The 72,089-nt window shown below is 44.6% G+C and overlaps 1 protein-coding gene across 1 annotated transcript; it reads left to right on the top strand.

Moving 5' to 3' along the window:
* The first annotated feature begins 25,973 nt into the window (after positions 1-25,973).
* CDC23 (cell division cycle 23) lies at positions 25,974-69,583 on the top strand. The gene is made up of 16 exons (XM_083182167.1): positions 25,974-26,130; positions 31,022-31,094; positions 33,016-33,153; positions 35,643-35,685; positions 37,774-37,879; positions 37,955-38,087; positions 39,681-39,858; positions 39,939-40,036; positions 40,120-40,201; positions 40,286-40,439; positions 41,232-41,351; positions 42,928-43,003; positions 43,206-43,267; positions 67,199-67,277; positions 67,359-67,478; positions 69,155-69,583. Exons 1-16 carry the CDS (start codon positions 26,024-26,026, stop codon positions 69,329-69,331), a joined length of 1,746 nt encoding a protein of 581 aa, XP_083038293.1. The 5' UTR covers positions 25,974-26,023; the 3' UTR covers positions 69,332-69,583.
* Positions 69,584-72,089: the final 2,506 nt, after the last annotated feature.

Genomic DNA, 72,089 nt, shown 5'->3' with positions numbered 1-72,089 from the left:
ACCTCTGGACATCGGTGGCACATGATCGATGATCTTATAGCGTAAGGTATTTAACGCGTGTTTAGCCTCAAAAAAATGTCTTGCCACGGGCTGTTCACTCTTGCCCGTGGCTAGTGCTGTTTTAATTGATGAACGGTGCCCCGCTGCTCTCTCTTTGAATGCTCTGTCAGTCTTGCCGACATAGTGTCGACCACAGGGACAATAAATGAGATATATAACGTACTTAGATGTACAGCTCAATCGATGTCGGATGTTGTATTTTTTCCCAGTATGGGGATGGTAAAAGCAATCTCCTGGGATTAGATGACTGCATGTAATGCATCCGCAACAGCGGTAGCATCCAAGTTTGGGTGTACCCAAAAAGGTGGACTGGGGAATGGGATATCGAATATCGTTGCGTACAAGGTGGTCTTCAAGATTAAGGCCTCTTTTGTAGGCACTCATCAATGTATTCGATTTAAAAGTAGGTAGATTTTGATCGGACTGTATGATCGGCCAATGATGTTTAGAGATCCGATCAATGTCAGAACTGCTAGTGTGGTATTTTTTAACCCAAATGGTCCTATTGGATTGATCTTTTTTGGCTTTGGAAGTAAGAGCCTTGGCCCTCGGCATTTTAGATATTTTATTTTTGGTTTGTTGGATAAGTTCAGGTCGGTAGCCACGTTGAATGAATTTCTCTGCCATGGATTCCAAAGCTGGTGTGACATCAGCTACCGCGCTAGTGATGCGGCGGACACGGAGCATTTGAGAATGTGGCAGTCCCCTAATTAGGGGAGCAGGATGGTGGCTAGTGGCATGTAATAGGTTATTTCTATCGGTGGGTTTGGTGTAGATGGAGGTGCTCAGGCCTCCACCACCGATGGATATATTTACATCTAAATAATGCACTTGCGATGGCTCAATGCTGTAAGTGAATTTGATGGGCGAAGAAGAACAATTGTGTGTGTCAATAAGTGACCTCAAAGCTGTTTCGGGGCCTGACCATATGACCAACAGGTCATCTATATAACGGGTATAGAACCTCAACTGGTCAATGGCCTGAGGGTTGTTGATAAACAAATCTTTCTCTAACTGAAACATAAATGTGTTGGCGAACGATGGGGCCACTGAGGACCCCATCGCACAGCCGCGTTGCTGTAAGTAGAACCTACCATTAAACGTAAAGAAGTTACGCTTTAAGGTAAGTTCTAATAACTGTAAAAAGAATCTAATATCTGGTCCTGTATAAGCAGGATTGTTGGTAAGTAACACTTGTACAGCCTCAAGTCCCTCCTTGTGCGGAATGCAGGTATACAAGTTCGTGACATCGATAGTACTGAGTAGACAAGAGTCAGGCAAGATGTCCAATGTAGAAAGCTTTGATAACAGGTCATTTGTATCCTTTAAGTATGTGGGTTCAGCTTGGACACATGGTTGCATGAAGAAATCCAAATAAATCGATATCGGCTGATACAAAGAGCCCCGGGCGGATATGATGGGTCTACCCGGGGGGTTGATCAGAGATTTATGAATTTTGGGTGTTAAATATAATAGCGGCGTGATGGGGTATTCTGTGGTAAGGGCCTCTTTAGTAGCAGCGTCAATGATGTGGTCTGCTACTGCCTTGTTGAGTATGGTATCCAATTCTTGTTTGTAGGCGTCTGTAGGATCCCTCTGCAATAATTTGTAGGTTGAGGCATCTGACAATTGCCTATCGGCCTCGGTCACGTATTCGGAGAGGTTAAGGATCACTATCCCTCCCCCTTTGTCGGCCGGGCGTATGCAAATATTAGAGTCCCTTTTGAGACTATCCACAGCTGCCCATTCAGCCTTACTGAAATTGGTATGAAGATTGGATGAAGTGTCCAGTGACATAATATCTTGTTCCATCATTCTGGTGAATGTCTTGATGGATGGGTTGAATGAAATAGGTTCAAATTTGGATTTTTTGACCAATTTGGCTGGAACATTAATGTTAGGGGTGGCTGTAGCATCGCTAGGTTTGTCTTGGAAGAACTCACGCAATTTGAGCTTTCTTTGTAATTTGAATAGTTCAACTTTCATGTCAAATTTGTCCATTTTAGATTGGGGAACAAAGCTGAGACCTCTAGATAGTACTGCGTTTTCGGAGGGGGTTAATACCCGGTCTGACAGATTGAAAATCAGTTCTGTTTGGTCCTTGACGGTTGAAATCGTACTTTTGTGCCTCGTCCTCTGGTTTTGCCCCCCTCGCCTCGTGTATGTGCGGGGTCTCTTGGAGGTAGGGCTCTTGGTCTTGCCCCTAAAGGGAGATGACCTGAGGATGTGGCCTGGGGATCTTGATCGCTGTTGGATGAGCGTTCGTCTCGCGATGTTTCGCTATCTAGTGCATATCGATTGAAGCGTGTTCTACCTCTCCTGATGGTTTGACGGGTAGAGGTATCACCACCTGTGAGCCAGGGGTATACTGCATGTCTAGCATAATCGTCATTGACTTTGTCTTTTTTGCTTTTCTTGTATAGGATAAGTTCCTTTTTATATTTTTCTGTTTGCAAAGTCAATTTCTCCAACCAATTAGTGGTAGTGTCATTCAGTAGCGTATCTTTGTGAAGTACTTCAAAGGCTGTTAATTTGCCGCGTATAACGGTGAGTTCTCTAGTTACTTCTTCTATGACGGCTACCATCAAGTCGAATGAACATTTGTTGAGTATGGAAGTCCATACTTTACAAAACGGGATGTTGAATCTGCCGATGGTAGGCACGTTTTTTACTCGGAAGCCACGGGGTATTTTCTTTTCCCGGACATAATCTGAGAGCGTCACTCCATGATAATAATAATCCGATTCCTTGCGCTTGAGCTTCGCCCACTCATGGTACAATTGGGACTGCTCCGGTATAGCGCTGGTAGAGCTGGGGTCAGATTGGAATAACACGCGATCATAGTCTGTGTCCGAATAACTAAATATTGCTCCATGTTCTAATTCGACACGTGTCTGAGATGACATGTTAGGAAGCTGTAGTTGCGGAGTTCCTGGCTGCCAATCCATAGCGTAGCTATTCAGATGTTACTGTGTTCCAGAGGAATGCAAGTCTGGTGGGCAGGAAAATCGCTGTGCAATGCGTGCTAATAAAGTGCTTGGTGCAAGTAAAGTAGTAGTGCTGGATAAGTACCGCTGTTTAGTGAAGCGGTACAGGTGTGCTCAGTGAGTGGGATGTCACCTGCAGCATAAAGCCAAGCCAGATAATGAATGTCCACGATGGGTGCCTTTCCAGAACTGTGAAAATAAATCCAGAGTCCAATATAGGAACCATAGGGATGGCACTCCGATTCGTCAGGGTAAATAGTCAAAAGATCCGGTGCCTTCCAGAGTGAGGGAAGCAGGGTCCCCTCCGGATATGTGCGCTGTGCGGCGGCACTCAGAAATGAATACAGGACAGCAGGCAAATAGGGTGCCGACGTTTCAAAGCCCGCAGGCTTTTTTATCAAGGTGCTGGTGAACAAAGAAACTGTGAGTGAGGCTTACCTTTATGCTGGGCATCTCTCCGTCCGTGACTCCGGCACACGCCCGATGGGGAGGGCGCTTGGGGATGACGTCACTCCGTCTCGGTCTGCGTGACGGAGGCACAGAGGGGGCCCGATCTAAAGGGACCAATCACAGAGCGCATAGTGAATACAGGATACAAAGGTATGCAGCAATTCATAAAACTACGTGAAAACTTCAAATAACAACAAGCGCAACACAAAGTGACAAATTGATTATGGGCTGCATACTGGATGTGAATAAACAATAATACATGAATAAATGTGAAAAGACGATTACAGGATAAAATATGACGTTTAAAGTGCATGTGCATAGCAGTTTTCTTCATGTAACCACCGACAAACATATCATGAATGGTTTATCATCTGCAGTGGGGGTGATAAGCCCTAGTCAACGAGATATTGTTATATCATGACCTATGAGGGTCTTGATAGTGCCATATGGCTATAATTGTTAAATTATATTACACTGCAGATTGTCAATAAATACATTATTCTTATAAAAAGCAGGATAATCCAAGATTTTCGTTTAAGCCTCTGGGTGCCAATGTGCCTAACATATATATCCATCGGCTCTCTTTTTGTAAGAGGCGTAATGATCTGTTGCCACCTCTGGACATCGGTGGCACATGATCGATGATCTTATAGCGTAAGGTATTTAACGCGTGTTTAGCCTCAAAAAAATGTCTTGCCACGGGCTGTTCACTCTTGCCCGTGGCTAGTGCTGTTTTAATTGATGAACGGTGCCCCGCTGCTCTCTCTTTGAATGCTCTGTCAGTCTTGCCGACATAGTGTCGACCACAGGGACAATAAATGAGATATATAACGTACTTAGATGTACAGCTCAATCGATGTCGGATGTTGTGTTTTTTCCCAGTATGGGGATGGTAAAAGCAATCTCCTGGGATTAGATGACTGCATGTAATGCATCCGCAACAGCGGTAGCATCCAAGTTTGGGTGTACCCAAAAAGGTGGACTGGGGAATGGGATATCGAATATCGTTGCGTACAAGGTGGTCTTTAAGATTAAGGCCTCTTTTGTAGGCACTCATCAATGTATTCGATTTAAAAGTAGGTAGATTTTGATCGGACTGTATGATCGGCCAATGATGTTTAGAGATCCGATCAATGTCAGAACTGCTAGTGTGGTATTTTTTAACCCAAATGGTCCTATTGGATTGATCTTTTTTGGCTTTGGAAGTAAGAGCCTTGGCCCTCGGCATTTTAGATATTTTATTTTTGGTTTGTTGGATAAGTTCAGGTCGGTAGCCACGTTGTCCGCCGCATCACTAGCGCGGTAGCTGATGTCACACCAGCTTTGGAATCCATGGCAGAGAAATTCATTCAACGTGGCTACCGACCTGAACTTATCCAACAAACCAAAAATAAAATATCTAAAATGCCGAGGGCCAAGGCTCTTACTTCCAAAGCCAAAAAAGATCAATCCAATAGGACCATTTGGGTTAAAAAATACCACACTAGCAGTTCTGACATTGATCGGATCTCTAAACATCATTGGCCGATCATACAGTCCGATCAAAATCTACCTACTTTTAAATCGAATACATTGATGAGTGCCTACAAAAGAGACCTTAATCTTAAAGACCACCTTGTACGCAACGATATTCGATATCCCATTCCCCAGTCCACCTTTTTGGGTACACCCAAACTTGGATGCTACCGCTGTTGCGGATGCATTACATGCAGTCATCTAATCCCAGGAGATTGCTTTTACCATCCCCATACTGGGAAAAAATACAACATCCGACATCGATTGAGCTGTACATCTAAGTACGTTATATATCTCATTTATTGTCCCTGTGGTCGACACTATGTCGGCAAGACTGACAGAGCATTCAAAGAGAGAGCAGCGGGGCACCGTTCATCAATTAAAACAGCACTAGCCACGGGCAAGAGTGAACAGCCCGTGGCAAGACATTTTTTTGAGGCTAAACACGCGTTAAATACCTTACGCTATAAGATCATCGATCATGTGCCACCGATGTCCAGAGGTGGCAACAGATCATTACGCCTCTTACAAAAAGAGAGCCGATGGATATATATGTTAGGCACATTGGCACCCAGAGGCTTAAACGAAAATCTTGGATTATCCTGCTTTTTATAAGAATAATGTATTTATTGACAATCTGCAGTGTAATATAATTTAACAATTATAGCCATATGGCACTATCAAGACCCTCATAGGTCATGATATAACAATATCTCGTTGACTAGGGCTTATCACCCCCACTGCAGATGATAAACCATTCATGATATGTTTGTCGGTGGTTACATGAAGAAAACTGCTATGCACATGCACTTTAAACGTCATATTTTATCCTGTAATCGTCTTTTCACATTTATTCATGTATTATTGTTTATTCACATCCAGTATGCAGCCCATAATCAATTTGTCACTTTGTGTTGCGCTTGTTGTTATTTGAAGTTTTCACGTAGTTTTATGAATTGCTGCATACCTTTGTATCCTGTATTCACTATGCGCTCTGTGATTGGTCCCTTTAGATCGGGCCCCCTCTGTGCCTCCGTCACGCAGACCGAGACGGAGTGACGTCATCCCCAAGCGCCCTCCCCATCGGGCGTGTGCCGGAGTCACGGACGGAGAGATGCCCAGCATAAAGGTAAGCCTCACTCACAGCTTCTTTGTTCACCAGCACCTTGATAAAAAAGCCTGCGGGCTTTGAAACGTCGGCACCCTATTTGCCTGCTGTCCTGTATTCATTTCTGAGTGCCGCCGCACAGCGCACATATCCGGAGGGGACCCTGCTTCCCTCACTCTGGAAGGCACCGGATCTTTTGACTATTTACCCTGACGAATCGGAGTGCCATCCCTATGGTTCCTATATTGGACTCTGGATTTATTTTCACAGTTCTGGAAAGGCACCCATCGTGGACATTCATTATCTGGCTTGGCTTTATGCTGCAGGTGACATCCCACTCACTGAGCACACCTGTACCGCTTCACTAAACAGCGGTACTTATCCAGCACTACTACTTTACTTGCACCAAGCACTTTATTAGCACGCATTGCACAGCGATTTTCCTGCCCACCAGACTTGCATTCCTCTGGAACACAGTAACATCTGAATAGCTACGCTATGGATTGGCAGCCAGGAACTCCGCAACTACAGCTTCCTAACATGTCATCTCAGACACGTGTCGAATTAGAACATGGAGCAATATTTAGTTATTCGGACACAGACTATGATCGCGTGTTATTCCAATCTGACCCCAGCTCTACCAGCGCTATACCGGAGCAGTCCCAATTGTACCATGAGTGGGCGAAGCTCAAGCGCAAGGAATCGGATTATTATTATCATGGAGTGACGCTCTCAGATTATGTCCGGGAAAAGAAAATACCCCGTGGCTTCCGAGTAAAAAACGTGCCTACCATCGGCAGATTCAACATCCCGTTTTGTAAAGTATGGACTTCCATACTCAACAAATGTTCATTCGACTTGATGGTAGCCGTCATAGAAGAAGTAGCTAGAGAACTCACCGTTATACGCGGCAAATTAACAGCCTTTGAAGTACTTCACAAAGATACGCTACTGAATGACACTACCACTAATTGGTTGGAGAAATTGACTTTGCAAACAGAAAAATATAAAAAGGAACTTATCCTATACAAGAAAAGCAAAAAAGACAAAGTCAATGACGATTATGCTAGACATGCAGTATACCCCTGGCTCACAGGTGGTGATACCTCTACCCGTCAAACCATCAGGAGAGGTAGAACACGCTTCAATCGATATGCACTAGATAGCGAAACATCGCGAGACGAACGCTCATCCAACAGCGATCAAGATCCCCAGGCCACATCCTCAGGTCATCTCCCTTTAGGGGCAAGACCAAGAGCCCTACCTCCAAGAGACCCCGCACATACACGAGGCGAGGGGGGCAAAACCAGAGGACGAGGCACAAAAGTACGATTTCAACCGTCAAGGACCAAACAGAACTGATTTTCAATCTGTCAGACCGGGTATTAACCCCCACCGAAAACGCAGTACTATCTAGAGGTCTCAGCTTTGTTCCCCAATCTAAAATGGACAAATTTGACATGAAAGTTGAACTATTCAAATTACAAAGAAAGCTCAAATTGCGTGAGTTCTTCCAAGACAAACCTAGCGATGCTACAGCCACCCCTAACATTAATGTTCCAGCCAAATTGGTCAAAAAATCCAAATTTGAACCTATTTCATTCAACCCATCCATCAAGACATTCACCAGAATGATGGAACAAGATATTATGTCACTGGACACTTCATCCAATCTTCATACCAATTTCAGTAAGGCTGAATGGGCAGCTGTGGATAGTCTCAAAAGGGACTCTAATATTTGCATACGCCCGGCCGACAAAGGGGGAGGGATAGTGATCCTTAACCTCTCCGAATACGTGACCGAGGCCGATAGGCAATTGTCAGATGCCTCAACCTACAAATTATTGCAGAGGGATCCTACAGACGCCTACAAACAAGAATTGGATACCATACTCAACAAGGCAGTAGCAGACCACATCATTGACGCTGCTACTAAAGAGGCCCTTACCACAGAATACCCCATCACGCCGCTATTATATTTAACACCCAAAATTCATAAATCTCTGATCAACCCCCCGGGTAGACCCATCATATCCGCCCGGGGCTCTTTGTATCAGCCGATATCGATTTATTTGGATTTCTTCATGCAACCATGTGTCCAAGCTGAACCCACATACTTAAAGGATACAAATGACCTGTTATCAAAGCTTTCTACATTGGACATCTTGCCTGACTCTTGTCTACTCAGTACTATCGATGTCACGAACTTGTATACCTGCATTCCGCACAAGGAGGGACTTGAGGCTGTACAAGTGTTACTTACCAACAATCCTGCTTATACAGGACCAGATATTAGATTCTTTTTACAGTTATTAGAACTTACCTTAAAGCGTAACTTCTTTACGTTTAATGGTAGGTTCTACTTACAGCAACGCGGCTGTGCGATGGGGTCCTCAGTGGCCCCATCGTTCGCCAACACATTTATGTTTCAGTTAGAGAAAGATTTGTTTATCAACAACCCTCAGGCCATTGACCAGTTGAGGTTCTATACCCGTTATATAGATGACCTGTTGGTCATATGGTCAGGCCCCGAAACAGCTTTGAGGTCACTTATTGACACACACAATTGTTCTTCTTCGCCCATCAAATTCACTTACAGCATTGAGCCATCGCAAGTGCATTATTTAGATGTAAATATATCCATCGGTGGTGGAGGCCTGAGCACCTCCATCTACACCAAACCCACCGATAGAAATAACCTATTACATGCCACTAGCCACCATCCTGCTCCCCTAATTAGGGGACTGCCACATTCTCAAATGCTCCGTGTCCGCCGCATCACTAGCGCGGTAGCTGATGTCACACCAGCTTTGGAATCCATGGCAGAGAAATTCATTCAACGTGGCTACCGACCTGAACTTATCCAACAAACCAAAAATAAAATATCTAAAATGCCGAGGGCCAAGGCTCTTACTTCCAAAGCCAAAAAAGATCAATCCAATAGGACCATTTGGGTTAAAAAATACCACACTAGCAGTTCTGACATTGATCGGATCTCTAAACATCATTGGCCGATCATACAGTCCGATCAAAATCTACCTACTTTTAAATCGAATACATTGATGAGTGCCTACAAAAGAGGCCTTAATCTTAAAGACCACCTTGTACGCAACGATATTCGATATCCCATTCCCCAGTCCACCTTTTTGGGTACACCCAAACTTGGATGCTACCGCTGTTGCGGATGCATTACATGCAGTCATCTAATCCCAGGAGATTGCTTTTACCATCCCCATACTGGGAAAAAATACAACATCCGACATCGATTGAGCTGTACATCTAAGTACGTTATATATCTCATTTATTGTCCCTGTGGTCGACACTATGTCGGCAAGACTGACAGAGCATTCAAAGAGAGAGCAGCGGGGCACCGTTCATCAATTAAAACAGCACTAGCCACGGGCAAGAGTGAACAGCCCGTGGCAAGACATTTTTTTGAGGCTAAACACGCGTTAAATACCTTACGCTATAAGATCATCGATCATGTGCCACCGATGTCCAGAGGTGGCAACAGATCATTACGCCTCTTACAAAAAGAGAGCCGATGGATATATATGTTAGGCACATTGGCACCCAGAGGCTTAAACGAAAATCTTGGATTATCCTGCTTTTTATAAGAATAATGTATTTATTGACAATCTGCAGTGTAATATAATTTAACAATTATAGCCATATGGCACTATCAAGACCCTCATAGGTCATGATATAACAATATCTCGTTGACTAGGGCTTATCACCCCCACTGCAGATGATAAACCATTCATGATATGTTTGTCGGTGGTTACATGAAGAAAACTGCTATGCACATGCACTTTAAACGTCATATTTTATCCTGTAATCGTCTTTTCACATTTATTCATGTATTATTGTTTATTCACATCCAGTATGCAGCCCATAATCAATTTGTCACTTTGTGTTGCGCTTGTTGTTATTTGAAGTTTTCACGTAGTTTTATGAATTGCTGCATACCTTTGTATCCTGTATTCACTATGCGCTCTGTGATTGGTCCCTTTAGATCGGGCCCCCTCTGTGCCTCCGTCACGCAGACCGAGACGGAGTGACGTCATCCCCAAGCGCCCTCCCCATCGGGCGTGTGCCGGAGTCACGGACGGAGAGATGCCCAGCATAAAGGTAAGCCTCACTCACAGCTTCTTTGTTCACCAGCACCTTGATAAAAAAGCCTGCGGGCTTTGAAACGTCGGCACCCTATTTGCCTGCTGTCCTGTATTCATTTCTGAGTGCCGCCGCACAGCGCACATATCCGGAGGGGACCCTGCTTCCCTCACTCTGGAAGGCACCGGATCTTTTGACTATTTACCCTGACGAATCGGAGTGCCATCCCTATGGTTCCTATATTGGACTCTGGATTTATTTTCACAGTTCTGGAAAGGCACCCATCGTGGACATTCATTATCTGGCTTGGCTTTATGCTGCAGGTGACATCCCACTCACTGAGCACACCTGTACCGCTTCACTAAACAGCGGTACTTATCCAGCACTACTACTTTACTTGCACCAAGCACTTTATTAGCACGCATTGCACAGCGATTTTCCTGCCCACCAGACTTGCATTCCTCTGGAACACAGTAACATCTGAATAGCTACGCTATGGATTGGCAGCCAGGAACTCCGCAACTACAGCTTCCTAACATGTCATCTCAGACACGTGTCGAATTAGAACATGGAGCAATATTTAGTTATTCGGACACAGACTATGATCGCGTGTTATTCCAATCTGACCCCAGCTCTACCAGCGCTATACCGGAGCAGTCCCAATTGTACCATGAGTGGGCGAAGCTCAAGCGCAAGGAATCGGATTATTATTATCATGGAGTGACGCTCTCAGATTATGTCCGGGAAAAGAAAATACCCCGTGGCTTCCGAGTAAAAAACGTGCCTACCATCGGCAGATTCAACATCCCGTTTTGTAAAGTATGGACTTCCATACTCAACAAATGTTCATTCGACTTGATGGTAGCCGTCATAGAAGAAGTAGCTAGAGAACTCACCGTTATACGTGGCAAATTAACAGCCTTTGAAGTACTTCACAAAGATAGGCTACTGAATGACACTACCACTAATTGGTTGGAGAAATTGACTTTGCAAACAGAAAAATATAAAAAGGAACTTATCCTATACAAGAAAAGCAAAAAAGACAAAGTCAATGACGATTATGCTAGACATGCAGTATACCCCTGGCTCACAGGTGGTGATACCTTTACCCGTCAAACCATCAGGAGAGGTAGAACACGCTTCAATCGATATGCACTAGATAGCGAAACATCGCGAGACGAACGCTCATCCAACAGCGATCAAGATCCCCAGGCCACATCCTCAGGTCATCTCCCTTTAGGGGCAAGACCAAGAGCCCTACCTCCAAGAGACCCCGCACATACACGAGGCGAGGGGGGCAAAACCAGAGGACGAGGCACAAAAGTACGATTTCAACCATCAAGGACCAAACAGAACTGATTTTCAATCTGTCAGACCGGGTATTAACCCCCACCGAAAACGCAGTACTATCTAGAGGTCTCAGCTTTGTTCCCCAATCTAAAATGGACAAATTTGACATGAAAGTTGAACTATTCAAATTACAAAGAAAGCTCAAATTGCGTGAGTTCTTCCAAGACAAACCTAGCGATGCTACAGCCACCCCTAACATTAATGTTCCAGCCAAATTGGTCAAAAAATCCAAATTTGAACCTATTTCATTCAACCCATCCATCAAGACATTCACCAGAATGATGGAACAAGATATTATGTCACTGGACACTTCATCCAATCTTCATACCAATTTCAGTAAGGCTGAATGGGCAGCTGTGGATAGTCTCAAAAGGGACTCTAATATTTGCATACGCCCGGCCGACAAAGGGGGAGGGATAGTGATCCTTAACCTCTCCGAATACGTGACCGAGGCCGATAGGCAATTGTCAGATGCCTCAACCTACAAATTATTGCAGAGGGATCCTACAGACGCCTACAAACAAGAATTGGATACCATACTCAACAAGGCAGTAGCAGACCACATCATTGACGCTGCTACTAAAGAGGCCCTTACCACAGAATACCCCATCACGCCGCTATTATATTTAACACCCAAAATTCATAAATCTCTGATCAACCCCCCGGGTAGACCCATCATATCCGCCCGGGGCTCTTTGTATCAGCCGATATCGATTTATTTGGATTTCTTCATGCAACCATGTGTCCAAGCTGAACCCACATACTTAAAGGATACAAATGACCTGTTATCAAAGCTTTCTACATTGGACATCTTGCCTGACTCTTGTCTACTCAGTACTATCGATGTCACGAACTTGTATACCTGCATTCCGCACAAGGAGGGACTTGAGGCTGTACAAGTGTTACTTACCAACAATCCTGCTTATACAGGACCAGATATTAGATTCTTTTTACAGTTATTAGAACTTACCTTAAAGCGTAACTTCTTTACGTTTAATGGTAGGTTCTACTTACAGCAACGCGGCTGTGCGATGGGGTCCTCAGTGGCCCCATCGTTCGCCAACACATTTATGTTTCAGTTAGAGAAAGATTTGTTTATCAACAACCCTCAGGCCATTGACCAGTTGAGGTTCTATACCCGTTATATAGATGACCTGTTGGTCATATGGTCAGGCTCCGAAACAGCTTTGAGGTCACTTATTGACACACACAATTGTTCTTCTTCGCCCATCAAATTCACTTACAGCATTGAGCCATCGCAAGTGCATTATTTAGATGTAAATATATCCATCGGTGGTGGAGGCCTGAGCACCTCCATCTACACCAAACCCACCGATAGAAATAACCTATTACATGCCACTAGCCACCATCCTGCTCCCCTAATTAGGGGACTGCCACATTCTCAAATGCTCCGTGTCCGCCGCATCACTAGCGCGGTAGCTGATGTCACACCAGCTTTGGAATCCATGGCAGAGAAATTCATTCAACGTGGCTACCGACCTGAACTTATCCAACAAACCAAAAATAAAATATCTAAAATGCCGAGGGCCAAGGCTCTTACTTCCAAAGCCAAAAAAGATCAATCCAATAGGACCATTTGGGTTAAAAAATACCACACTAGCAGTTCTGACATTGATCGGATCTCTAAACATCATTGGCCGATCATACAGTCCGATCAAAATCTACCTACTTTTAAATCGAATACATTGATGAGTGCCTACAAAAGAGGCCTTAATCTTAAAGACCACCTTGTACGCAACGATATTCGATATCCCATTCCCCAGTCCACCTTTTTGGGTACACCCAAACTTGGATGCTACCGCTGTTGCGGATGCATTACATGCAGTCATCTAATCCCAGGAGATTGCTTTTACCATCCCCATACTGGGAAAAAATACAACATCCGACATCGATTGAGCTGTACATCTAAGTACGTTATATATCTCATTTATTGTCCCTGTGGTCGACACTATGTCGGCAAGACTGACAGAGCATTCAAAGAGAGAGCAGCGGGGCACCGTTCATCAATTAAAACAGCACTAGCCACGGGCAAGAGTGAACAGCCCGTGGCAAGACATTTTTTTGAGGCTAAACACGCGTTAAATACCTTACGCTATAAGATCATCGATCATGTGCCACCGATGTCCAGAGGTGGCAACAGATCATTACGCCTCTTACAAAAAGAGAGCCGATGGATATATATGTTAGGCACATTGGCACCCAGAGGCTTAAACGAAAATCTTGGATTATCCTGCTTTTTATAAGAATAATGTATTTATTGACAATCTGCAGTGTAATATAATTTAACAATTATAGCCATATGGCACTATCAAGACCCTCATAGGTCATGATATAACAATATCTCGTTGACTAGGGCTTATCACCCCCACTGCAGATGATAAACCATTCATGATATGTTTGTCGGTGGTTACATGAAGAAAACTGCTATGCACATGCACTTTAAACGTCATATTTTATCCTGTAATCGTCTTTTCACATTTATTCATGTATTATTGTTTATTCACATCCAGTATGCAGCCCATAATCAATTTGTCACTTTGTGTTGCGCTTGTTGTTATTTGAAGTTTTCACGTAGTTTTATGAATTGCTGCATACCTTTGTATCCTGTATTCACTATGCGCTCTGTGATTGGTCCCTTTAGATCGGGCCCCCTCTGTGCCTCCGTCACGCAGACCGAGACGGAGTGACGTCATCCCCAAGCGCCCTCCCCATCGGGCGTGTGCCGGAGTCACGGACGGAGAGATGCCCAGCATAAAGGTAAGCCTCACTCACAGCTTCTTTGTTCACCAGCACCTTGATAAAAAAGCCTGCGGGCTTTGAAACGTCGGCACCCTATTTGCCTGCTGTCCTGTATTCATTTCTGAGTGCCGCCGCACAGCGCATATATATATATATATATATATATATATATATGGGGACGGGGGGCGGCGGCACTCGGCGAATGAAGAGACAGCAAGACAGGGTTTTAAAAACCGACGTTTCAAGGTCCTTAGACCTTTTTATCAAGGTGCTGGTGAGAATTCATTCTCACCAGCACCTTGATAAAAAGGTCTAAGGACCTTGAAACGTCGGTTTTCAAAACCCTGTCTTGCTGTCTCTTCATTCGCCGAGTGCCGCCGCCCCCCGTCCCCATATCTATATAGGAGACGCATCTGCACCCCCTATCTGGAAGGCACCAGCCATTGTTCGGGGCTCTACCCACAACCCAGTACAGCACATTATCCAGGAGTGCCACCTTAGGAACCCATATATATATATCTATCTATCTATCTATCTATCTATATATATATATATATATATATATATATATATATATATATAGATAGATATATATATATATCTATATATATATTAGAGATGAGCGGGTCCGGATCCCCGAGATCCGACAGATCCGAATATCGGGGATCCGGGCCAGATCCGAGCCGGCTCGGGTGTTCCCGCCTGAATTCCGGACCAATAACGAGGCCGAACGTCATCATCGCACTGTCGGATTCTCGCGGGAGCGGGATCTTATAAAAGATGCACGCGCGCCCGCCATCTTCACTCCAATCTTGGAGAGGGAAGAGGGTGGTTGGGAAGCTCCGTGTGCTCCGTGCTGTGCTCTGTGCCATGTGCTCCGTGACCTGACCTGTGCCCTCACTGCCCTGTGCTGTGCTCTGTGCCATGTGCTCCGTGCTGTGCTGTGCTCCGTGACCTGCCCTCACTGCCCTGTGCTGTGCTCTGTGCCATGTGCTCCGTGCTGTGCTGTGCTCCGTGACCTGCCCTCACTGCCCTGTGTTGTAGACTTGTGGCCTGAGCCCTGTAGTGTGATTTAACTAACTAGGTGCTGCAGTGCTCACACGCAGGGGCTGCAGTGTCCACTGTCCAGGGGCTGTCCTGTGGCCCGTGCCCTGATGTGATTTATTTAGCCCTAAGCCCTGTGTTGTGATTTATTTTATTTAGCCCTGAACCCTGTGTTTTTTTTGTGATTTAACTAACTCAGTGCTGCAGTGCTCACACACAGGGGCTGCAGTGCTGCTGAGTAGTACACTGTGTACAGGGGCAGCATTAATACAAGGGGCTGTGTCCAGTGTGACGTCCTATATCTTATCCATTGTCCAGTGTCACAAGTCACTCACGACATATATCCTATGTCCTGTCCTGTGTGACGACTGACGACATATCCTGTGTCCAGTGTGACGACATATATCCTGTGTCCAGTGTGACGACATATATCCTGCGTCCAGTGTGACGACATATATCCTGTGTCCAGCGTGACATATATCCATTGTCCAGTGTGACGACATATATCCTGTGTCCAGTGTGACGACATATATCCAGTGTCCAGTGTGACGACATATATCCTGTGTCCAGTGTGACGGCCTATATCTTATCCATTGTCCAGTGTTTCAAGTCACTCACGACATATACCCTGTGTCCTGTCCTGTGTGACGACTGACGACATATCCTGTGTCCAGTGTGACGACATATATCCTGTGTCCAGTGTGACGACATATATCCTGTGTACAGTGTGACGACATATATCCTGTGTCCAGTGTGACGACATATATCCTGTGTCCAGCGTGACATATATCCATTGTCCAGTGTGACGACATATATCCTGTGTCCAGTGTGACGACATATATCCAGTGTCCAGTGTGACAACATATATCCTGTGTCCAGTGTGACGACATATATCCATTGTCCAGTGTGACGACATATATCCAGTGTCCAGTGTGACATATATACATTGTCCAGTGTGACTACATATATCCAGTGTCCAGTGTGACGACATATATCCAGTGTCCAGTGTGACATATATACATTGTCCAGTGTGACTACATATATCCAGTGTCCAGTGTGACAGGGGCTGTGTCCAGTGTACAGGGGCTGTGTACAGGGGTTGTGTCCAGTGTACAGGGGTTGTGTCCAGTTTACAGGAGCTGTGTACAGGAGCTGTGTCCAGTGTCCAGGGGCTGTGTCCAGGGGCAGTGTCCAGTGTGACGGCTGTGTCCAGTGTACAGGAGCTGTGTCCCGGGGCGGTGTCCAGAGGCTGTGTCCATTGTCCAGGGGCCGTGTCCAGGGGCTGTGTCCAGGGTAACGGGCTGTGTCCATTGTCCAGGGGCTGTGTCCAGGGTGACGGGCTGTGTACAGTGTCCAGGGGCAGTGTCCTGTGTGAAGGCTATGTCCAGTGTACAGGAGCTGTGTCCTGAGGCTGTGTCCAGTGTGACGGCTGTGTCCATTGTCCAGGGGCTATGTCCAGTGTGACGGCTGTGTCCAGTGTACAAGAGGTGTGTCCAGAGGCTGTGTCCATTGTCCAGGGGCTGTGTCCAGGGTGACAGGCTGTGTCCAGTGTACAAGAGCTGTATCCAGAGGCTGTGTCCATTGTCCAGGGGCTGTGTCCAGGGTGACGGGCTGTGTCCAGTGTCCAGGGGCAGTGTCCAGGGGCTGTGTCCAGGGGCAGTGTCCAGTGTCCAAGGGGCTGTGTCCAGTGTGACAGGCTGTGTCCAGTGTAAATTAAGAAAAACAAATAAAAGTAATAAATAAAATAAAAACACATTTTTGGAGGATGATGGAGGAGGAAATAGTGGGAGATCAGCAACCTGATAGAAGTGCTGAAGCTTCTACCACCAGTCATGACAAGGCCGATACCTCTTTGTATTTGCTCTTTGGAGCATTTCTCTTTTTTTGGGATAGTTTATTAAACTGCCACCCTGTCTGCCCCTGCAGTGCCGCTCTGCCAGGTTGGTAGTGTAAGGTCCACATGTATGTGATGCCGACTGCTGTCGCTTAGCTTAGTCATCCAGCTACCTCGGTATACCCTTTTGGCCCAACTACAGTAAATGAAAACTATTTTGTAAGCTGTGAAGTGATCAAAATTGACTAGAAATGAGTGGAAACTAATGTTATTGAGGTCAATAATACTTTAGGGGCAAAAACAGGCCCAAATTCTGTTATTTTAGCCATTTTTAGCATTTTTTCATAAAAATCCAGACTTAAAACCAAAACCCACAAGGATGGTTTTGCCAAAACCAATCCAGATCCAAAACACGAAGGGAGATCCAGATCCAAAACCAAAACCCGAAAAAGTGGCCGCCGCACATCTCTAATATATATAGATATATATATATCTATATACCTATATATATGAAGAGGGTGGGTTGTTGTTTGGCACTCTGGGCTAAAACAGATAGGGGCCGGGGTGCCTCCACGAGTAGATAATACAAGGTAGACAACCCCCAGAGTAAACTCCAGGAATAAAGAGTGGCACTCTCCGGGCTTTGGTAAAGTCAAATAAAGTTTTAGTAGCAATAAATTGTCATCGACGATGACAATTTATTGCTACTAAAACTTTATTTGACTTTACCAAAGCCCGGAGAGTGCCACTCTTTATTCCTGGAGTTTACTCTGGGGGTTGTCTACCTTATATATATGAAGAGGCAGAGAGAAGGCGCTTCATGGTGCAGTATTGCTAGTAAATCATTTAATGGACAGTAAAAAATCCTGGTACAGGCAAGTGCAAACTCGTACCATAGGTAAAAGCACTGTGGACTGGATACCACAAGGTTTAAAAGTAGCCCAAGGCTAGACTGCTCACGCTTAGGTGCTGGAACAGCGTGGCCTACGACGCTCCTACCCATCTCACAGCTGATGTCTGGATCCTGGTGACCCCTACACGCCTCCCTGCAAGCCAGCATAGCGGTGTTTCCGGTGGCTCCTTGTTCCAGCACCTAAGCGTGAGCAGTCTAGCCTTGGGCTACTTTTAAACCTTGTGGTATCCAGTCCACAGTGCTTTTACCTATGGTACGAGTTTGCACTTGCCTGTACCAGGATTTTTTACTGTCCATTAAATGATTTACTAGCAATACTGCACCATGAAGCGCCTTCTCTCTGCCTCTTCCTATATTTCTATCTCTCTGTGGATTCCAGAGACTACACCCTATAGAGAGAAGCAGCTGCAGGTTGAAAAACTGACTTTGGTGCTGATTTTCCCTCATTTGATTTAGTGGGGAACTTCTATCTACTGGTGACTTGTTTGATACACACTTGGCGCAGGGGTTCATGCCTGTTCCATACCTATATATATGTCTATCTTATCATCTATCTATGTGTCTCTAGCTATGTGTCTGTGTGAGGGGCTGTGCGGCCAATGGAGTGGTGCTGCAAGTTAGCCCCGCCCCCTCTGTGCGTGAAGGGTTAGAGGTGAGGAGGCAGGGCAGGAAGAGGAGGCGGGGAGCGCGCAAAGGAAGAGGAGAAGACGACGGGTCGGCGAGGAAGAAAGTAGAGTGGAGCGTGGGAACGAGAGAGTTGCCGGCGGGGCTGCAGAGATCAGCAGCTGAAGTGGAGTGGGCGCAGGAGAAGAAGCTGTGGCAGAAGAAGAACTCCCTGCGGCGCCAGTAACAGAAGAGTAGCCGGCAGCGGGACCCGAAGACCCAGCAGCACCACCTGGAAGATACTGGAGTCTCCCGGCGGGCGGGGAAAGTGGCCCTGGGCGGCCACCACTTATATATAGTCCCCCTAGACCACCAGGCAGTCGGGCGTTAGGCCCGTGGGCACATCAAGGCCCTCCTGGCCTGTGTGGCAGTAGTCAGGCCATCTAGGCCTGTGCCTTTAATTACCCCAGGCCTCCTCGGGCCGGGGCTCATTTCCATGCTCCCCTAAGGTCTGTGCTCACCTTCAGGCTTAGAGGCCTGGGCTTACCTTCAAGACTTAGAGGCCTGTGCTTACCTTCAGGCTTAGAGGCCCGTGCTTACCTTCAGGCTTAGAGGCCTGTGCTTACCTTCAGGCTTAGAGGCCTGTGCCCATCCAGGCTTAGAGGCCTGCGCCCACATACAGGCTTCCTGCCTGAGCCCCATATCCCAGGCCTCCATGCGCACGTAGACCTGCAGGTCTGATTACATTGCCAGGTTTAGAAAAAGGTCTGATTACATAGCCAGGTTTCATCCTTCCCTGTGGGGTCCCGCCCCTGGGAACAGCAGGCTCTGCGGCGGCTCTTCCCAGGGCCCAGACCTAGTAAGGAAAGAGGGAACGGCTGTTCCCCTTACATCGCTCCCAGACGACCGTCCGAGAGCATAGCCAGTTCCAGGTAAAAGGAGGGTAGGTGATCCTGGATATACTCACAAGGTACTTCTATGTTGTTTCTGTTTATCTGTTCAAGTTATTTGTCTAAATTGTTAGTGTTGTTTAGACACATTGGTTCACTACTGTTTACTTATCGTAGTCATTGATGTGAGGGTTAACTAAGAGTTATGTAGAATTGAGGAGTGTGTGAGGATGTGTATTAGCCTTGTGCAGGAAAGCTATAGGTTAGGGAGGCTGTGTTTTCCCCGTAGGTGCGGAGAACATCTGTCAAGGTGACAAGTGCCCGGAAGTGAGTATACTCCAGGTTTGTCTGTTCCACTTCCCTTGAGTACCATCTTAGGGACTGTACACGGACGTGTGAGGCCCTGATCCAAACACCTGGGTGTGCAAGCGCCTATAGGTGAAACTGGGTGGCTGAGGCTCCGGCCAATGATGACCATTCACCTAGCCAGTGAAGGTCATCGCCACCCCTAACTCCCACCCTTCCCATCTGAGTTCATCCAGCGGTAGGGTCTTGTTAATTTCGGCCTTGTTTCCAGCAGTACTCAAGAAGAACGGGAGAGGGACTGGTGCCGGGACTAAGAACGACGTCTCGCGTGACCAGGTCAGCAGTAAAAGTGAGTACCGGCCACAAGGCCTCAACCCGTACACGCTACATCTGTATATCTATCTTCTATCTATGTGTCTGTCTATTGTCTATCTATCTATATCAATCTACATATATAGATGTGGTTGTGACTTGGACTCAGCGGCGGCGGCCCTGGTCCCCATGGGTGGTGGTCCAGCCCCCCGCGTCCATCTGCGCGGCGGCAGTGGAGAAATTTTTTTACAAAATGGCCATGGCCACCCAAGCAAGACTTGCCACGTCATTGTCCCACCCCCTAAAGTTGGCTAAAAAAGCCAGCTTGGGACAGGGGGCAGCCAGTCCGATGGTGGAATAGGAGCAGAGAAGAGCTCCAGAAGAACAAGTGCTGGGGAGGCAGTGGCCATGCAAAAGAGCTGAAAGGCCACCACCACCAGGTGAAGAACACAGATGAAAAGGCTGAAGCCTTGGGAAGCAGTGGCCATGCAAAAGAGCTTTAAAGGCCGCTGCCCCAGGTGAAGACTCTGCAGAAGCCCTGGGGGGGGGGGGGCCCCTGGTTGAAGACAAGATGCAGTTTAAGAAAATATTTAAAAACCTGTGTTTGTGTTTTTATTTTAATATTTCCTTTACAGGGGGGCTATAGGTAACAGCAGGCCTTTAATGCCCCACATGCTGGTATCTGTGGTTCTCTTAATGCACTAAGGCTAAATTGGTTGGTACTTTAAAGCATTATTCACATTTGCTGATCCCTGATGACACCGATATTGGGGGGAGGGGCCAGCACCTGCAAGTGCATACACACTTGTCGATGCCGGCCCCAAGCGACTCTCTTGTCTGAACATGTTTGGATGAGGGAGAGTGTCGTTTTCGATGTACAGTGTACACACTAGGCGATATTGGTCATAATATTGCTCAGAAAGCCCTTTCTGAGCAATATTGTGACCAATATTACCTAGTGTGCTTTGTTATATACAATTAAATCATCTGCGTGAGTTCCGGCCAACACTGTATAGTCTATTTAATGGTATCCGGACTATTTGTCTACAGCAAAAAGATAGACAACCATTAGGTCGACACCATTAGTTCGACAAGCAAAAAGGGCGATATGTAAAAATGTCGACATGCAAAAATGTCAACATGCTGAAGGGTCAACATGCAAAAAGGTTGACACTACCATTAGGTCGACTGTGTCTAGGTCGACAGTCAAAAGGTCAACATGGGTTTATTCACTGTTCTTTGAGCCGACATGTGCCGACAGGCGGTATTTCATGCCCTACCATCCACTAGGGCGAGGTGTGAGAATAAAATAGTGTTCCGAGCGCAGCGAGGCACCGCGCACTAAGCATTGCGAGCGATGCGAGGGGCTGCGGTTCCCTTCAAACTGTGTCCATGTCGACATTTGGGTAAAAAAAAAACAGTGAAAAACCCCATGTCGACCTTTAGACTGTCAACCTAGACACTGTCGACCTAACGGTAGTGTTGACCTTTTTGCATGTCGACCTTTTTTGCATGGCAACCCTTTTGCATGTTGAGCTTTTTACATGTCGACCTTTTTGCTTGTCAAACTAATGGTGTCTACCTAATGGTTGTCTATCTTTTTGCTGTAGATCCCTTGTCCTTCTTCCATATACCAAAAGACACTAAAGCCCCGTACACACGGGGGAATGTATTGCTCAGCCATATATTGCTATCAATATATGGCTAAGCAATATATTGCTCAGTTTCTACTTTTCATCAGTGACCAGAGATGGTTGCTGATGAAAGAGAACCTCTGCCGGGGGAGCCGCAGAGATAATCAGCGATTATAATGGGGCTGAAAACGGGAGCGCGCTCCCGGTGATTTATCGCCGGGGCACACTCCCATCACTGGCAATATGGTCGCCTGCGACCATATTTCCAGCGATTTCAGCCCCTATCGCCCCCGTGTGTACACAGCTTATGGGCTTATTCTGGAAGCGGGACTACGAGATATTTTTGTCACTTTAATTGTCCTGCTTTCTCTGAGTCATACATGAAATGCAGAGGACTCAGGATGAGAAGATATGGCTAGGTTTATGGGTCAGCTAAGGAGAGAAAAGATGGACACTTCTGCTGTTAGCACACCAGATACAGTTACACCCTGCTATTATGATAACATTGCACATTGCATGTGCTGTTCAGTTACTAATGAGAGAGTGTCAGAGGTTTTAAGAATAGAGCTTTGCGCAGTTTGCAGTTACGTAAGAAATGCAGGGACAGATTGCCTGAGAGGACTCAGTGATGAGAGGGGCACATTCAGACCACCAGACAGAAAGATAGTTGAGGGTCGCCTCTGCTGTTGACGTTAAATATCACGCGCTGTCCTGTTGTTGGAAAACAGTGCAGGACCCGTGTGTATAAGTGGTCAATGAGAGAGTGACCAAATACCTCTCAAGGGTGGATATCTATCTATTTGCCCCTCTTGACAAACCCCACCCCTAAACAGATCCCGCCTCCATTAGGGCTGCTCCCAGAAATTTCCCGCCCCTACCGCCCAGCATCGCATTCCGCATTGTAATATGCATACCTCCCAACATGACCCTTTCCCGGAGGGACACTATGCTGTTTCTGGACATTCCTCTTAATCTAAGATCACCACCACCTATTTAAAACAGGTTATTTGCTCATAAAGGTGTTCCAACACAGGTGATGGTGTTAATGGCGATTAAATATGACCAAAGAAACAATAAGTGAAAAGCGCAGGTTACGTATTATGTCCGCAACCTGCGTACCCTTTAAACCTAACTACGTGCGAACAAAGCGTAGCGCAGCGTAGCGTACCTTTTATTGTGTATTATACACCCAAGAACCAATACCTTAATAAGAGATCCCTTCGCAGTACTTTGTCTCTAATCTGCGAATATACCTTTAAGGACTGTGTCCGTAATATACCTTTATCGCTAAGTGCGAATAACAGACACAAACCACTGTATAGAAATAAGGAGATAAGAACTCCGTAAAAGGTTGTATTTAAGTCCCTAATTGACAAAAGGGGGTTACACGAATAGAAGATACAGGTATAACAGGTAATGCAATAGACTATCAATGAATACAATAATTAGACTCTACTAAGGGAAGAAAAACAGATACAGGATACAATCAGCCAACAATACAATAAGTATAAGTACCGTGAATGCAACCGTTACCGTCTCATCAAATATGCGAAGCGCAGTCCGGTCAGAGCTCGCTATCGTTCAGGATTGAACTATAGCCCGGTTGAAGGTCAGGGAAAAGAAAGATGTGCCGAAGTGACCGTGGCTGTTCTGGGTCGCCTATCTTATAGGGTCAGAAAGGGGAGGTCAAAGGCCATTCCCATTGGTCAGAGATCGTATGTCAGGTCCACTGTGATTGGGGGGTAAGATGATACACCTGGTTTGACTAGGTGCAGGGGAGTGAACTTTAGGAGTCCTTTGTTCGTTAGTATCGTCGGCAGGGATTGTAAACAGCTGTAGAAACCGGTTACATCTAGATTCCTTTGTTATGTACTTTCAACCGAAACTGTCTTGAGAATATGGAATTATGTCCATAACTATCGGGCCGTGTCTATTGCGAAATATTCGCAATGACCGGAATACTACGCATAAGAAACGGAACGGAACGGTACTAAACATGATACAGACAGATGTATGCAGGGCTAACTAAGCTATGTGTGGCGTTCTAAACCTTTAACTATATTTTATTTAGTGTAAGTATGTTATTATGAATTTATGTGTGATAGTATGGCTACGCTTCTGGTCCACTTTGTCACACATACTCGGGTATGGAAACTTTATTTGCGCAACTCTGCGAACCAAAATGGCGGCCATACTATCCTAAAATGGCGTGTGTGCAACTCGACTTCCACAATGGTAATCCTAAATGAAGAGGAAAGTCCAGGAACAGAGCATTGTGTCCCTCCTGGAGAGGGTTATGTTGGTAGGCATGAATATGTGATCCTCTCGCAGGGATGCATCATCTTGCACATGCAGGGACAGGGCTCTGAAAGGAGCTCGTCCCCACAACTTGCTCAGCCAGGTGCCGGAGGAATCTGCTCATACACGCGGCAGCAGTGCAGTCTGTAGAACATAGGCTACAATGGGCTACCACCATCTCAGAATGGCAGTATCCCCGGGACCCACTGCGATGATGCCAACATAAGGCATCATCGCAGTGGGTCCCGGGCAGCATCGCATCCCCCATAGAATTCTATGGGAGATGCAGCTGGTGGCGTTGCAGGAGGGGGCGCAGCCAGGGCCGTCTTAACAGCAGTGTGGGCCCCTGGGCAAAGCAATGCACTGGGCCCTTACCCATTTTCCCCTCCTAGGGGTGGCGGATGCTATCAGCAGCAGCTTTGATGTCCCACGGGTGGCAGGGGGTGCTCTATCTTCCATTCAACATGTGGGACCTGGAGCAGTAACTTCTGCTAATTACTCCTTTACTGCACAGGTGGACAGGTGGTGGGAGGGAATACACTAACGTGTGGAAGGGGACACTGAGCTGAATAAAGGGTCCCTTGTAAATTACTTCCAGGGAGGTAGGGTGTGTTTTATACGCAGAGGAGGGTTGGATAATGGAGTGGGCTTAATATTCGTCATTTTCTGGTGGAAGGGCAAATTGTTTGACTGCAGATATCGCCATTATCTGGAAATAGATTTCTTAGCCTTCAATATTATAAAAACCTATAGTCCCAACTTTCAGGAGGTGCTTGGAACTTGGGGATCAGAGATCAGGAGCAAGAGCAATCCATTGACATAAATATAAAACGGGCTGATATCTGTGGTTCTGGGCATGATAGAGACAAGCCGCTACTGTCCACAGAAAGAGGAGAGTCCCAGCTCTTGCAATATACTCTCAGACTTAGGGCCTTATTTTGGTTCATTCTTTCTGACAAAATCCTTCTTAGATGGACAAAACCATGTGCACTGCAGGGGGTGCAGATGTAACATGTGCAGAGAGAATTAGATTTGGGTGAGTAATTTTGTTTCTGTGCAGGGAAAATACTGACTGCTTTATTTTTACACTGCAATATAGATCTCACTTTGAAGTAAAACCCCACCCAAATCTAACTCTCTCTGCACAAGTTACATCTGCCCCACCTGCAGTGCACATGGTTTTGCCCATCTAAGAAGGATTTTGTCAGAAAGAATGAACCAAAATAAGGCCCTCAGAGAGAGAGAACCTGATAAATATGACTGAGAATTGCAATTAACAGGTCGGATGTGGACTGCTGCTTTGAAGTTGGATATCTCCAGTTCCCCAGGGCTGATTTTCAAAATTCTGGTATCCCTGGAAAAAGGGGAACCTCAGCTATCAGAATGGGGCCCCTGGGCAAGTGCCCATTAAGCCCATACAAAAAGACGGCCCTGGGCGCAGCAAGTATTGACGATTCCTGCTGTGGTCCCTTCTGATACATTGAGCTAATGCTTAATATTTGCAGCTAATTTAGTCGCAAATATTAAATGCTATATGGGCCCCTATGATAGAATAGAGTATGGGCGCCACTCAATTGGTTTTTTTTTTCTGCAGCTGGCGCCTTATGGAATAATTCAATTATTGCTCAATTTGTGTGCAAGTGCCGTGGAAAGGCTCATTTTTGACTGTGTTCTATTGTAGTCAGTGTATCTATCCTAATGCTTTGCTTTTCTACCACTACAATACAGCACAGCATGCCAGTAGCCCGGGTTTACGCGTTTACGTCAGAGTCTGAGAGGCAACGCTAGTAACGCGACTCCTGATTGGTGTATGTCAGTGAGCCGTGCGTGACGTCGGGAAAGGAAGATGGCGGCTACTAGTAGTCAGTTCTCCGACCTGCGGGAAATAAAAAAGCAGCTGCTTAGTGTGAGCTGGCTGTGCCGGGAGCGGGGGCTGATGCACAGCGTCAAATGGTGAGGGCTGGGGCACGTTCTGTTACAGTATGGCAGACATGATCAATGGGTTAGGCTGCAACAGTAATCGGGTGTGAGCACTTTTTATTTGCCATTATTATCGCAATGTGCGCTTCTGTATAGTATGGCTCTGCGATTGTATTAAAGTTCCTGCCACAAAAGTGCAGGAACCTCCGTGCAAACGTGTTTAGGCTGCGTAGCATATAATGACCGGGGCTCTCTGCACCATTATCAGTGACAGCGACGTGAGCAGGGACAGTCGTTTTGAATGTCGATCCCTGGTCATTAGGGTCTGATCATTATATTATTGTCTCGCTGATCTGTAGTAATACAGTAGGCATCTAACATTTCCAGGTATAGTCCATTTCCCAAAATAAAGTCCCCAGGACTTCACTGCTCTTGTTCATAAAATGGGCAAAGAGTATCAAGCCTTTACAAGTAAAGTGAAGGATGATAAATTACCAATCAGCTCCTAACTGCCATGCAACAGACTGTGTCTCAGAAATGGCAGTAGCTGATTGACTGGTCTTTATTGCTCTTCACTTTAAAGCCCTGTACACATGGGATTATGGATGCCCTGTGTTGAGCAAGCTGGCTAAGCTGGCGGTGTGTGATCTGTGTGGAGCAGTGTTTTGCCTCCGCTTATAGGCAAAACTCTGCAATCTAAGTGGAATGCACAGTATCTCTTCGGGTATTGGCGACACGCAGGACTATGCGTTGCCATCAGGTGTTCACATGGAGCAACCCGTGTTTCATTCCTAAGCAATTTAGTCAGATTGCTTAGAAATAAGACTTAAATTGCCTCTTAACACTTGTTATGGCTTAATATATTTGAACAAATGTTCTTATTGCAAATAAAAAGGACAAATCTGTTTATCTTTATTAAGTTATAATCTAAAATGCCATGAGTGTCAGACTTAATTTATTAGCCACTATTCATCTAGTGTGTCGGAGGAATAATTACAGTATCTAGAGGGCAACTCCTACTGTAGATCCCCATCCCATTAGACACCAGGGCAAAGTCATCATCTATTTGTGAAAAGTTACCTGAGTCGAGCGTGCAATGTACAGGATGATGTCTGCTAGTGTGATATGTAGTGTTCATTCTAGCACCCGCCAACTTTGAAAACACATGCAGTTCCTCTTCCCTGCCTGGGGTGCTGATGTCTGCTGTATGACTTCTAGCGCAGCTTGGTCTTGATATCAGCACTGATATGCAAGCCAGACCTGTGCTAGAAAGACCACAGCAGACAGCAACACCCCAGGCAGGGAAGAGGAACTTCATGGGTTTTCAAAGATGATGGGTGCTAGAATGAACACTAATATGTGTTTATTTTTTGCAGATAATTGCAATGTCTATATGTTTTGAGGTCAGTATTAAATATTAACTTCAATTAAAAATTTTACTAAGATTTGAGAGACTAATGTGTTTTCAGGCTTATAAATAAAAATCTTTGTTATTCTGGGTACACAATATACTTTTTTTTTTTTTTTTTACACGATCAATTCCAGCAGATCAGGATTTTAATATCGTTCACATCGTCCAGTGTGTACGCACTGTCATTTGCTCCCTGGAGTAGTTTATAGCACATTTAGGCTGGTTATGCAGGCAGATAAATGTGATAATATCACCATTCACCGCATACTCCTGTATGTGGCCACTGTTGATGTATATTTTGGTCATTTGCAAGATTGCACAGTGTCTATGCATTATATAGTATGTCTGGTAGTTCAAGGGAAATCATTGATGACATTGGTGTCTAATGTGTACCCAACTTTAGTTTTTAATCTCTCTGTTGTGACACTATTGTTTTGATATTTCCTACAGACCCTCTTTTAAGGTAAAACCTGACTACCCTCATGGGTGTTCTCCCTAGATTTTTTTCCAGCTGGGTGGCATTAAGAAGTAACCGGGTGGGGTTCTTTGCAATAATACATTTTAATCATTGTTTTAATCATGACCGTTAAATATCATTAGGTGCCCAAATACTGCACAATTAATCTGGGATACAGACTATCGGAACATCCTGACAGTTGGAATCCCTTGTTGTTTGAGCTTCTCTCAACTTCAACTTGACAGCTAGAATTCAATGTTTTGGCTGTCGAGAATTGGCGAAAACTCATCCAATTTTGTCCAAAAACGGGCATGGATTTGACAATCCACAGCAGTTTTTGACAATACAGACTCGCCTCCCCAGGAAGGTGGATCTGTATCAGGTGAGTTTCAGGCGGGATTGTATAACTTAACTGCCGATATTTCCACTGTCGGAAATATCAGCAGAACGTAAATACCACTGCAAGTCTGTCACAGACACAATTACTGTTTTTAAATGCCCAAATACTACACAATTGTTCTGTCACAGACACAATTATTGCCGTGCCATTGAATGCTCCCACTAGTTGGCAGGGCAGTTTTGTTTGGAAAATATAATTATTTATGTAGCTATTTCCTACCAATTGGGCTACTTGTCCTGCTTAGTTCTCCTCCTGCATGAGATGTGGGTCCTTTGATGGTCCTCACTCTGTAGCAAGGATACTGAATGAAACTAGGGGAGGTAGGCTAAGTGAGTCAGTCACTATCCATTGATGTCGTAGGTGCAGCGACAGGATGGAGTGATGCACAGCAGGGATGCCAAACAATTTATTTCATAAGGAAGTGCAGCACTCCCTGCAGAGTGTTGTGACTGGGCAAGTTGGTCCCGGCGTACAACTGTGCACCCGGCATTCTCACAATTACAACTTGCTGTAGGTGGACACTGATTCCCGATGTGAAGATCATGTGATGCTGTTCTCAGCATAGCTCAGCTGCATTAGTCACATCTTCCTCTGAGGCGGTCCATCAGTAATCAGCATCCACCTGCAGCAAGTTCTAATTGGTGAGAGTGTCAGGGGAGTCTGTGAATAGGGAGCGCCTGAAAATGTAACCCTGGGGAGAACATTGCTTATATCTGAGATATTGAATGACTGCGAATGTGTACAGATCATATAGCCTATACGCAAGCCAAAATAGTGACAAATAGTGGAAATATCTCATCGCAAACCACTCGTCATTTGACAGACAGGAAGTTTGCGTTTGGGGGTGGTAACCGCAAGCTTTTTGTGAGTGTAAGAAAAAACGCAAGCCTGCCTAAGCATTTTAAGTGACGTCAATGCTGGCCTCAATCAGTCTGTCTCTGTCGCAGACAGTTGCAGAAGGGTCAGACTTATCTGTGTACAGACTGGGAAAATCATCCGATGGCAGAGAATTGCATATGTATGTGAGACACGGTATAGTGGATAGCCATATTTTCGCATTTCACTTGCAGATTTACACAGTGGCAGGCTAAGCACTTGCAGTCATCTGCAAATTTGTAGAAATAAAACTGGAGTGGGTATAACCAAATCTGCACAAAGGCATCAGTTGATGTGGGGTTACAAACAGGAGTGTTCTTCAGCACCCCTAAAAAACAAGTTGTAATGGCAAGACAAGTGTTTGTACCCTTCACCAGTGTGTACCTCCATATATGGGGTATTTCCTGTAGTTAATATGGATGATCTCAGTCTTTTTTCATAAAAATTATATCCGATAGGTGTCCATATGATTATTCCATATGCAAAAGAGAAATTGCAATCATGGGGGGGGGGGGGTATTCAATGCTGCAGCGAGCGGCCGGCGAGGGGGTTAAACAGCGAGGATTGCAGAAAACCAGTGATCCTCGCTGTTTAACCCCCGCGCCGGCCGCTTGCTCTATTCAACGTTCTGGGGAAATCCTCGCCGTCACAGGACGGCGAGAATTCCCCAAAACAGCGAGACCCGTGGCTACTGCAGAAAACTCGCAGTTTTCAGCCGCGAGTCTCGCTGCTTCTGGAACCGCATCCGCCAATTCCCCCTCGCTCAAAAAACGGAGCGAGGGGGAATTGGCGTATGCGGAGGGTGTGTTGAATGCTGTCAGGGTGAGTGGTGACAGCGAGCAGGAAGACCTGCTCGCTGTCACCACTCGCAAACAGCATTGAATACCTGCCATAGTGTAATACAGTTTTTTAATAAGAAAAATTCCTAATACAATTAAATTCTATCACACAGTATTAAAATATAGAAGGTAGGCACACAAAACACATAACAGTCCTCCCCCCCCTTTAAGGTGGCAGCTGTTCGGTTCTTTAGCATATTGAATGGAACAGTCTACTGAAAGAACAGTTCAAGTGCGCGTAGGTGAAGCAGGGCAGCATATACTCTGGTTCACAGTCCGCAGGTAAATGAAGTAGCATACAGATGTCACACCTCGCCGGGGAACACCAATGCATTTCAACCTGTGATAGGTATTTTTCAAGGCTCCTTTCAGGTTGAAACGCGTTGGCGTTCCCCGGCGAGGTGTGACATCTGTATGCTGCTTCATTTACCTGCGGACTGTGAACCAGAGTATATGCTGCCCTGCTTCACCTACGCGCACTTGAACTGTTCTTTCAGTAGACGGTTCCATCCAATATGGTAAAGAACCGAACAGCTGCCACCTTAAAGGGGGGGGAGGACTGTTATGTGTTTTGTGTGCCTACCTTCTATATTTTAATACTGTGTGATAGAATTTAATTGTATTAGGAATTTCTCTTATTAAAAAACTGTATTACACTATGATTGCAATTTCTCTTTTGCATATGGAATAATCATATGGACACCTATCTGATATAATTTTTGTGAAAAAAGTCTGAGATCATCCATGTTAACTACAGGAAATACTCCATATATGAGGTACGTGCTGGTGAAGGGTACAAAAACTTACCTTGCCATTACCATCTGCAAATTTGTAAATGACTGGGGTATGAATCAGGCCCCATGCTCTTAAAAGCAAACACAGTTCTATTAGTGTGTGTGTTCTTGTTTTGCAAACGTATTTCCCTTTTCTTTTCTATTCAGGGCATCAGAATTGGCTTTCTCTTTGGAATCTATTCCGTTGAATGAGCTGCCACCAACACCTGCACTCACAGAGGTATGTCCAAACTCGTCTTATGCATGTTTATTTGTTAATACCACTTTTCTCAGTTAAAATTGGGCATTATTAAAAGCCTTCACAATTAAGAGTAATGGTGCGTACACACGGGGCGATTTTTGCAAATATCGCTGGAAATATGGTCGCTAGAAAAAATAAGCAGTAATAAGAAATGATAAGCAGTAAAAAATTGGATGTAAAATCATATCAAAGCCTAATAACGTTGATTGTTAATGTTAGAAAGCAATAAAAATTGATCAAGGGTTCTAATACATAGCAATGTTTCACATTATTACTATAGTTAGTAGGATTTAAAACTTTTTTTTTTGTAAAACTTGGTTCTTTCCAACCCTGACTAACATTATAGTGACTGAAGTAACCTTTTAATTTGAGTTATATGAGATATTCACATGCTATCTATGCTCATATATTTGCCTCTTTAATAAGGGATATGAGAAGAGTTTAGCCAGTCATTGTAACTATATATGGAGCATAATCTTGTATGTAATAATAGAATAAATCTTATGTTACTGACATTTGGCAGGTGGTTACTGTTTAGAGTGCGGGTTTTGTGTTACCTAAAATCACGTAGTCCAGGTTTGCCCAAACCAGTCCTCAAGATCTACCAAACAGTTCATGTTTTATACAGATGGAGCCAGCCTCCCTCTTGCTGGCGAATCGCCAGATTGTCTCCACTGGCGATCTGCCAGCGGTGAGGCGCTCCATCTGACTGAGACGCGTGCGTCTCACACGCATGCGTCTCAGTTTCCGGGTGGCGGAGATGGACAGGGTTAGCTGGGAGAGCAGGGAGCCGGGGGAAGCGCCGTCGGAAAGGGGACGCGCACGCACGAGATGGCGGCTGGCGATTCTTCCGCCATCCCCTGCAAGAGCGAGGCCAGCTCCATCTGTGGGTCCACCTGTGTCCTGGGAAGCAGCATCGCATGTGGTCCTTTTGCATGATATATTGCATGCAATCCCTGCCAAGCCTGCCCGACTGCACAAGCAATTCAAGAGAATGCTTGTACAGCTGTTGTGACATGCAGGCTCCTATGTGATGGCACATGACCGCGAATCACATCAGACCTTCTGTCATTCAACTGCAATTTGGGCTCTTTTCCTGTGATTGAACCCTGCAATCGAAGGGATAGAGCTCAAATTGCAGGTGAATTGCATAGTGTATGGGGGCCTTTATTAACAACTACAGCTGTGCACCCGCTAGCAGGTCTGGAAAATGAATGATCAGTAGGATAGGTTTGATGTAGTAATTTCTATTGTTATTTCTTATAGTGTTAGCTAGTAATATAGTACTGTGCTAGGTTGTTATTAAAGTTGAATGCAGTGCTCCTCTTTAGCTTTCTAGTTCCAGAGGCTGCACATTTATTAGTAACTGGAATTGCACAGCATAGCCTTGCGGATGAAGACCGTTGCTTCTCCCACCAACAAGACCCGCAATTTAGACGGTGCAGATATTACATTTAGCTAATTAGCTGTAACTGTAAATCTAAATGACCACTGCATGTTATAAATGCTATTTAAGCACTAATATTGAAATGCTATTCACACCTATATGCTTTTAATACACTTTTCTCACAGTTATTGGCACATGTATAAAAAATTAGCACAAATGGCACCAATACCACCATAGTGATTTTAAAACTTTAAAGCTACTTTTTGTTATTTTATAACACAACGCATCCTATAATCTCCACTCCCCTACCAGCACATTAGAGTGTGCTTTTTAAAAGCATCATGTATGAAAACCACACGGAAAACCTGTGTATGAGTTTTCATGTGATTTGGTACATATGTGTAATGAGATGTAAAGATAGCATTGTCCTTTATTGACCAGAGCCAGGTCATTCTTTATAGGAAATTTGTCCCACACTAATAATATTGGTAACTGCTTGTTTTGTTGTACCAGGAGGATGCCCAGGATTTGGATGCTTATACACTGGCTAAGTCTTACTTTGATTTAAAAGAATATGACCGAGCTGCATATTTTCTTCGAGGATGTAAGAGCCAGAAAGCCTACTTCTTGTACATGTACTCCAGGTATTTGGTAAGAGTACAACATATACATGCTTATGCAGTTATCTCTGCTTATGATTTCTTTACATTCTAATGAGAGAACAAAGCATAAACTATATATATATATATATATATATATATATATATATATATATATATATATATATATATATATATATATATAAAAAAAGGGAAATACCTAATCGTCCGCGCCTTAAAGATGGCTAGCAGCAACTCTGAAAGTCCCCTGTTAGCCGGGACTTAAGACAGATAGAGATAAAGACAAAGGAACAGAGTGCGCTTATAAGTAAAGGTACATAGCTTATTCCTCACATTTGTTTAAAACATTTATTCAGTAAAAGCCTTAACAGTTCGGCTCATATAAAATACACAAATACATATAGTCTTTGAAGGTGACAATTGTCGTAGTATACAATTTTTTCCAATATAACAACTGGCCCAACGCGTTTCGTCACCTACGTGACTTCCTCAGGGGCACTTGGCAACTTGGTAGACAACGGCACAATTGCACTTTATGCAGTATCACAGAATGAGTGGGTACAGAAAAATAGTTTTTTTTGCAGGAATATATATTTAACCAGTTAACAGCGCTCTTGTTAAAGCTGGCCCATACAAAAAAACAAAGTTTTTTGTCCCAGTTTCACTGAGTACACCCACTCAGTGGCAGATATCCACATCCAAGTCAAACAATGCTGTGTGACCAGGAAGTAACCTCTAGTGTATTCAATAGCAGAATTCTGCTATTGAATACACTAGAGGTTACTTCCTGGTCACACAGCATTGTTTGACTTGGATGTGGATATCTGCCACTGAGTGGGTGTACTCAGTGAAACTGGGACAAAAAACTTTGTTTTTTTGTATGGGCCAGCTTTAACAAGAGCGCTGTTAACTGGTTAAATATATATTCCTGCAAAAAAAACTATTTTTCTGTACCCACTCATTCTGTGATACTGCATAAAGTGCAATTGTGCCGTTGTCTACCAAGTTGCCAAGTGCCCCTGAGGAAGTCACGTAGGTGACGAAACGCGTTGGGCCAGTTGTTATATTGGAAAAAATTGTATACTACGACAATTGTCACCTTCAAAGACTATATGTATTTGTGTATTTTATATGAGCCGAACTGTTAAGGCTTTTACTGAATAAATGTTTTAAACAAATGTGAGGAATAAGCTATGTACCTTTACTTATAAGCGCACTCTGTTCCTTTGTCTTTATATATATATATATATATATATATATATATATATATATATATATATATATATATATATATATATATATATATATATATATATATATATATATATATATATATATATATATATATATATATATACTGGACTAATAAATAACCTAGTAGTATGGTTATGATAGGTGACCTTTATAAAGGGGGGGGGGGGGTAGTCAGCTGGCCTTTAAGGAAAAACACCTTGGTAAGGGGTGTAAATACAAATAGCAGCATAATTGGATAAAGGAAATAGCGACTACCTATAACTATACAAGAAACGTATCCAGTTGTAAAAAACAAAGGAATTTTATTCAAGTACACAGTACTAGTTAAAAGAGCAAACAATGGGTAAAAATAGAAAAAACACTTTTACGTAAAATATGCAAAATATTATAAAAAGGCCTACAAAAGAATTCGCTATAAAAAGGAGGGTAAAAGGGGGAGAGAGATAAAGCTGTAATAAGTAAATAAAACAGGATCAAGGAGAAAAAACGTTTTCTTAAAAGCTGAAGTGGAGTGTCACTTATCTAATAGGGAGAAGTCAGCAGACTGTACCCAACGCGTTTCGTCGTAGAGACTTCATCAAGGGGTGAAGTCTCTACGACGAAACGCGTTGGGTACAGTCTGCTGACTCCTCCCTATTAGATAAGTGACACTCCACTTCAGCTTTTAAGAAAACGTTTTTTCTCCTTGATCCTGTTTTATTTACTTATTACAGCTTTATCTCTCTCCCCCTTTTACCCCCTTTTTTATAGCGAATTCTTTTGTAGGCCTTTTTATAATATTTTGCATATTTTACGTAAAAGTGTTTTTTCTATTTTTACCCATTGTTTGCTCTTTTAACTAGTACTGTGTACTTGAATAAAATTCCTTTGTTTTTTACAACTGGATACGTTTCTTGTATAGTTATAGGTAGTCGCTATTTCCTTTATCCAATTTTGCTGATATATATATATTTTTTTTTATTTAAATGTCCATACTCCTAATGAGATAACAGTACAAATAAATATAAGAAAAGCAATAATTAAGTTGTAAGAGAACTGAGATTCTTTGATAAGAATGTGTTCAGGAAAAATGTCTTTGAAAATATACAGATTTGAATGAATTCACTCTTGTCTTCAAAACCAACTGAAGTTATATAAATTTATTGCAGTGTTAACGACTCCTTGACATGTGTAAATATGGTTGATTTGTTGCATTTGTAGCTGTGTACATGCAAAAATTGTGTGTGTGAAAATTTCATAATTCTGGTTATTACTTGTTCCTCCTAGTCTGGAGAAAAGAAAAAAGATGATGAGACCGTAGATAGTTTGGGTAGGTATTAGTTCATTTACAAGCAGTATTTTTTTACATGATATAATTCAGATGTAACTGTTGTCTGAGTAGGCTGCATGATTTACAAGAACTTTCATAGCTCTTCTTATAAGTTGGAGATAGGATTCCTCTATGAAGGGATACGGTCACTAGGTCAACCCTATGAAGGTCGACAGGGCTTATGTTGACACCTGTAATAAGTCAAGGTGCCTAAGGTCAACAGTCAAAAGGTCGACATGAGTTTTTCACGTGTGTTTTTTTTTTTTTTTTTCGACTTATATTTCACACCCTACCATCCACTACTGCGCGTTGTGAGAATATGATAGTGTGCCGACTGCAGTGAGGCACCGTGCCCGAAGCATGGCAAGTGGAAGCAGTACACTTCCTAATGCTCGTGTCAACCTTCAGACCCTGTCTACCTTAGCCCTGTCAACTTATTTCAGGTGTCGTCCTAAGCCCTATTGACCTTCAGTGGTCAACCCTATGACCCATACCCCTCTATCAACACCATATTTCTCACCATTAGCTACAACAAATCAAACTGCTTACTACAGCCTAGTCACTAGTACACTTTCCAATTAATGAAGGTTCTAGTCAATCGGGTCGATCCTATTAGGTGCGGATAATCCATAGGGCTGTGAGCAAATTTAAGCGAATTCGGCCCTGCGAAACTTGCAAGATCGGCTTAATTCTGGTGCTGTTTTTAGTGTTAAACTGCAACCGAATGGCACCTTGCCCCCCCTTCGGCACTAATTGGATCGATCCCCAAGATATCCGGAAATTTAGTGTCACAGAGTTACTTTTAAAATCCTAAACTAAAGCTAGGTACACACTTGCCAGTATATGGGCCCTTCAAGCAATTATATATACAGGTTAAGTATCCCTTATCCGAAATGCTCGGAACCACGAGTATTCCGGATATGTGAATTTTCCGGTTTTTGGAATAACGTTTTTTTGGCATACTTACCTGTCCCCTGGTGGTCCCTCGGCGTCCACAGCAGGCCTTCAGTACCGTCTCCAGTGGTCCCAGGAGTGCTTACTCCTTGTGCCCACTGATGCGTTTCGCTGATAGAATTCAGCTTTTTCAAGGTCCTTGAAAAAGCACCAAGGAGAAATTCCTCTAGCGGCAGCTCCATATAGCACTGGATACCATACCACTGTGAGGACGCTTGGACTTATTGCCTTCATTGGATCCCATGCACTCTAAGTGGTGAGACTCCAAATTTACCAATTGCCAGATATTAGTACCAATATATGAGGACTCCTCAATTATTGAGGAAAAAGACTTATCCCAAGGTGCAATACCCCCAAATTATAAAGTGACTCCTCCCAATGGATTTTAAAGCACTTATGTCATGTGATTTTTAATAATTTTTATCTTTACTACTATAATTGTATATTAAATTGTTATAATAAATTTGTATTCCTATTTACAAACAATCCCACAAATCTTTTAATTATCTATTGTAGCGCTGGTTCAGTTTTTGGTGTGTGTGTGTGTGTGTGTGTGTGTATATACCCTCACCCCAACCAGCAGCTTACTCAGTTGTCAGACGCACCTCAAATTTGGCGCCTAATTCCTTTCACCTTGGTAAAAAATTATCCCTTCAAGCAAATTGCAGATTTGTTTGTTGGCAGGTGTGTACCACCGTTAATTCTGTTCTGTTTTTAATATAAAGCTATTTAAATTTATATAGTGTTTTAGTTGAAGGTTTTATCTTAATTTTCACTTTAGAAGACCAACCTCTATTATAGAGTCGCCAAATTATTCTGCAGAACAATAGTAACTTTCTTTGTCTCTAAACATAAACTACTGTGTAGACAATACAGATGTCATGGTTTGCCAATATGAACTAAAGAGGTCTAGTAGTCCTGAGCATTAGGAAAATGAAATGTCTTTAAAAATGTGGCACAAGGTTGGAAATGCTTCACCCCTGGTTTGACCGCACTGGGAAAACAATTGAGTTTGTCTTGAAAGGCTTGGCTTGTGGCAGTCCATCACCCCCATTAAGAAAACATATAATTATTAGTCCTATTTATTACAAGCTTTGTAAAATACAGGTTATTGAAAACTGTCTGTATGTCTAGGTCCCCTTGAGAAAGGGCAGGTGAAGAATGAGGCCCTTCGTGAACTGCGTGTAGAGCTTAGCAAGAAGCACAAGGCCAGAGAGCTGGATGGATTTGGTCTTTATCTGTGAGTTTCAGACTTGTGGCCTCGTATTTGTCAATGTCTGTGCTTCTTGACATTATACGTGTCTTCTATTTACAGCTATGGTGTGGTTCTGCGAAAGTTGGACCTGGTGAAAGAGGCATTAGATGTATTTGTGGAGGCGACGCATGTCTTACCTTTACATTGGGGAACATGGCTGGAGCTATGTAATTTAATCACGGACAAGGAAATGGTAAAGAAAAAGGCACTCCTGATTCTTGTAATCTAAAAAAAACAATATTATTTTATTCATTGTCAACAATGTGATATCCAAGTACAGGGTGGTATAACTGTCAAACCATTTGGCAGGTGTCCTAAGGCTATCTCAGGGAGGACAGAAACCTCCTGTGGAGCAGAGGGGAAGGTTTTTGGGAGACATAGGAAGGAATTTCTAAATTTCAAAGGCGAGAATGGTTGTTGGAAAATGCCTTCAGGTTAATTGATTACTAATTGGGCCGCTTCTGGATTTTTGTTTCTATGAAACATAATGCATATTTCAAAATCATTGTGATAATGATAGAACTGCCCTTAATTTACATGATGAATATTGTTCAATATTTTTTTTTTTACTAAGTTTAGCAGCAAGGGGCTCTCCGATGGTGGGTGTTATACTGTATGAATAATAGATTGCATTGTGTGTACCCAGCCTAATTGTTCTAGTGTATGAGCTCAAAAATCTAGGACACTTCCGTGCTGGAACCTGCCTGGGGTTAGGTCTCCAATTTAGTCTCTTAAATCTCTTTAATTTGGGAGAGCACCTACTGCGAGTGAACTTTTATTCATATTTGAATTATTGTATCGACATTACATGCTAAGGGCACTGGGGACACTATTGCTGGTGTGTTAAGGCCCCCATACACAGAGGCGATTTCGGCCGATTGTGACCAATTAGCCCGTTAAATCAGACCATATCGTCCCTCTCTGACATGCTGTCAGGTCCGATGTGTGGTCCCGTGCACATCGGACCCGACCAGGTGGTTGGACCGGCAGGCCGTCCGACCACCCGTTCCTCCTGGCGGCGAGGCGGGCGTGAAGCAGGGACGCATGCGATCATCACAACGGATTGCATGCGTCCCTGCCGCCGGGAAGGTCCCGGCGGCTCGCAGGCTGACGGGTGTCCGTACACTGCTGCGAGACATCGCAGGCAGTGTATGGGCACCTTAAAAAGGTGTTTCTGCTTCCAACTAGTAGGGAACGAAGTGTCAACAGCAACCATTTTGTTAATTTCATTTTAATAGCGCATTTTCAGAGTTTGTGTGTGTGTGTGTATATCTACAAATAAATAGAATGAAAAAAAAAAAATATATATATATATATATATATATATATATATATATATATATATATATATATATATATATATATATATATATATATATATATATATATATATATTATTTTTTTATATATATGTAATTCCGCACACTCCCAGCCAGCATTGTGAAATACTGGGGGTTCTCATTTAAGGCGACACAGAGTGTCCCAATTTATATAGAAGCATAGGATAATCCAATAAGGGCACTCGCCAAAGTCTCGTTATGAAGGATTTATTTTAGAACTTCCAAGAAAGTGATTCAATAATATCCTTTATCCCATTTTCTGTACCCTTGATTACTTAAGATGCAGTTTTGTTTTATGTGATCATTGATACGCATCTCTCATGTACAAACAGTCCATACACATTGCATTGTTACCAGTAGTCTATTAAAGTAGATTATTTTTGTTCTATTATTATTTTTGTTATTTTACATACTAGACTTGACAGCGTTGGGTTTTAATTTCACAGCTGAAATTCCTGTCACTGCCAGACTGCTGGATAAAGGAATTTTTCTTGGCACATATATACACTGAGCAGCAGTTGATTGAGGAGGCATTGCAAAAATACCAGAGTCTTATTGATGCTGGATTTTCCAAAAGTACTTATATTATTTCTCAGATAGCAGTTGCTTACCATAACATTAGAGGTAAGGTAACATTGTGCTTATTATGTTCTTATTCAGATATTGATGTCTGTCATGATCTCATAGTATTTTGTTTTCGACAGATATTGATAAAGCTCTATCTATTTTCAATGAATTACGAAAACAGGATCCTTATAGAATCGAAAACATGGACACTTTTTCAAACCTACTTTATGTCAGAGTAAGTAAAATATATTGGTTTCTTTACATTTTCCCTCTCTTCATTATTTGTCCATTGTAACATGATGAGTTCTTTTTTGCAAGGGTCTGAAGCCAGAGCTGAGCTATTTAGCGCACAATTTGTGTGATATTGACAAGTACCGGGTAGAGACCTGCTGTGTGATAGGTAAGGATCGGCAGTTCTCATCCAATACGAGCTACACTGTTTGTAGATCTAATGCCAACTTGAGGCGCTTTTGTATTTTCATAGGGAACTATTACAGTTTGCGCTCCCAGCATGAGAAAGCAGCTCTGTATTTTCAGAGAGCGTTAAAACTCAACCCACGCTATCTTGGTGCATGGACGCTAATGGGCCACGAGTATATGGAAATGAAGAACACCTCGGCAGCTATACAAGCATACAGGTATGGAAAACATTTGGAAACAGTGTCAGCTGTGTAAGTTGTAGTCTTACATTATCCAGTTACATAATGCAGATATACCAACATCTGTAAATGCCAGTCGGGAGTTAAATAATGTTTCTGTTGCATAAGATTGAGACTTATATTGACTGATAGGAGTTTTATCATGATTAATGATGTTTGTTCTATTTTATTAATATAAAACATATTGCCTTACACAGGAAGAAAAAATATTGTCCCCAGGACAAAAAAAATATAAAACCTTTTATTAAATTGCCTCAGTCATACTGATCTGTCAGAGAGGAGTGAGCTCCCAAGTCCAGCCGAAGCAGGACCATAGCCCAATGCGCTTGCCTGCCTGTTTTATTCTCTGCTTTGGCTGCACAGCCCCTCCCCAGCTGGCCCTGCACCTGTCACCCAGGTCAACCCAGCTCTCCGGCTGCATCACATATAGTAGCCTATAACTATATAGTGACACATAGTTGGCTGTTGCTGTCACAGAGACCGCCTGATTCTTATTGGCTACTGCTGGGCTGGTTCCTGCAGACTGTGTTCACTGTGATCAACTGGTCACATGTCTGAGGTTGGTTGCGATCAACCTTTTGGTCACCTCTGCTATAAACTTTCTGCCTTTGTATAAATATCGATGTTGTGAACAAGCATAGTTTTATCTTTTTAGTCAGTATTGTGGTTTATACTTGGTAGTGGCATGCCCAAACTGTTTGCCTCTGTAGTGTATTGTTTGTGCTACTGTACGCTTTGCATTTGTCGACTGATTTATTATTCTTGCCACAGACATGCGATTGAGGTCAATAAGCGAGATTACCGAGCTTGGTATGGATTGGGACAGACCTACGAAATCCTTAAGATGCCATTTTACTGCCTTTATTATTACAGACGTGCCCATCAGCTTCGGTAACATCTCTTCCACCTGTATAACAAATTACGGTTCTATTTGTGAATTATGTGTTCTGTGTTTTACAGTAAGGGATCGCATAAATTCTAATGTTTGTCATGTAAATTTAGAAACCTCATGTATTTTAAATATTAAGTCTTAAGGGGCCCATACACGTTACAATTATTGTATGCAATATCGCATCTCGGTTTTGCGATGAGATTTAGTACAAAAAGTATGTGCTGCACATACTTTTTGTACTAGATCTCATCTCATCGCAAAACCGAGATGCGATGCGATATTGTATACAATAATTGTAATGTGTTTGGGCACCTATACAGAATTTATTTAAAAAAGTTAATGGAGTCTGATCCGTTACATGCAATGTAACCAACATTGCTGTGAGTGATCCTCCATTTGCCAGAAATGCAGGTGCCAACTCACAGCGACTGTTCTTTTAGTATAAATAGATACAAATACAGCCAAATCAATTAATTCAAGTTTAGTTATATATTACACCCAAAAAAAGAACAGTGCTGTGAGAGCGGTGCTGGAATTTTAATGGATATTTTGAGGATCTCTCAAAGCAACCTTGGCACGCAAAAGCTTAATAAAAAAAGTTTGCTTGGCAATTTTCACAGCTATTTTGACAAATTCCCTTGGCACTCAAAAAACAAGGTACAGGAGGAGCAATACTCACCTCTCCTGTTCATGCGGTCGGCTAAGATAACCTAACATAGACATTTTTCTGCGCTGCTCTATAGCGGTACAAAGTAAAATGCCCGATATAATGTGGTGGTTTTTTCAAACACCATCACAAAGGCACAATGCCAATTTCACCATTAAACTTAATTGCATTTTTATTTATAAACAATCCTGCTTTTTCTCACTTGCTAAACATTTGAAGCTCTATAAACAGAACCATACAAGTTGTTCTAGGTGAGGTTAGCAACATGGCTGGTCCAATAAATTTGTTTGAGCAGCTCTCCATTTGATATTTCATTGAACCTACATGCTTAATTAAGCATGAACAAGGATTGGTTTCTCTCAATTTGAGGGCTCTGGACATGAAAACACCACAGCACTGAAGTATTAGTAACCAATGCCGGATGCTGCAGATATGTGAGAACATTAAGGCCCAGTTGTGCAGCTTCTCTTTAGGCCCAGCTGAACAATTAAACACTCCCAGATTTTGGATCTGGGGCAGTCACCCAGTGATCGGTTACAAAATGAACGTATTGGCCAGTGTGGTGTGGAGGATAGCATACACTGGCTACACACTGCCATATCGGGTAAGTGCTCTGTGTGTGTGGTCCTTTTCCAACCACACTAATGGACTGCAATATAGTTGTACTGTAAAGTATTCCAGTGTTGGGGCCATTACATGTCATTGTGATTTTTATTTTAGGTAAGGTCACTTTAAAGATTATATATTTTTTGTGAGGAATATACACTAAATGCTGTTTTCCATGTTTTTAATTGCCATGAACTTTGCTTTAACAGATTTCAGAAAGTTTTTTTTGTTTTTGTTTTACTGTGTTGTATATTAAAACCTTCCCGGAGGGATCTGGCACCATAACATGTTGTGTTTTTCAGACCGAATGATTCCCGAATGCTGGTTGCCTTGGGGGAGTGTTACGAAAAACTCAATCAACTTGTAGAGGCTAAAAAAGTATGTGTCTATGGCTACAATGTTTTGGTCTAGTGTGGAAGATTTACTGGTTCATCAGCAGCAACATTAACTTGTACGGGATTTATTATTAAATTAGAATGAATGAGAAGAATTCTGCCTGGTAATAGTGATGAGGGGTAATGGGTTATTGAGTACTTGTGCAGCTTATAGTCTGCTTCATTTCTGTTTTTTTTTTTGGCAGTGTTACTGGAGAGCTTATGCTGTTGGTGATGTGGAGAAAATGGCTTTAGTTAAACTGGCAAAGTGAGTTCTATTTTCAAAACAATATGAATATTTTATTTATATATCTATCTATCTATATATATCTCTCTCTATCTAGTGAAGTCATAAAAATGGAACACAATTGTGAAGTTGTTTTAAGGCATTATGGGGCCTACACATTGGCAATTTCAGGGCATCTAACTAGATCGCTTAGAAAATGCCCCTACATCACTCCATGTTTAGGGGCCATAGCGATTGCATCGCTATTGCCCAGCAATTAATATCCAGCATGCAGGATAAATCAAGTAATATCGCCGTGCAGGGTCAGTGTTCTCACCGGAGAACACTGGCCCTAACAGCGCTGACACATCCCTGTGTTCTGGGCGCTCTCTAGCATGCCTCAGAACGCTCAGCAAATACCTATAGCTTAGAATGTTTCTCATTTCTTGCCCATCTTATACTATGTGAAAGTTCATAATCAGATCTGTCCAGATTTTTATAGTACTGAAGCAGCATCTTTTTAAAATGTGTGTTTTATTGTTTAGATTTGGCGTAACCCAAAGTAAAAATCATAGTCAAACACCTGTTAATTTTTCAATAAAACAGAAAAAAATTATAATGTTAAAATCGCCTGAAATGTAAAGTAAATCAAGGAACAAACAATTTGCTGTTCACACAGTGATGTTGTCTAGGTAGAGAACAGCGCTGAGGCTGGCGTCCAGTGACACCTGTGGACTCTTTCTCCTTCAGCCACAAGGTGTCACTGGAGTTACACTGGGGACGTCCCAGAGCTTCCAACCCGGGTGGGTGAACACTGAGAACCCCGTAATACCGTACGGCCAAACAACGAAGCTTGAGACGCAAATTTATCAACCTGTAAAACCTAACAAAAAGGTTCTACTGCCGACCATGTAGCAGCTCGGCAGAGTTGCTGGAGGGAGACCCCTCGGATAGTCGCCCCAGAGGGACCCACCATTCTGGTTGAGTGTGCTGTTATGCAAGCAGGAGGAGTCTGGGAAGAGGTGACATAGGCCTGACGAATGGTCAGCCGAATCCACCTAGAAAGCATTTGTTTAGACGCTGGCCACCCACGATGTAATGGGTCGTAGGTGACAAACAGAGCATCAGACTTTCTAATGGGGCTGTGCGAGACACATAGATGCACAGAGTTCTGACAACATCTAGTGATCTTGCCTCCGGCGAGTCCTCTGTGAATGCTGGAACCACAATGGGTTGGTTCAAGTGAAAGGTAGATACTACCTTAGGTAGAAAGGACAGACTAGTGCGGAATTCTGCTCTGTCAGAATGGAACTGAAGGAAGGGGGAATGACAAGACAGAGCCCCCAGTTCAGATACGTGCCTGGCAGAGGCCAGTGCCAGTAAAAGGACCACCTTCCACTTCAGATAGCGAAAGTCCACCTCCTCCAAAGGTTCAAACACTGAAGTTTGTAAGAACTGGAGAGCCAAGTCGAGGTCCCAGGGAGCCGTTGGAGGTCGAATGGGTGGTTGCAAATGCAGCACCCCCTGAAAGAAAGTCTGCACTTCAGGAAAGAAGGCCAGTTTATTTTGGAAAAAGATGGAAAGAGCTGAGACCTGCACCTTCAGGGTATTCAGCTTCAGACCCAAACTCAATCCTTCTAGTAGAAAAAGGAGGCGTCTCGCCTTTTTAAACAGGGTCGTGGAAATGCCACGCCGCTCACAACAAACCACATAGGAACACCAAATGCGGTGATAGTGTGCTGAGGTGACCTCTTTCCTTGCACGTAGCATAGTAGGTATCACCGCTCTAGGAAAACCAGCACACCTCAGGATGGACCTTTAAGCAGCCACGCCGTCAAATGAAGACGACTTAAATCTGGGAAGATGAAGGGTCCCTGGCTGAGAAGGTAGTCCTGAAGAGGCAGGGGCCACGGTTCGTCTATCAGCAGTGTTGTCAGATTGGCATACCAAGACTGGCGTGGCCAGTCTGGTGCTATCAACAGAGCCGTAACTCCTCTCCGGATGCATTAAAGAACTGGAGGTATCAACGGAAACGGCGGATCAAACTGGAAGGGCAAAGGAGCGACCAGCGTGTCCACCCCTTCTGCTTGTGGGTCTCGTGCCCTAGCGAAGTACCTGGGGAGTTGAAAGTTGTGTCGGGACGCCATCAGGTCCACCTTAGGACGACCCCACCGATGGATCAACCTCTGAATAATCTGAGGGTGTAAGCACCATTCCCCCTGATGTACATCCTGCCAACTGAGAAAATCAGCCTCCTAGTTTTCTACTCTGGGTATGAAAATGGACGACAGGGCTAGAGCGTGAATCTGCACCCCAAGCAGGTTTCTGCCTACCTCCTTCATGGCCACGCAACTGCGGGTGCCTCCCTGCTTGTTGATGTGGAGTTGTCGGACTGGACACGGATGGCCTTGCCCTGAAGGGGCCTTTTTCCTGGAGAAGGGCGTAAATTGAGGATCCATCCATGGGATATCAGGGTTCTCTGAGTGAGAAGAATGTTCTCTAGCAGGGTCTCCCGAGAAAGACTCTTCAGCAGAAGGTCGTCCAGATAAGGTATGATAGTCACACCTTGAGTGCGGAGAACCTCCATCATCTCCGCCATAATCTTGGTGAAAATCAGAGGTGCTGACGAGAGGCCAAATGGGAGTGCCTGGAACTGCCAATGATGATCCTTCACTGCAAACTAAAGGAATGCTTGGTGAGGGGGCCAGATGGGGATGTGTAGGTACACATCCTTGATATCGATAGATACCAGGAACTCTCTTTTTTCCAACCCCTGTATCACTGACTGCAGGGACTCCATTTTGAATTTGACCACCTGCAAGTATGGGTTCAAATCCTTTAAATTTAGAATGGGGTGTACCGAGCCATCCGGCTTTGGCACAAGAAAAAGACTGGAGTAGTAGCCCTGGAGTAGAAGCTGTTCTGCAGGGACCGGAAGCACCACTCCTGTATCTCATAATTTGGCAATGGCTGCCAATAACAGTTGCCCCTTCTCTGGAGGAACTGGCAGTCCTGTCTTGAATAACCTGTTTGGGGGAGATAAACAGTAATGAATCTTGTAGCCTAGGGCCACAAGATCCCATGAGTCCTGACCGGACTGGAACCAGACGTGACTGAAGTTCCGTAGTCGAGCTCCCACCCTGGGGTCCCCCAGATGGGATGGAAGACCATCATGATGTGGGCTTGGTGGTCTTGGGGTCCAGTGTGGTTGTAGAGGCGCCTCTGCCGTGACCCCTGGAACCTCTGTGTTATGGAGCACCACCTCTGGATCGACCCCTAAATCTGTTTGAGGGGCGAAAGGAAGGAACCTGGGTGGTCCTGTGAGGAGACAGTGCTGCCGAAGGGAGGAAGTGAAACTTACCTCCTGTTGCCTGGGATATCCATTTATTCAGCTCGGGGCTGAACAGGACCTCCCGATTGAAGGCCAAGGCCTCCACTGCTCTTTTAGATTCGGCGTCCACCTGCCACTGGCGCAGAAGGTGCAGAAATTCCAGCTGCAACTATACAAATGTCTGAGGATGCCTCCATCACAAAAGATGCGGCTTCCTGAATCTGCTCTGACAGTTGAATGACAGTAGCCGGGTCTGAACCCTCACGTGGAGATTTGTGAGGCCCACACACCTATGGCCTTATTTACCCAGCATCCGACTTGCGCCGTACCCTGTAACACCCCAGAGGCTGAAAAAATATTCTTCAGGGTTAACTCCAACTTGCGGTCAGAAATGTCCTTAATGGTGGTGGCCCCAGGAACTGGGAGGGGCCGTCTTTTTTTTACAGCCGTGACACAGATGAATCCACCGAATGGGGTATCTCTACCCGCTTTCTGCCTTCTGACAGTAAAGGTTAATTTAATAAAAACCTGCGAAGGGTTTGAAAACGTTTGTCTGGATGACTCCAGGCCTCCTTAACATGGTCATCTGGAGGGGCCCTCTTCCTTTGCAAAGGGAGGGGGGTTGGTTTAGAGTAGGAAGGGCGAGATTAAGATTGCCCTGGAGCAACCAAGGCTCCAGTGAGGCTTTGTACCGCAGAGGCTAAATCACTCTGCTGGCTTCTAGATGTCTCCCTATCTTTCTGAGACTCTGATAGTCCGGAAAATAAACGTAAGCTATGTGAGCTGTGTAGCCCAGAAAGGGGGGTGCACTGGGGCTTGTGTCTGAGGGGGATTGTCAGTGCATTTATCACAGTATAAAATCCCCTCTGAGGAAGGTGTAAATTTAGAAGTACACTTTTTACATGCAATCCTCTTGGAGCTTCCCCCTGCTATATATAATTTAACACAGCCCAAACTGTCTTCACCTAGCTCTAGCAGGACGGTCACCAGGAGAGTAGGGATATTGTAACATGCAGCCTTGGGAGAGCGTGCAAGTGTAACACAGAGCCTCCAGCAGCGTTTTCAGTGGCACCAATTACAAAAAAAATGGCCGCTGCCTGCTCCCTGTAATGCTGGGAACTCCGCGCGGTAACTCCACCCCCCCGTCTGGCAGCTTCATCTCCATGGCGCCAGATTTTAAATAAATCCTCGGCTTTAGTCGCCTTTTAAGTGCCCTGACCTCCACTGCTAACAGCAAGGCAGGGTATACTCACAGAGCTGCAGCACTGCCGTCAGCGGTGTGGCTGTGGAAGGATCGCGGCGCGCACGCCTTGTTGAGTGGCGCCCGTTTCATCTCCAGAGCCAGGGAGCCGGGCGCAAACCGCAGCAGCAGCCGGCTCCCTCCAGCAGGCTTCCCACGTAGCAGGCAGATAGAGCAGCAACTATATGCCTGTCCTCATTAAAAAAAAACAAAAAAACAACTTGCTGCTTTATCTATTATTATCAAAATGCCCAGGAGTGAGCACAAGTGTGACCTGCTCCCTTGCGGGCACAATCTAAAACTGCCGGAGAGGGGAAGTAGAAGTGGAGGAGATGGCCACACAAATTTTGCCCATGCTCCCTGTGGTCGCCTTCTATTCCCCAGTGTAACTCCAGTGACACCTAGTGGATGAAGGAGAAATTGGTATTAGAACATGATAAATCATGGCAAGTAAAATGTATATTTTGTGATGCAGCAATGTGTACAACATATTACTCCGCAATCCCAATAAATGCAGTCTGTGCACAATACATTTATTCACTAGTGACCAGCATGTATCTTCATATACATAAAATACTCCAGTGTCCAATGTGTTATTGCAGTTCTAATTATGTGCAGAATATGCATACAAGGTACAAAACAGTTTTCCAACTGCACATTTTACCACCTATGTCTAATTTGCATCCATATTACACAGCACAGTTAGCTACTTGCCCCCTGTTTATTTACCCACTTGCAGTGTCCGTATATTGGCTTACATATTTACCCAGTCTATGCCTGCTGTTGTGTGCAACTAGCTGCACGATTGCTCTCCTTGTAATGTCTATGGTGCTAGCAGCCGCTGTTAGTAGATTTGTAATTTTTTTTCTTTCAGCAAGACTTGAAGGACAGTGGATCAAGGGAGTGCATGCTGGGGTGGAGTTTGGCACCTAACAGCTGTAAATTTAAGCTCCTCCCCACTGCAATCCCGTAATACCAGTTTATTTTTAGGTGCCTTAGAATAAAGGCACATTTTTGCTACTGTGCATTCCTCATTAGTTACACAGTGTCTTAAGGGCCCTAGACACTGAGAGATTTGTGCTAGAGATTCATAATGGAGGATTCAGCATGAGAGATTTCCCTTAAACTGAATCTCTCACATAATGAGCCTACACGCCAAGAGATTTGAGCCAGAGATTCATAATGGAAGATTCAGCATGAGCGATTTCAAATCTCTCACCTAGGGCGGGATGTACTAAACAAAAAATGTGGTAAAAATCATGCCGCCAGCACCTTTGCGCATGCGCAGCTGGACTTCCCTGTAAGAAAAGAAGTCCAAGCAGCAGCAAGGATCGAAAAGGGCAGGTCTTATTGGGAGAGCTGCTCTTTGCATTGCTTTGCTCACTGCATATGTTAGTACATATGCAGTGAGCAGCGGCGCAATGGGAGGCGGGATGTACCACCGCTGCTTGGTACATCCCACCCTGAAAGTGTATACCAACTTCAGGGAATTAAAAAAAAAAATATATATATAAACATATAAATGCTAGTTGGTGGCACAGTGGGAAATTAAAATCAAGTCTGGACATCAGGAGAGGCAGGATGACTTCAGGGCGGCTTCCTTGGGTGGCTTTAGGACGGCTCCTCTCGGCGGTTTCAGGGTGGCTAAATACTCACTACAAACTATTGTACAGAAAAATGTGCAACTATATTAGCTCAAAACATATAAGCAGTGGTGATATAGGGGTCCCCCACCCCCCAAACATATTAATGGTGGTATAGCATCCCCTCCCTAAAACACAAAATTAAAAAGGAGGGAAGGGAGTTGGGGGGGGGGGGGGTAGAATTGATAGGGTGTTGAATATATGTTTACTGAAGGTTAGCACAAGGTGTGATTCACATGATGAATGTAGGATCGTCCTGAAAGGAGAAGCCAAGAGGCCTTCAAGTATAGGTAGATATTAGGCGTGGGGTCGCCTGGTTGGGGGGACTGAGATGGGTGTGGGGACTAGTATCCACATTGTGGGAGCTGTTGGGTAGCGGGGAGTTAGCTGGAGGCCAGAGGTGCCAAATTTGATCAAATTTCTGGGGACAGTCATGCAGATAGTAGGAAATTTTTTCCATGTTGGCGATAAAGTTGATTTGGTTATGAAGTGCAGTCATGGAGGGCGCAGTTGGGGATTTCCAGTTTTTAGCAATTAGTGATTTAGCTGCAACCAAAATGTGTGATAGGAGTTTACCTGTCTTGGGATCGAGGTTTTGTAAAGGTCGGGCCAGGAGGCATGTCCAGGGGTCAAGTGGGAGGGGAGTGCCGGTTAGCGAGTTTATCAGTCTAGAGACTTTTTCCCAGTAGGAAACTATTACAGGGCATTCCCACCATATATGCAGGAGGGTACCTTTCATACCGCATCCTCTCCAGCAGTTAGGGTTAGCTTGGTGGAAGATTTTGGAAAGTTTAGCCGGGGTGAAATACCATCTGTAGTATAGTTTGTATGAGGTCTCTTTAAGACGGGTAGAGATTGAGCACTTGGCAATGTTCTCCCTAATTTCTTCCCAGGTTGATTGGTCAGGGGGAGGTCCTAGGTCACGTTCCCATTCTACTTCGTGGCGTGGGGAGGAGGGTGCAAGTGAGTCTAATAGGAGTGAGTAAACTTGTGAGATTATACCTCGTTGCAGGGGGTTCTCCAAGCATATACGTTCTAGTGCGGTGTGAGGTTGTGGGGTAGTAGTACCCATGTGCGAGTTAATGAAGTGGCGAATTTGGAAGTATTCAAATAAGTGGGGGGTTAGAGAGGGGAATTTAGTTTTGATACCGTCAAGAGAAGCTATTTGCCCCTCAATCAGTAGATCTGTAATGTATTTGATACCTGCTCTCTTCCAGGACTTAAAAGTTGTGGGGGAGCATCCCAGGGGGAAATCAGGGTTGTCCCATATTGAGGTAAGGGGAGTTGAATTTGAGGTGAGTCTGAATTTAGAGTTAGAGTGTTTCCATAAGGTTAAGTGGAATTTGATAGAGGGGAAGGCGGTGAGGGTGCTGAGTTTGGGGATATTAGACTTGTGAGACATAGGCCAAATCGAGGAGAGGGAGCTGGTCCCAAGTGCTGAGGATTCGAGATCGACCCATGCTAAGCTGCCCTTTGGCGCGAAAGAGGCCACTACCTGCCCTAGTTGACTGGCTAAGTAGTAACATCTAACGTCCGGTAAGCCTCTGCCCCCTTTTGATCTGGGGAGTCTAAGGGTACTAAGAGCTAATCTAGGCGGTTTGTTGTTCCATATAAATTTGGTGATGGAAGATTGGACCGCACGTAGTACTTTATCGGGGACTTTTACCGGGAGGGTTTGGAAAAGGTATAATAGCTGAGGAAGGATTGACATTTTGACCGCTATTATTCTTCCTAGCCATGAAATGAAATATGATTTCCAAGTGTAGAGATCTTTGGTGATTTTGTCTATGAGACGGGGGTAGTTTTCGGAATACAGAGAGTTGTAATTGGGGGTGATGTTAATGCCGAGATATTTAATTTTTCGGGGTTGCCACTTAACCCCTTCCTGACAGAGCCAGTTTTTGCGTTCCTGACAGAGCCCTTTTTTTCAAATCTGACATGTCTCACTTAAGTGGGGATAACTTTTTTTTGCTTTTACTTATCCCAGTGATTTTGAGATTGTTTTTTTTCGTGACACATTGTACTTCAAGTTAGTGGTAAATTTGGGTCGATGCAGTCTGTGTTTTTTTGTGAAAAATACCAAAATGTCGTAAAAAAATGGAAAATTTAGCAATTTGCAAAATGTTAAATTTTCTGCTTGTGAGACAAATAATCATACCACTCAAAATAGTTAATAACTAACAAAGACCATATGTCTACTTTATGTTGACATCATTATTTCAACTTCCTTTTAATTTTTTGGGACACTAGGAGGCTTACAATATGAATAGCAAATTCTCAAATTTTCAAGAAAATTTCAAACACTGATTTTTTTAGGGACCAGTTCAGTTCTGATGTGACTTTGAGGGACTTGTATGTGAGACACCCCCATAAATGATGCCATTTCAAAAACTGCACCCCTCACAGTATTCAAAACAGCATTTTGGAAGTTTGTTAACCCTTTAGGTGTTTCACAGGAATTAAAACAAAGTGTAGGTGAAATTTCAAAATTTCTTTTTTTTTTGCAGATTTGCAATTTTAATACATTTTTCTAAGGAACACAGTACATTTTACTAGAGAAATGTGACTGAAAATTGATTCCCCCAATTCTTTTGTTTTCATAAATATCCTATATGTGGCCCTAGTGTGCACGGTGACCAAACCACAGGCTTCATAATAGAAGGAGCACCTACTTGATTTTGGAGCCTCCTTTTTATGAGATTATTTTTTAGGCACCATGTAGGTTTCTAGGCACCATAAGATGCTAAAAGTTAGGAACCCCCCCACAAGTGACCCCATTTTGCAAACTACACCCCTCAGGGAATTCATCTAGGGGTATAGTGTACATTTCAAACCCCCAGGGGTTTCACCAATTGTGGTACAACTGGGCAGTGAAAATGAAAAATAATTTTTTTTACACAAAAATGCAGTTCTGGCTCCAAATTTGTCATTTTCAGAAGGTATGAAGGAGACAAAGCACCCCAAAATCTGTGCCCCAATTTCTCCCGAGTACGGCAATGCCTCACATGTGACCAAAAAATACCAGTTGGGTGCATGGCAGGACTCAGAAGGGAAGGAGTGATTTTTGGATTTTGCAGCTCAGATTCTGGTGGAATTTTGGTGGGTGCTATGTCGCATTAGCAAGACCCCCAAAGCACCAATACAGTGGAACCCCCCCACAAGTGACCCCATTTTGCAAACTACACCCCTCAGGGAATTCATCTAGGGGTATAGTGTACATTTCAAACCCCCAGGGGTTTCACCAATTTTGATACAATTGGGCAGTGAAAATGAAAAATTACATTTTTTTACACAAAAATGCAGTTCTGGCTCCAAATTTGTCATTTTCAGAAGGTATGAAGGAGACAAAGCACCCCAAAATCTGTGCCCCAATTTCTCCCGAGTACGGCAATGCCTCACATGTGACCAAAAAATACCAGTTGGGTGCATGGCAGGACTCAGAAGGGAAGGAGTGATTTTTGGATTTTGCGGCTCAGATTCTGGTGGAATTTTGGTGGGTGCTATGTCGCATTAGCAAGACCCCCCAAGCACCAATACAGTGGAACCCCCCCACAAGTGACCCCATTTTGCAAACTACACCCCTCAGGGAATTCATCTAGGGGTATAGTGTACATTTCAAACCCCCAGGGGTTTCACCAATTTTGATACAAGTGGGCAGTGAAAATGAAAAATTACATTTTTCTCTTTCAATGGTCCTGGTGACACAGCTCAACACTGGGATGTAGGAGGGTCCGAAGGAGCCAGGCACCTATCCTAAAGCTTTAGAGGGTAGGCTCCTCCCCTACTGCATCCCTGGACTCTTCAGTTCGTGTTAGGTGCCCACTGGAGTGGGTGCTATTCTAAAGGGCTGCAGGAGCAGCCGAAGAATTAGAGTAGTTAGGGTTTTTTTATTATTTTATTAACTATTACCCTAGCTAGGTAGGCACAGTGTGAGGATTTTCATAGTGAATCCTCACACTGCTAGCGCAGCAGGAGCTGACAGAAGCGCGTCCTGTCAGCTCTCTGTGCACAGGGTAGACTCTGTCTGGTCTCCCTGTGCTGCGCTTACAGCCTCTATTAAGAGGCTGCCTGGGCTCCGGAGTAGCCTGAAACCGGCTCCACATTTAGGTGGGGATCATGGGGGACAGGCGCTCCGTGATGGCGGCGGCCATTTTATGCGGAGCTTACACGCTGAGCTCCTGACTGAGAGGACAGCAGCGCTGTGACAGGCATGTTCCAAGTGGTCCCCATTTGAGGGGGAGATACTGGAACAAGGAAATCCTACCTAAGGAGCGGCTAGCTGGGGGTGGTTGGCGCCAAAAGGTCACGGACCCCGCAGCAGCAGGGACTTTGGTCTCTTCCTTCACTCTGACTTTGGCGCCTTTCAGAACGCTTGCAGCGGAGCTGAGCTGGCTTATTGATCCTGGCAGAGTGACTTGGATTTCCTGGGCATCGCTTCTCCGCAGTTGAAACCTACAGACAGCTAAGTGATTGGGTGCATTGACTTTGTATAAACGCTTGTACAATTGTTTGCACTGTGTATATTGAGATATATATATATACGCTTCACTTGCATCATGTCTGAGCATCAGGCTGTGGTTTTGGGGGAGGGAGTCCTTAGTGCACTGAGCGCGTGCAATGTTTGCACACAAAAGTTTGTCCCTGAGCAGATGGCCAAGGGGGGCTTATGTATTACTTGCGCTGATGTGAGACCCATGGGCAGTGAACACCATAGGGGAGAGCAGAGTGAACCTGCGTGGGCCAGTGCCCTAGGCAGGTCGGTAAACGCTTTGGTGCAGCTTCTGGACAGGCAGAGTGATGTGCTGGTAGAATCACAGAGACCTATGCCATCATCTCAGCAGTCGTCTGGCTCCTTACCTCTTACCCAGGCAGATCCTGCACTTATTCAGGTGATGCAGGATACTGCTAAGGGGATCAACAGATTCAGTGAAATACTGGACAAAATGGATGAGGTTACAGGGACCCCTAAAAGGTCTTATGCTATGCCTAATGTGTTAGAGGAAGAGGAAGGAGAGTATACTGACACACCCTGGGACCAGGGTGATGATTTTGAAGAGACCTCTGCTGCTGGTATAGAGGATCTTATTGTGGCTGTAAAACAGGCGTTAAAACTGTCTGTTGAGGATAAGACCCCTGTTAAGGGTGTTTTTAAGCGACAGCGAAAGGAGGCTGTTACTTTTCCCTCAGATGAGGGGTTACAGGAACTATTGGAAGGGGCTTGGAAAACCCCAGATAAGAGGCTACAGATGCCTAAAAGATTCCTTAGTCTGTACCCCATGCCGGAGTCTCATTCTGAACTCTGGGAAAAGGTGCCTGTTGTGGATGCTTCTGTGGCACGCTTATCAAAAGCTACGGTATTACCTGTACAGGGTGGTGCAGCTTTTAAAGATGCTGTGGATAAAAAGCTAGAGGGAAACCTCAAGGCTATTTTTGAAGGGGTGGGGTTTACCCTGCGTCCCCTTATTGCTTCAGCCTGGGTCTCTAAGGCCATTATAGAGTGGGCTGGTGAGCTATGCACCATGCTGCAGGCTGACCACGGTGCTTTGCTGGTAGCAGAAAAGATTAAGGCCGCTGCAGAATATGCGGTGGAAGCAGAGGAGGAAGCTCTTAAAATGGCTACCAGAGTATCCACAGTCTCCATAAATGCCAGGAGGGTACTCTGGCTTAAGGCCTGGGAAGCGGACAATGAGTCCAAAAAGGCCTTAGAAATGTTAGCTTTCAAGGGAAAGTTACTTTTTGGTTCTGAGCTTGAGGAGATTATAAAACAAGCCACAGGCGGCAAGAGTACGTTTCTGCCGGCCTCCTCAACAAAGCAGTCATCCAGATTTGCTGCTTTTAGGCCGTCCTTTCGGCCCTCCCCTAGAGGTGGTGCGTCCTTTCGGGGACAATCGTTCAGGGGAAAGTTCCAGAACTCCAGGGGCAAATCCCAAAGGTCCAAGTTTGGCTCTTTCAATAAGAAGCCTGCCTCTAAAGGAGAGGAAAAACCCTCCGCATGACTGCCAGGGGATCAGCCCGGCAGGGATAAAGGTGGGGGGGCGTCTTACACACTTCAGAGACGCTTGGGCTTCTCTAGACCAGGATACCTGGGTCTTAGAGATTATTACCCAGGGTTACAAAATCCCTTTCAGAGGGCGGACTCCAAAGAGGTTCATCCCCACACCCATACCAAAGCAGGCGCTCCTGCGCACAGCTCTTATGAGAGCGGCTCATTCCCTTTTGGAAAAAGGGGTGGTAGTCCCGGTTCCCAGGGCAGAGTGGAAGAAAGGATTTTACTCCACGCTGTTCCTGGTGCCCAAACCAGACGGGTCTTTCAGACCAATACTAAATTTGAAGTCCTTAAATGTTCACCTTTGGGTAGACCATTTCAAAATGGAGTCTTTGAGAACTGTACTCCTGAGTCTGGACCAGGGAGAATTTCTGGCGTCCATGGATGTCCAGGACGCATATCTGCACGTTCCCATTCACCCGGAACATCAGATGCTGTTGAGATTTGCCATAGGAGACCTGCATTTACAGTTCCGGGCGTTACCCTTTGGCCTAGCAACCGCGCCAAGGGTATTTACAAAAATAATGTCTGTGATGGCGGCAGTGCTGAGGCTCAGGGGAATCACAGTAATACCCTATTTGGACGATCTCCTGTTCAAAGCAGAATCAGCAACACTGCTTCAAAGTCATTTAAAAGAGGCCATCAGTTTTTTGCAGGCTCACGGCTGGATTTTAAACTTACAAAAATCTCAGTTGGTACCATCACAGAGGATCCAGTTCTTGGGAGTCATACTGGATACCCATCTCCATCGGGTATTCCTCCCGGAGATAAAGGCCAGGGACCTGGTCAATCTAGTTCAGGAGATCCTCAGTGCTCCGAGCTTGTCAGTATGGAGGTGCCTCAAACTCCTGGGGAAAATGGTGGCGTCATTCGAAACGCTTCAATTTGCCAGGTTCCACTCTCGAGTATTCCAATGGAACATTTTGTCAGCCTGGTCAGGAAACACTTTGACCATGAAGACGGAGTTGATAGTGCTGTCCGCAGACACTCGGGACTCCTTGAAATGGTGGACAGAGGTAGATTCCCTTCAGTGGGGTCGGTCATTACAGACCTGGGACTGGTTGATAGTAACTACCGATGCCAGTCTCAGGGGCTGGGGGGCAGTAGCCCTGGATCTCAGGCTGCAGGGCCTGTGGACGGCAGAGGAATCAGCGTTGCCAATCAACATCTTGGAGCTGAGAGCTGTCTGGAAAGTGATTTCCTTGGCGGGAGACAGGTTAAGGAACTCCCCCTTGAGGATTCAGACCGACAATGCCACAGCTGTGGCGTATCTGAATCACCAGGGAGGTACACGCAGCAGATTGGCCATGTGGGAGGTGTCCAGAATCTTTCTATGGGCGGAACAGAATGTTCCTGCAGTATCGGCTATATTCATTCCAGGAGTGGAGAATATAGAAGCAGACTTCCTGAGCAGGGAGGAGCTCAAGGAAGGAGAATGGAGCCTACACCCTCAGGTGTTTCACCAGATCACTGCAATGTGGGGAACTCCGGATTTGGACCTAATGGCATCCAGGTTCAACCATCAGGTGCCCAGGTTCTATGCCAGAACGAGAGATCCGCTAGCAGAGGCAGTGGATGCCATGACTACCCATTGGCAGGGAAATCTTCTTTATGCATTCCCTCCTATTCCGATGTTAGCAAGACTGTTAAAGAGGGTACAGGACCAGAAGGTCCCGGTGATCCTTGTGGCCCCAGATTGGCCAAGGAGGTCTTGGTATTCGAGGCTTCAGAGGTTATCAGTGGATTCATGGCGTCTACCTCTGAGACCAGACCTGTTGAGACAAGGCCCATTCAATCATCTGGATTCCGATCGATTGATTTTGACGGCTTGGTTATTGAAACCGCCATTTTGAAAAAGAAAGGATTTTCTGACGCAGTAGTGCAGACTATGATAAAAGCCAGAAAGGCTGTTTCTTCTGCAAATTATTATAGAGTCTGGAAGACTTATATTAGATGGTGTGAGAGGCAAAAAGCTCACACATCTCACTTCAAATTATCAAAAATGTTGGATTTTTTACAAGATGGATTTTCTTCGGGCCTAAGCCTTCAGTCGTTGAAGGTGCAGATTTCGGCCTTGTCCATCTATTTTCAAAAAAGAATTGCCATTTTACCGGAGATTCAAACTTTTTTTACAAGGGGTATCCAAACTGAATCCCCCTTACAAGCAACCAGTAGCACCTTGGGACCTGTCACTGGTTTTGGATTGCCTTCAGAAGGCACCTTTTGAGCCTTTGAGGTCGGCTGACTTTAAGTTTCTCACGTGGAAGTTAGTGTTTTTGTTAGCAGTAGCATCTGCTAAGAGGGTGTCTGAGTTGGGAGCCTTGTCATGCAAATCTCCCTTCTTAATCTTTCACGATGACAGGGCTGTTCTGAGAACAGTGCCGCAATTTTTACCGAAGGTAGTCTCTGCCTTCCATTTAAATCAGGAGATAGTTCTACCTGTGTTTCAACCCCCAGAGGGTTCCAAGAAAAGGGACAAGTTGAAGACTTTGGATGTTGTGCGTGCCTTACGCATATATGTGGACAGAGTGAAGAGTGTTAGAAAGACTGACACTTTATTGGTATTGTATGACGTACATAAAATTGGTTGGCCTGCATCTAAGCAGACCATTGCTAGGTGGTTGCGATCTGTGATAGCTTTTGCATACACCAAAGTGGGTAGGCCTGTACCGGCCAGAATTAATGCGCATACCACCAGGTCAGTTGCTACCTCTTGGGCGGTCCGACATGGGGCCACAGCGGAGCAGGTTTGCAGAGCTGCCACTTGGTCATCTGTTCACACATTTGCCAAATTCTATAGGTTCCATGAGTTCGCGTCGGAGGACGCATCATTCGGGCGAGCAGTGCTGAGAGCTGCAGACCTGAGCGTACCCTCCCAAAGGACCGGCTCTGGAACGTCCCAGTGTTGAGCTGTGTCACCAGGACCATTGAAAGAGAAAAAGGGATTTTTGTAAGAACTTACCGTTCGAATCCCTTTCTCTGATATGGTCCTGGTGACACAGCGATCCCTCCCTTACGCTCAGTAAGTATGCCAGAATTTCATGATGTTCATGTTAAAATGGTTAAAAGTTAACAGTTTCTGTTATAAAATGTGCATATAATATGTGCAGGCGTTTGTACTGAGTTAATGTATTCCAGTGGCTTTGAAAGTTGAACTGAAGAGTCCAGGGATGCAGTAGGGGAGGAGCCTACCCTCTAAAGCTTTAGGATAGGTGCCTGGCTCCTTCGGACCCTCCTACATCCCAGTGTTGAGCTGTGTCACCAGGACCATATCAGAGAAAGGGATTCGAACGGTAAGTTCTTACAAAAATCCCTTTTTTTACACAAAAATGCAGTTCTGGCTCAAAATTTTTCATTTTCAGAAGGTATGAAGGAGAAAAAGCACCCCAAAATCTGTGCCCCAATTTCTCCCGAGTACGGCAATGCCTCATGTGTGACCAAAAAGTTGCAGGACTCAGAAGGGAAGGAGTGATATTTGGATTTTGCAGCACAAATTCTGGTGGAATGATGGTGGGTGCTATGTCGCATTAGCAAGACCCCCAAAGCACCAATACAGTGGAACCCCCCCACAAGTGACCCCATTTTGCAAACTACACCCCTCAGGGAATTCATCTAGGGGTATAGTGTACATTTCAAACCCCCAGGGGTTTCACCAATTTTGATACAAGTGGGCAGTGAAAATGAAAAATTACATTTTTTTACACAAAAATGCAGTTCTGGCTCAAAATTTTTCATTTTCAGAAGGTATGAAGGAGAAAAAGCACCCCAAAATCTGTGCCCCAATTTCTCCCGAGTACGGCAATGCCTCACATGTGACCAAAAAATACCAGTTGGGTGCATGGCAGGACTCAGAAGGGAAGGAGTGATTTTTGGATTTTGCGGCTCAGATTATGGTGGAATGAATGGTGGGTGGTATGTGGCATTAGCAAGACCCCCGAAGCACGGTGAAATTATGAAACTAATAATCCATAGATGTGTGGTATATTTTAAAACACTCCTTTATACATAGGCCGGGTTTGTCGGGGCAAGTGTCACACTGGAAAATAGTTTGCTTTCTTATTCCCTTTTTATAGCAAACTTTGCACCTTTTTTGTGTCCTGCCCTTTTTTCCAGTGGAGGGGATTTCATCAGGAAAATGCTGCCCTGGTACAATACGGGGGCCAGTACTAGAAGTACTGGGGCCCTCTGCCTGCTGGTTCCCAAATATTAGGCCCTTTATGACTTCCTCTTGAAAGTGCATAAATGTCCCCCTCTGGCCGGTAGAACGGAATAGCACGTAAGCGTTATACAGTGCCATCTGGATGATATACACGGCCAGCTTCTTGTACCAGATTTTTTTTTTCCGCAGGGCACTGTACGGCTTCAGTACCTGATCTGAAAGATCCACTCCGCCCATGTACCTATTGTAATCCAGGATACAATTAGGTTTTGAGGTGTGGGTACTGGTACCTCGTACAGGGACGGAGGTGGTACTGTCTCCGTGAATTGTTGTCAGTATAAGGACATCCCTCTTGTCCTTATATTTGACCAACAACATATTTTCGGTGCATATTCCCCTGCTTTCACCCCTTCTCATTACTTGGGCAATGTGCGTTTTTGGGAGGCCTCTTTGGTTCTTGCGCACAGTACCGCAAGCTGCTGTACCTCTTGAACCAAGGGCCTTAAACAGGGGGATGCTGGTGTAAAAGTTATCCACATAGAGGTGATAACCTTTATCCAGGAAGGGGTGCACTAAATCCCAGACAATTTTTCCACTAACACCTACGAGGGAGGGGGGGCATTCTGGCGGTTCAATTCTTGAATCCTTCCCTTCATATACCCTAAACCTGTGGGTGTACCCTGAGGTGCTTTCACACAACTTATACATTTTTATGCCATACCTTGCCCTCTTACTGGGAAGGTACTGGCGGAATTTAACCCTTCCTTTAAAACGTATAAGGGACTCGTCTATGCAAATGAATTTATCTGGGATGTACATGTCTTCAAATTTGGCACTGAAATGATCAATGACCGGCCTGACTTTGAATAGCCGGTCAAAGGTGGGATCATCTCTGGGTGGGCACTGTGCATTATCGTTGTAATGCAAAAATTTAAGGATCGTCTCAAATCGAGCCCGGGGCATGGCCATACGGTAAAATGGGGTGCTGTACAGAACATCTGTACTCCAATATTGCCTAATTTCTGGCTTTTTTACTATGCCCATATGAAACACCAGACCCCAAAACGTCATCATCTCTACTGCATTTACAGGGGTCCACCTAGCAAATGATGACGTGGGGTTTTGAGCAATAAACTGCTGGGCATATAAATTAGTTTGGTCCACCATTAAATTTATAAAATCATCAGAGAAAAATAATTTGAAAAAGTCAATTTCTCTGAGACCTGTGGAATCAAATTGGATTCCTGGCATGGCCAAAAACTCAGGAACCTGGGGCTCAAAATTGTCTGGTGGTGGGGTCCATACGAGATCAATTATTGGGGGGGGGGGTCTCAGCTGCTCTACGGGGGCGTCTTTGAGGGGGTCCCTCATCACCAGAGGAGGAAGAGGAGCTTAAGGCGAATCCTTCAAATTCCCCGCTTGCATCACTGGCTGTGTCAGAGTCAGAAGCAAGCAGGGCATATGCCTCCTCCGCTGAATACATTCTTCTGGATGACTGGGATGACATTTGGGATGACATTTGGGATGCCATTTTTATTTTTGTGTTACTGGTAGTGAAATGTTTCAACACGTGTATAGTGTAGGGGGGGGTACAAACTTTATTTCAACCCGGGGGGTATGTAGTGTGTAGTGTGTATGTAGTGTGCAGAAAAAAAAAAATACTTTATACAAAAAAAAAAATGGAGGGTTTAAAAAAAAAAAAAAATTGAAGGGGTTAAAAAAAAAAAATTGAAGGGGTTAAAAAAAAAAAAAAAGGTCCTGCGCCAAAAATTGAGCACAGATGTTGGTCAAAAAAAAAAAATAGATCAACCCTGTGCCGAAAAAGATGATCAGTGATGTACGTCACTGATCCGCGCACAGCGGCCACAGGACACCCACAAAATCACAGTGTGTGTAAAAAAAAATTAAAAAAAGACCCCACAGCACACACAAAAAAAAAAAAAGGTGATCAGTGATGCGACACTGATTACCAGTGAGGGGCAGCAGGTGCAACTGACAGTGCAACTGGCAGGTATATATATAAAAAAAAAAAAAAACCTCTGCACCCCTAAAAAGTTGCTGATCACCTCAGATATAGTGATCAGCACAAAAGGCGGGGGCAGCAGACACAAAATTTAGCACTCTCTATCACTCTCTGTCGCTATCTCTCTCTATCTCTCTATCTCTCACTATCTAACACTCTATGACACTGCAGCAGCAGCAGTGACAGGTATATATATATATATAAAAATACCCTGCGCCCCCAAAAAGTTGCTGATCAGTTAATTTATACTGATCAGCACAAAAGGGGGGGCAGCAGTCAGTTATATAAAAAATATATAGCACAATCTGTCACTATCTCTATCTCTCTCTCTCTATCTCTCTCTATCTATCTATAACTATCACACTGCAGCAGCACAAAATATAGCACTCTCTGTCACTAGGCCTCTCTCTCTCTCTCTCTCTCTCTCTCTCTATCTCTCTCTATCTCTCTCTATCTCTCTCTATCTCTCTCTATCTCTCTCTATCTCTCTCTATCTCTCTATATAACTATATCACACCGCAGCAGCACAAAATACAGCACTCTCTGACACTATCTGACACTATCTCTCTCTATCTCTCTCTATCTAACTAACGCTATTACACTGCAGCAGCACAAGTTCACAGGAAGTCACAAGTAACAGGATCCAGGAAGCATCCAGCACACTACAAGCACAGATGAAGCAGCAAAGATATTTGCAAGGATCAGGTAAGTATTTTGCCAGGTTCTGGTCAGTATATCGCGGCAGATTGGCACGGTGACCGCACTGCACGCAATTCCAGACCGGAATGGCGTCTGCAGTGCAGTCACCGTTAGTTTAAACCCCCCTCCATGGCTGTGATTGGTCCGTCGGTCCGACGGACCAATCACGGCCTTTGGGGGCGGGCGGGGTGAGGTGGGGTGACACCAGTGTCACCCTTACACCCCGCGGTGATTGGTGCTGTACTTTACAGCACCAATCACCTCCGATCGCGTGTCACCGGCGAACGTTATTCGCCGGTGACACAGAAAACGCTGTAATTGGCTGTTCACACTGAACAGCCAATCACAGCGATCGCCGACGGGGGGGCGGCATCGCAGCCCCCCCTGGGCATGCACGGACATGTCTGCTGTCAGGGACAGCAGACATGTTGAAACTGTCACCGCGTCTATAGACGCGGTGACAGTTAAATGCCATGACGTACATTTACGCCATGTGTCGGGAAGTACTTCCCGACCATGACGTAAATGTACGTCAATTGTCGGGAAGGGGTTAAAGTGGAATGTGGAGGAGAGGGAAGCTCTGAGGTCATGGGGAATGTGGAGAGATAAGGCTTCGGATTTAGTATAATTAATTTTGTATCCAGAGAGATGGCCATACTCCTCTATGAGCTCGAATAATGCCGGTAGGGATGTTTGGGGTTGGGTGATGGTTAATAGAACATCATCCGCGAACAATGAAAGTTTTAACTCAAGCTGGCCTACCTCGACCCCTCTAATATCGGGTGAATTTCCTATCCTAGAAGCCAGGGACTCGATCACTAGTGCAAATACGAGAGGTGACAAGGGGCATCCCTGGCGAGTACCGTTAGATAGAGAAAATGGATTAGAAAGAATACCATTTGTCATGACTTTCGCTGTTGGGGAAGAATATAGGGCTGAAATTGCTGATAGAAATTCACCTTTTATGCCAAAAGCCTGTAAGGATTTAAATAGAAAAGGCCATGAGATGCGATCAAATGCCTTTTCGGCGTCCAGAGCTAGTATCAAAGAGGGGGTTTTCCTGTGGTTCAAGATTTGTATAATATCTATTGTTCGCCTGGTGTTATCCCTTGCTTGTCTGCCTGGGATAAACCCAACTTGATCGTAGTGTATCATGGACGCCAAGATTGTATTAAGGCGATTGGCCAGGATTTTGGCATAAATTTTGATATCTATGTTGAGGAGGGAGATAGGCCTATAACTAGAGCAATCATGTGGGTCTTTACCTTCTTTGTGGATTAGGATTATTCTTGCTTCGAGCATTGATGAGGGAAAGTGGGAGCCGTGTAGAGCTGTATTAAATAATAGCTTGAGATGAGGTAGGAGTATGTGGGAGAACTTTTTAAAATAGGCAGCCGAAAGGCCATCTGGGCCTGGGGCCTTAGATACTTTTAGAGATTTCAGGGCGTGCGAGATTTCATCATCCGAGATATCTCGGCATAGTTGCGTGGATAGGTGGTCTGGGAGGGAAGGTAGATTGGCTTTTCTTAAAAAGTCCTCAATTGCAGTGTCTGGCGGGATATTAGATGGGTTATTGCTGTGAGTGTTATAGAGATTAGAGTAGTAATTCTCAAATTCTTTGTTAATAAAGTCTGCAGAATACGACAGGTCTCCCGCTCTATTTCTGATGGCTAGTATGTTGTTTCGAGAGTTTTTGGCTTTGAGTCTAGATGCTAAGATCTTATCTGCTTTGTCTCCCTTCTCATAGAATAGTTGGTTCAGCTTTTGGAGAGCTTTCGCTGTCCGCTCCGACATGAAGGTGGACACCTCCTGTTTGGCTTTGGTCAATTGTTCTGCTAAATGAGGTGTTGGGGAGAGTTTGTGTTGTAGTTCTAGAGAGTGAAGTTTAGTCGTGAGTGTATTCAATTGTTGATCTAGAGTCTTTTTGTGTTTGGAAGCGATGCTGATGAAGTGGCCTCGTATAACCGCCTTGTGTGCCTCCCAGAGAGTTTGTGGGGATATCTCCGGGGAGGAGTTGAGCTGGAAGTATTCTTCAAGGTGGTCTTTAATTCGGTTGACATATGTGGGGTTGTGTAGGAGTGAATCGTTTAAGCGCCAAGGCGAGGAAGGAGGGCGTGTGGCAATTGTGGCAAGGTCAGATGAGATTGGATTATGGTCTGACCAGATCATGGGATGTATATCTGCTGCTATGATATTGGACGAGAGGGATTTGCTAAGAAGAATCATGTCAATTCTCGAGTAAGTATTGTGGACTGGTGAAAAAAAGGTGTAGTCCCTAGCAGAGGGGTCCATGAGCCTGAATGAATCGTATAATAAGTGCTTTTTAAGAAGTGATAGTAGAGCCCTTGAACCAGGTGAGGGAGAGCACGGCGAAGGGGGGGAGATTGAGGAGCAATCTAGTTTACTATCCAGCACCTCGTTAAAGTCGCCCGCCATTATGATGGAACCTTTGGCGTAATTATCTAGGAGAGAGCTGAGTTTATTAAAGAAGCGGGCCTGGCGTTGGTTGGGGGCATAAATGTTGACCAGGGTGCACAAGGTTTGGTTTAACTTCCCTACCAAAATGAGCCATCTACCTTCCTTATCAGCGTAGATATTTTCTGGCGCGAACGTGAGGTGTGAGGCGAAGAGAATAGATACTCCCCTTTTCTTTTGGTTGGCATCGCATGCATGGAATGTAAGAGGAAACAGTTTAGATTTCAGGTCGGGGTGAGTGGGATTTTTGAAATGGGTTTCCTGGAGGAACACCAAGTCGCTTTTAGAGTTCTTAAGTGTTAGGAACAACTTAGTTCTTTTAGTAGGGCTGTTCAAGCCCTTAACATTATGGGAGTAAATTCTAAGGGCCATTGTGTGGGTTAAGTGAGGTATCCAGATATATCAGGCATATGGTAGGAAAATAACAAGGGATGGGCCCCAGGGGGAAAGTTGTAGATCTACAGCTTGATTTTCTGAATAGTAGGATGGGAATGGTTCTACCCTTCAGGGGAGGGACTGGGCGGGTGGTATCAACGAAAAAGGTGGCAATAGCCATGGGGATACAGGGAGGTGGAAGACCAGGAGGGACTAGTTCCGGTCTAAGGCACCGGCCAGAGGGAAAAAGGGGAAGGTCAGAGTACGACCTGGGCCGGTATGGGGCTAAAGGCCCCAGGAGGGGGTCGCGGCCTGGAGTTACCCAGGGCATAGTATTGATTAGGTCTAGGTGAGACCAAGATGGGTCCGGAGTCTTAACATAAATGTAGTTAGTACGAGCATAACAGGAAAATATCACATCAAAACTGAATTAACACGTGAAACTAGCAGATAACAACACTAAACAGTAACGACTATGTTGATTAGGCTATCTTCATCACATATCGGCTATTGTTATAGTAGTGAATAGACAGCCTAAGAAAGCATAACAAAAAACAAAAAAAAAAATATTTAGGTGTAGACATACCAAGTAAGTAAACTAACTTTATAATTATATATAGCAGTCCAGAAGAGTTCACTAATGTGAACTTGAGTAAGAAAGTCAAATTATCTCACCCTCTGACGACATTTCAAGGGGGGTGATCTGGTGGCACAGCTTTCTTGGCAGAGGGGATTTGGGACCAGTCGCGGTTTAGAAATCTTCTGGGGGTGTTGACATTTGCTGAGGTTGGAGTAGCTTGTGTTGTTGGGATTGCCGCACTTGTGGGGGCAGGTATGGAGAGGCCCATCGCAGACAGGAGTTTCCAGGCTTCTTCCAGAGTTCTTGCTGGGGCGAACTTGTTTTGGTGCCATATGAGAATACGGAATGGGAATCCCCATCTATATCTGATGTTCTTCTCGCTAAGGAGGGAGGTGATTGGTTTAAACTCTCTGCGTTTGGTGATAACCTTTTTGCCCGTACAGCTATCTGGTCAGGCAGCCTTAAGGATTCCCTCCACTCGGGGGCAGCAGTTGTGCTTCCCATTGTGTCACCAGCCTTGCCGAAAGAAGAAAATATTTTTGGTCACTTGCCGTTGAATCCTTTTCTCTGAAGAAGGTTGTAGAACATTGTGTTCCCTCCCTCAAGCTCAGTCTTGCTAGGTTTGGGTTCTTGACCATCTCTTTCCGTCATGGTTTGTTTGTTTTTAAAGATTCACTGGGTACTACTACTCCTTAGCGAACTCTTTTAAAGAAGTACTGGCATAATGCGGTTGCAGGGTGGAAGGAGCTTTGATTTAAAATTTACAGTTGTTGGGTGCCAAACTCCATCCCAGCTTCAGCTGTAAAGGTGCCCATACACGGTACGTTTGCACCATGCGATGTGCGCTCCTGCGGGCATCTCATCACACAGTACAAAAAGTATGTTCTGCACATACTTTTTGTACTGCCCTCGGATCGCAAATCGCATGTGTTGTGATCCAGCCCAGAACGGGTGCGATCATCACACCTTGTATGGGCACCTTTAGTGATCGATCCTATATCGCCAGTACAACATTCACGTGTAAAGTTGAACAAATTGAAATATGTTATTAGTGGCTGCTTACATTTAATGTAGAGTAGAAGAAAATTGTAGAATCCCTCTTGTGACTGCTGCAGACTTTACATTTAACTTTCCACTTTCAAGCCTATGATGACTTACTATGCCTGGCATAATTAGTCCTTACATACTGAGAAACTGGAATTTAGAGCTCACTGAACAGCCCCAGCCTAAAGTCAGACATCGGAATCAGAGTTTATGGGCACCAATGCTTATCACGAGTTTTAAGAAAGCCACAGTACTTTTATAGTGACACTTTTATACGGCAACACATTCTTATAAATGTTAATTGTTTATTATTTATTAACACTTAATGTTTTTCCTACTGTTTGTTATCCTCTGTAAGGCTCCATGAACAGCTGAATGAATCTGAACAGGCTGCCCAATGCTACATCAAATACATACAGGACATATACTCTTGTGGGGTAAGTGTCTGTATTGAGTACGTCCTCCCTCTCTTGCTGAGCTGTTTTGGTCACCTCACAGCATTTTGTCTTCATTCCTAGGAGATAGTGGAGCACCAGGAAGTGAGCACTGCATTTCGGTACTTGGCTCAGTATTACTTCAAGTGCAAACTGTGGGATGAGGCCTCAGCATGTGCCCAGAAATGCTTCAATTTTAATGATGTAAGTGTAGAAATGTTTAGCTTTAATGAGTAGGTATTAGTTTTACATTGTATTAATGGCTCTGAGGGTAAGGTGCAGTGTATTGCTGGGTAAGAAGGGTTGCACCCACTCATTTGTTTTCTGCCTATGCTAGCCACCATTAATTAGCACTAGGGCTGCATTAAAGCGGGGGCAAAGGGGGGTCAGTACTCCTGGGCCCCCCTCCAGCTAGGGCCCCCTGTGGGTTGGCATGTATTTTAGAAAAAGAAAAAAATAAATTATTATTTTTTTTTTTATCCAAAGGTTTTGTGCATGGGAGCGGGGTAGTGCTGCAGCTTCACCTATCTGCCAATGTGACAATGATTAATGGTGCTGAGCATCAGGAGCCAAGGCACGCTGACTGCACAAGTGTGCAGTGCATTACTGGGAGTTGACTAAGTCCCATGACACTTTGCACAAGAGGGCAGAGGCTGAGAGGTTTTTGCTGAGCTCTGATTGGTGAAGCTCATTACATGTTTCTCAGGCCCATGGAGGACAGCAACAGCCTAGCCATGGGAGTGATTTTAATCGGAGGCAGCACTAGGACTGTGAGGTCTCCTACAGTCCTACAGAGTACACAGGCTTTTCATGACCAAGTTTATGCTGCCTTTACTCTGTTTTGACAGTGTAATATTCTCACATGCAGTTTGCGGCCAGCAGTGACAAGTGCAAGGGGGCCACCCTGTCTTAAGTGCCCTGGGCCCCCCGAAGGCTTAATCTGGCACGGATTAGCACCAATCATCTATACTACATATCTATAATAATTTTACATTATATTGTCACAGTACAGCTGTGTATACACGTGGAAACAGAAGTGATCTAATTTATATCAACTTTCCTGACTGCAGGTTATATACCTTCCTTTGCTTCATGTACTGCTTATAGGCATTTAATTTTGAGAACTGAAAGCAATAAAAAATTGTTTTATTTCATTCAATGTAAACTGGTTGCTGTGGGGGTCTGCCGTATAGATTACGCCATTGGAAATACTGGTTCAGCCTATATATTTTATAGATAGTGTTACAGAAATTTGCTGAATGATTGGACCCCACCCCATCGCCAGGCTAGTTATAAATTCCTCAACGACAAACCATGCCTGAACATCACCCCATTTATCTAGGAATTGCTAAAATGCCATGCCTTACATCAGACTAGAGTTTTCAGATTGTAATTGATATGAATCTACCAAAAAATAAAACAAAATAACTAAATTCTGCTCCAATGACCTATGCCTGATGCAATCTTATCTTACCTGTTAGCTGAAAGGAATGATCAATAACATCACAGCTCCTCAATGCCAGCTGTACATAGACTACATTGGTGTTTTAATCCACAGCAAACCTACCCAGCTTTAAAGGGGCTGTAGAAATAAATCAATGGCTTTTAGAATGACCAAAGAATGCTTAACTTTGAAAGAGATGGATTATGGTGGTTATACTGTAAATGGAACATACAGTATAGAAACTTTTCTATAGTTTGTTCTGGGGTACCATAGGGATCAGTATTAGCTCTATCCTTTGTTTTACAATTGTTGTCCTCTTTAGTACAATGCCACATTTAACTAATGTTTCCCTTTCCATACATTTCAGGTTTGGTTTATAAACCTTTAACTTTCTGTTGTTGTTGCTGTTGTAGTTACTCTTCCTTTTCTGTTCCAGACAAGGGAAGAAGGTAAAGCCCTTCTGCGCCAAATTCTGCAGCTACGTAACCAGAATGAAAGCCCTTCTGCGGACCTCCCAGCAAATGCTCCATTTTTATTCCCACAGTCCCTTTCAGCCAGCAACACCCCTACAAGAAGAGTATCTCCACTGAACCTTTCCTCAGTTACGCCATAGCAGGATCCTCTACGAGGATCTTTTGTGCTGAGCCGGCTGGAAGAACAATGTCATAAACTGTGGAAAGATGTTGCTTCTATTGAAGCTCGGTCCGTTTCCATTTAGTGCTCGTCTGTAGTGCAAATAAATCATGCTGCCAAACACTTCTAGGACTTGACAGGTTTGTGCTGGTACAGACGGAGCTGTAAATAGCCCTGTGAATGAAGCAGATTTCTTACCTGCATTTCTGTCAATAAACTTTTTATACTGTGACTTAATCTGTTTTTTTCTTTATAATTTTTTTTGTGTGTGTATAAAAGGGAGGAAATACCATGACTTTTTATATTACTTGTTTTCCACTACTTGCCAATTGAGTTTACAAATCTGCGTTTAATCACTCTAATTACAGATTGATACTTTGGAGGGGGGCAAGGAGGTTATTCAGAGATGATCACTGTTGTGCAAATTTGCACAGCAATTATTAAACATTAATGCATACGTATGGATTGTAGCACGCATGCATGAGGCCGAACAACATAAAATCTGCAATTACTTTTTTGCAGTCTCCTCACAACATGACTGACAGGAAGCTGGAATTTGTGGGCGAAAACCTGTTTTTTTTTTCCCTCTACCTCCCCCATGGCAGCCATTACAAATGGGTTCCTCCCCACTGGATAGTGCTTCAGAAAGGGGAAAAAAAGACACCAGCCCCTATAAGAAGGCACCTCCTCCTGGCCTCAGTCTCTTTTTTTTCCCTTTCAGGTAGTGTGAGAGAGGTGGCTTACCCTGGGGGCTGTAGAGGAAACAGGTATTACTCTTATGTGTCCCCCTGCGGCAGCTCCGGAGGTCCAGCAGTGAGGGAGGGCAGGCTGAGCCCTTTGTGGAGGTATGGTGTCTCCCTGGCCGCATGCGGACCCCTCCGGGGGCAGCTACAGGCGGCGTCTGCAGGCGTGTTGCTAATGGCGGTGCGGGACAGCGTTGCCGCAGCACGCCTGGCCTGCATTGATCCTATGTGAAAGCGGGCAGACGTCGGCAGCGGTGCGCGGCGCTGGCGGGTGACGTCTTCCGTCCACTTAAGGGCGGAAGTGAGCTGGCGCCTGTGTGTCCTTAGTGCAGCAGCGCAGAGTGGACAATGGCGGTGTGAGCCAGCAGCTGAAACGGTTTGGTGCGCGTGCCGTCCCCCTTCTTTCTATTATACAGCTGGGTATTGGTTTTTGTGTATAGAAGAGGCATTCAAGTGCTTACTATTGTTGAGCAGTGTCAGGGCGCACCGCTGGATTAAATATGTAAGAGGAAAATCGGCAGGCAGCCAAAAAATCAGGGTCTGAGGCCAGCAAAGAGAAGGAGAGTAAAGCCAAACACAAGAAAACGCACTCACCTAAATGTTTTGCGTGCGATAAAGCTTTACCTGAAAAGAATGTGGGCAGCCTCTGTGAGGAGTGTAAGGCCCCCTCAGCCTCTACCCATGGCTCAAATGATGAACCTAGTGGATATGCTGAAAACAGCATTAGCAGGGACTTTTGTTACAAAAGACCTGAGCAAAATGTCTGGAAAAAGTAAGCATGTGGTCCTAAGTGACGAGTCGGATGACTCTGTGGAGGACATAACCTGTGCTCAGGTGCTGGGTCAGGATCCGGATGAGGATCAAGACATACCTCAGGATAAGTCAGGACTTTAATCCAGATATGATCAATAATCTGTTAGAGGTTATCCATAGGGCCCTCAATATTGAGGATCAACAAGAGGACCTTAATTTACAAGAACTGTTGTTCAAGGATAAGAAAAGGAAGGGGAAATGTTTTCCCTTGTCTCAGACTTTGAAAGCTATCATTGCTGAGGAGTGGAAACACCCGGATAAGAGGGTGGCTGTTTCCGCCAGAGTAACAAAAATGTACCCATTCGACAAGGATCAGATTTCGACATGGGAAGAGGCGCCAAAGGTTGACGCAGCTATCTCTAGACTGTCAAAGAAGACTACACTTCCCTTGGAAGATGTCAATATCTTCAAAGACCCCATGGAGCGTAGGATTGAGCTGGGTCTGAAAAAGCAGTACATTACGGGAGGGGGATCCCTTAAGCCAGCGGCTGCTATGGCTGTTGCCTCACGTGTAATGCGAGGCTGGTGCCAGCAATTAGAGGCGGACATTTTGGACGGAATTAAGAGGTCCGAACTTATTAAAACAGTCCAAGATGTTCAATTCGCTGTAGAGTTTATGTGAGGCAACTATGGACTCCATACGCCTATCAGCTAGAGCAGGAGCCACTGCAGTGGCGACACGTCGGGCCCATTGGTTGAAACCATGGGCGGCTGATGTGCAGTCAAAAAATAAATTGCTATCCCTACCATTCCAAGGGGAGTATCTGTTTGGAAAACAGCTTGATGAACTAATTACTAAAATCTCAGGGGGTAAATCAGTCTGGTTGCCCCAGGATAAGGCTGTCAAAGAATTTTGCAGCAAAATTTAATAGATTTCAGCATCAGGAATAAGGGGATTTTGGTCCTACCTGTAAAATCCTTTTTTCTGAATCCATGGTGGGGTGTGGGTGGAGCTTCAGCTACAGGCACCAAGTAGAATAGAGTTCTGTGCAGCCCAGGCTCCTCCTCCTCCACGCCCCTACAGGCTTCAGTTTGTTCAACAGCTTACCCGCAAGGTACAGGAAAAGGAAGAGAAACAGGAAAGAAACCAGCAACCCGAAGGAAGAATAAGTTTCAGGAAGGTGTAAGCCGACCCCCATTACTGTAGATCAGTGTGCGAGGGCGGGCGCCCAGTGTCCACCA

The sequence above is a fragment of the Crinia signifera genome, chromosome 4, assembly GCF_055691185.1.
Source record: "Crinia signifera chromosome 4, ASM5569118v1, whole genome shotgun sequence".
Lineage (NCBI taxonomy): Eukaryota > Metazoa > Chordata > Amphibia > Anura > Myobatrachidae > Crinia > Crinia signifera.
The sequence above is the reverse complement of the archived record's forward strand: the minus strand, read 5'-3'. Positions and strand labels throughout refer to the sequence as shown.

Excerpts from the sequence above, each read along its gene's own strand:
- CDC23 (XM_083182167.1), top strand. The coding sequence starts at position 26,024 with ATGGCGGCTACTAGTAGTCAGTTCTCCGACCTGCGGGAAATAAAAAAG. Across the intron at positions 31,095-33,015 it reads CAACACCTGCACTCACAGAG|GAGGATGCCCAGGATTTGGA; the intron begins GTATGTCCAAAC and ends TTGTTGTACCAG. Across the intron at positions 67,479-69,154 it reads AATGCTTCAATTTTAATGAT|ACAAGGGAAGAAGGTAAAGC; the intron begins GTAAGTGTAGAA and ends TTTCTGTTCCAG.